The sequence below is a fragment of the Malania oleifera genome, chromosome 9, assembly GCF_029873635.1.
Source record: "Malania oleifera isolate guangnan ecotype guangnan chromosome 9, ASM2987363v1, whole genome shotgun sequence".
NCBI lineage: Eukaryota > Viridiplantae > Streptophyta > Magnoliopsida > Santalales > Ximeniaceae > Malania > Malania oleifera.
Window position 1 is genome coordinate 12,417,923 of NC_080425.1, and position 53,568 is coordinate 12,471,490.

Consider the following 53,568-nt stretch of genomic DNA (forward strand, 5'->3'; position numbering starts at 1 on the left):
TCCCTTTAATAGTATTCTCCCATTATTCTCTGTGCTAGTAGGGAATATTTTCCTAACCGATTTTATTCTCCTACGCACATGTGTTTTGTATTTCCTATTTTTATTTTTTGTTTTCCTGCTTATCGGCTGATTCATGGTTCTTCTTTGTGTGTAGGTGACTCCGGGAGATCTAGGTGGCAATGAGACAATGGAGGGCTTTGGGACTTTTGACCAGGTGGCGAACTAGGAATGGAGGGCAGGGAACCTTATCTTACTTTTTGAAATTTTTATACATTTTATATTATTTTCTGTTTGCTGATAAATGTACCCCTTGGGTTTTCTTTCCTTCAATATTTATTTGTATTAGCATTTCCATTTCCCTTTACTTACCTGTTGCGACTTGTATTTTATATGTAACCCTTATTTCACATTCCCTGTATGTTTCCTACGTGTTTGTACCTCAAATGTGCACATGTGCGCCCCTTCCTCCTTTACGTAATGAAATGTGACTTTATTTTAAATTTTGACCCCAATCTCAGAGTTGACCCTTTTTCACAAGAAAATCCTGATAATAATGAATGACTTTGAGACCTCAATAAAATAACCAATTTCAAAATTAAAGACCCAATTTTATAACTTAGGATATAAAAGCTCAATTTCAAATTGTGAAAGACTTAAGAAAATAATTTCAAGAAAGAAACTTAATTCGCATCCTAATCGAAGCCAAAGACTAACCTTTGAAAACTTCAGAATTTGATTCCAAGAAATCGATTTCAAGATTAAAATCAATGACCTAGATTTATGGGATTTTATGACTTAAGAAACAATACCTAGTTTAATTTGAGATGAGATTAATTTTGCAACTTAATTAAAAACACAACCTAACAACTTGGTTTTGAAGATTTGACAGACCCTATTTCGCAAGACCTCGTTTTGAAAAGATTTTTGAGGAACTCGACTGACCGAAGTCAAAAGGACTCAATTTTAAAATTATGAGGACTTATTTCACAAAACCTTATGAAAAGAGATTAATTCAGTGACTAAGGAAAACTATGCTAAGATTATACAAGTTGGGTTTTGAAATTAAAGGGACTTGGATGACCCAAATGACTCAATATTTGAAAAAGGAGACTCATGGTCTTAATTTTGAAAAAAGGAGTCTATCCAAGACTCAATGTCAACCTTTATTATGCCGAGTTTTTTTGAGAAAGGGATCTGGTTAAAATTGGGACCCAGCAGTGTGTAAATATTACCCGACACTCTCTTCCCTTTCATCATGGTCGGGACTCCCTTGCTCACCTTCATTACCCCACCTTTGAACTTGTAATTGAATTCGTTACAATCCAAGGTGCCTAACGAAACCAAATTCTTCCTCGACTTTGGTATGTGCCTTATATCACACAACGTCCTCACCACACCATCGTACATTCTGATTATGATATTCCCTATCTCGATCACTTTGCACACAACATCGTTCCCCATCCGAACGGAACCAAAACTGACCAATCTGTATGTAGTGAACCAATCCTTGTTGGGCGTCATGTGATACGAACACATCGAGCCCAAGATCCAAGAATTTGTGAACTCATCCGGCCCTGATGAAACCGAGAGTATATCACCGTCACCGCTCCCAAAGTCTCCTTCTTCAACTACATTCGCTGTTGTTGACGAACCTTCTTTGCTTTCAGCAACTCCATTCCTCCTCTCTGGACACTTGGGGTTTCATATGCCCTTTTTCTCGCACTTAAAATACCGCACATCCTTCTTCTTCCTAGACTTGGACCGAGCCCTATATCTTCTCGATCCACCCTAGAAATCGCTCCTTCTCCAATCCTGATTCAACTTTTCGACGAGCCCTTTAGCATGTGAACCCTAGTCGCTGGCCCTCTTCCTTTGATAGAACCCCAGCAATGCACTCGTGATGTCCTCCAACACTAGGGTTTATTTTCATCAAGTCAGCGTCGTAACCAAGTCTTCGTATGTAGGAGAAGTCGGTAGGAAATTTAATAGCATCAATGCCTTATCTTCTTTCTCGAATTTCACATCGACGCGCTTCAGATCACTAATGATCCGATTGAAAGTGTTGATGTGCTGAGAAAGGTTCAAACCCTATGCCATCTTAAATTAATAAAGTTTTTGCTTAAGATACAACTTGTTCGTAAGTGACTTGGACATGTACCAACTTTCAAGCTTCAACCAAATTGCAGTCGGTGATTCCTCATCCATGACATTGTACATAACGTTGTCGGCTAGACAATTCCAGATCATGGAAACCGCCTTTGCTTCAAGATCCTTCCAACTTGTATTGTTCACATCATCCGACTTCTTTCTGTACAAAGCCTTCACCTTCCCTTGCTGCACTAGTAAGTCTTTCACTCTTCATTGCCAAAACCCGAAATTTATAGTTCCATCAAACTTGTTCACGTCGATCTACATCAAAGAGACCCCAACCATTGTTGAACCTGGCTCTGATACCATTTGTTGATGTCCGGTTAGCGGATACGGATAGCAGAAACACACAATCACACACGAATTAATCAACAACCACCAATGCACTCACTGGATGATGAAATATACTCAAGAAGCAAGTAATCAATAATAATAAGAGTAAAAAAACACAACTAGAAGACACAAGATTTACATGGTTTAGAAATAGCCTACGTCCACTAGAGCATCATCCTCTTTTCCACTATGATCAATGTCAAAAATTACAATAAGGTTACAAATCAATGATTATATGCAAACCCTGAATGTATAGAAATGTTAGATCCTATCTAAACAATCCCTCTAGCAATTCCTAGAGGAAATCCCTCCAATTAGCCCAATCCACAAGCCCCTGATTTGAAATTACATAATCTGCGTCGACTGAAACTGTCAACGGTTTGGTGTTGAGAAAAACACATTTTGCATTATGCCTGAAACTGTCGACTATTTGGCCAATTCGTCGATGGTTTGCCCTCTGATCTATAGAATTCTCTCATGCCATTGTCCCTCGCTTCACGTAACTTTCTCTGGTACATGTGATCCGCTTTGAATATGAGCCACATCCCTAAAAGGATTAAATTCTAGAGACAACATAAAAGTAGAATCCGTCTAACCTAGTAATAATTTTTACATGGCCAAACCAACCATCTTTAGGCTAATATTTCTTAGTTCGAAGACACATAGCCACAAATTTTGAAAGATCTATACCATTCATATCAAGAGAAGATCCTTTATGAAAAAGAAATGAATTCAAATTGAAGTGCAAGAATCTCGGCCGGTTTATGAAGAGCCTAAAAAAGATCTTTGTCCAACACACTCCCAAATCTATGAGTAAAATGTTTTAGAAAAAGATTTCGAACTAGAAAAAAAAAACTTCTAAAAGATTTCCTGTTAGAGGAAAATAAATCTCTTAGAAAATATTTTTTTTTAGAAATATCCTAAAGAAAAAAATTGAAGAATACGGAAGTAGGTGACATGAAGATATGATCAACTTAAAAAGAAATACTCCTTTCTTCGATTGGTCCAAAAACAAAAAAACTTATAGGAAAGATTGTACCACATTAGACAAAGTAGGTAAAATATATAAGAATAGTAATGATTTAATTCCCCCAAAAGAAACTATCTACCTCCATCATAAAGATAAAGAAATTGAGTGCAATCCTTTTTACAATAGCAGATTATCTATTATTAATATATCCAACTACACAACAACATATTCAAATAATGGTTAGACTAAATAACTATGCAAATGAATATTTAAAAACCATAGAAAAAAATTTAGACAAAACAGAAAGTTATAAATTTAAAAAATAGATAATTGTGAATTCAAAAAAATAGAAGGACATAAGTTTGTAGAACTAGAGCCATTCCCCTCACCTCCTTCTTTATGACCTCTTCATAATAAAACGAAAAAAGATAAGCAAGGAGTAGGGTTCAAGTTCCCTTACCCTTCTTATATAATTCTTATATAGAAGAATGTTTTGATATAGAAGATATCGTTAAGTTAAATAGACAAAAAATTGCTAGAAGCTCCTTCCTCTTCAAAAACCATCCAAGTTCTTGATGAAAATATTAGTGCTAGTGAGGAGAAAATATCTCAAAGTAATGGCTCTGATACCAATTCAACTGACGACGATATAACTGAAACAAAATATGAAACAATACATACACACAGACACACACATAATCACAAAATAAAATTTATATAACCAAGACAAATAAAATGGTTAGATTTTTCCTACTTCATTCTCTTCAAATGTTTAGATACAATGCTTATTGATTGGTAAAATCAAAATATAACTTTTGAGAATAATCTTTAAAGGTATTGGGAACCCGAGGACTTTTTGTGCAAAATTACAAGTAAAGAAATGAGAGACAAAAGAAGAAGACGAGTTTCAAAATAGTCCAACCTTGCTTTTATAGACAGAGCCATCCTCTTTTGCTTTTTTAGGACATCTTTTGCTTTCACTTTGTCAGGGCATTTTCAATTTTATTGCTTTTGCTTTGTCAGGACATTTTTAGTTTATGTTTTGCTTTTCATGCCAACAAACTTTAATCTTGAAATATACCGATTGTAGGACAATTCTCTTCATTGTCTTGTAAATAATTTATCTAGAAAGTATTATTCTCACTTGAATAGCAAATGTGTTTCATTAAGAGTTTGAAGCATATCTTCTTTGGACTAAATAGAGCATTTGTGTTTTTGTCATCAAGAATTTAGACTAATCATTAGACTTGTTAAGCCCAATGTTTTGTTCAAGTGATTTGGACATGCCCAAAGTTTTTAAAACTTATTTTTAATAGTATAACTAAAAATCTTTCCGATTAGAAAAATTATATATATATATATATAATGGTATTGTAAATACTAAATAAAATATATATCTCATAATAAAATAAAAAAATTCGTCTAACATCATCTAAAATTATTTTGAAGTATCTAATATCATTTATATAGATAATAAATATTTAAATTTTAAAAATAAAATTATAGCCATTTAATTACTCCTAGATAATTTATTTGAAATTCAAAAGAAAAACTCATTAATTGACCCTAAATTTAAAAAATTATAACTATAAATATTTTATATAGCAAATCACAATTTACAAGTTGCAATAATTTATTAATGCTTTCATTGGAATAAATCATACATTGATTTTTTTATAAAATAAAATAAATAGAATGTTATTACTATCATATTTATATATAATTTTAAAGATTTTTCTTGTCCCTACATCTAAGTGGTGTTATATAATAGTTTCTATATTTGTATTTTATAATTTAAGTAAAATAAATTTTAATAAACAATTTTGAATATTCATACTTTAATATTTATAAACTAAATCATGAGAATATTTTAAATTCATTTTTAAAATATATAAAATTATTAGGAGTTACAAAAACATTTTACATATACTATTATTCACGGGCAATCACAAACTACACACATTTACTATTTTATTTAAATACATACCCATTGCATATTAAAGGAAAGTTACAAAAACTTAGGGTGGTGTAACCGAGCCGCTCAGCAATTTTGTTATGATTACTAACCTCATTGCAAATTTTAAAACTACACAAAATTGTAATTTCATTACTTTTCTTGACAAAGATCAATATATCAAATGCATGCTTTGTTTTTTTTTTTTTGATGAAATGCCCTTAAATGACAACAATTTTGTCTTAAAACCTCCTAAGAGGAGAGCAATTTCACATTTGCAGAAAAGATATTATTAATAATCATTGTTTCCTTTATCGTTATTCGATAGACTATGCATACCATGTATATCTTATTTTAATTAATTATGGGATTAATTTGAATGCCTTTATGCTATTTATACTTTTTAATATTTTGAATCTGAACTCCAAACTTAACCCATCCTCTGAGTATTAAAATAATGCAAATTGCTTAGGGGGTTGGACGTCAATTTACTCAACCCAACCGACCAACCGGGATGTTTCCAATGGCACAGGTGAAAATTGGCCTTTCAAAAATGGAAGGGTTGACTCATGACTGGTCTGTGTGTGAGGTGATTTCAGATATTTTGGTAAAAGACACCTAAGCCCAAGCCCAACTATGATCTTGTATTAGAAGAAGCAAGGGTAACAAAGTCAATTCACCACTCTATCAAAAGGCGACCGCTTCCGCTTCGTGCCCGTTTCCTCCGCCGTCTGTCCTTATAAACCTCATTTCAACTTCTCTTCCCCTCCAGCCCGTACAACAGCCCCCATCTTTAACGATCTCTCCCCTCTTTCATCCCCTTCCGGTCCTTCTCTCTCTGACTCTCTCCCTGAGCGCGCGCGCGCGGAATCTAGGCTTTTTCTGAAACGCAATGGCGATCGTTTCGAGCCATTCAAAACCCTAAAATATCTTCAAGGTCACACTACCTTCTCGAGTCGCCGTTTGATCGTCGCCGGCAATATGGACGGAGCCACTGGCGGCGGCAGCAGTGCTTCGAACAGCGGCCCTCCGCAGCCGACTCCGGTTTCAAGCACGAACGCTCCGCCGCCGTTCCTCAGCAAGACCTATGACATGGTCGATGATCCTGCCACCGACGCAGTCGTCTCGTGGAGCCCTAACAACAACAGCTTTGTTGTTTGGAACCCTCCTGAGTTCGCCAGGGACCTCTTGCCCAAGTACTTCAAGCACAACAACTTCTCAAGCTTCGTTAGACAGCTCAACACTTATGTACGATCCTCCTATATTTATGTGTGATTCGCTGGTCGTTTTGTGATTATTTAAGCATCCAGCGGAGAGAATGTTGATAACTGTGATGATTTCTGCAGAACTGTGTTTATCATGATATTACTCTGTGTTAATTGTACATTTCTTGGCTTTCTTAATACTCTAGTTGAGGACATTCTTTTATTTTCTGGATTAATTAGAAGTTTCTCTTCTGTGGGTAATGTTGCTTCATTTGGGAAGTAGAGATGTCTGTTGTTTGGGCGCGGGGGGGGGGGGGGGTGTTAGGGATTAGAGTTTGAGTTGAGAATGCTGTTCAGTCTGTTTAATGCAATTCAATCTAACATAGTTGCCGGAAAAGTTTGTTTCTTTTGACTGAAACTGTTTCTATAGAAATTTTTGTCCGCACTTCTTTTGGAATTTATTTATGAAGATAAAACATATACTTTATTTGTCCTTTTTGGAGAATTGGGGAACTATGTTTTATTTCATTTTATATTATTTTTTTATATGACTTATTCTTTGTTGTTTTCTAAGTTGACATAGTTAAAAGTTAGGGAAGTATGCTCACTGTTGCTTAATGAGGATATTAGTGTTGCTTAATGCCATGGTGAAGGAGCAATAGCGTTACTCGTTCTATGATATTCTTTTATTTGTTCTATGATATCCCACATTTAGACACATTAGAGTTTAGCAAATCATTGTTTATTAATATTGTATTCATTTCTATAAAAAATGATATTGTATACATCAAATTAGATGCACAATGGTGTTGTTTTAATATTTTTTTAAAGACAGAAAAAGAAGTATAGGAGACAAGAGGAAAATGATACAATAAGGATAAGGACAGAACAGAGCAGAGCAGAAGGATAAGCAGAAAAGAGAGAGAGAAAGAGATTATAGACAGGGCAAAGAAGAAGAGAAGAAGGAGGGATGAGAAAAAAATGGTTGCTATGCAGGACAGAATAGAAGAACTGAAGCAGTATTGAAGTCAGAATATAGAATAGAGAAGAACATGAAGAGAAGAAAGAAGGAAGGAAGAAGAAGATTGATTTGGAAGAAAATGGGGGTTCGAAATGAAGAATGGAGATCGTGATTGAGCTTTGGTACCAAATGATGCAGAATAGCATCATGGAACTATTGCTAAAACATAATTTGGGAGAGGAGAAGGCAAGAAGAATAAAGAAGGGGGAGAGCAAGAAGGAAATACTGGGGGGAAAATCACATCACATGTTCTCTTTCAATTCTAATTCATCAACAAGCTACTCCTACGTGGCTTTCACACACTATTTATAAGAAAGCTACTAACAAGGATCTAAACCCAACAACTCCCTTAATCCAATTCTTCTAAATTTAGTCTCCAACAAGGATCTACCCATGGTCTTACTTGTCTTACATTAGGTGTTCTTGAGACGGGTTCTTGGAAGGAGTAAGAAGGGTTGTTTTTTGTGGAATGCATTTTTTTTTTTGTCTCTGTTTTGGACTATGTGGCTTGAAAGGAACGCTAATATTTTTAACAGCAAGATAACTCCTTCCCATTTATTATGGGTTGGAGTTGTTTTTCTTGCTTCCTTGTTGGCACACTCTTTGAGGTTTTATCAGTGAGTTTTGCTGTCTAATCTGAGATAGATTGAAGAGGGGCTTCATTGTAACTATCTTTTGGTTGTCTTTAGGAAGAGGCATTCTTGTAATTCACTCGCTTTTTTATGAATGAAATTCTTCTTCTATCCCCAAAAGAAACATATAAAAGAAAAGAAAAGAAAAGCATGGTGGGATGGAATACAATACTACTAGATGTAGTAAGCTAAGATTCAAGATTGCTTTTGCCTTAGAATGGAAAACATGTTAATATTGGTGCTTTCGCAAATCATTAGGACTTTTTCCCATCTCAAGAGATGAATGAATTCTTATATTGGGTAATGTGAGCCTTATGATTTGGAAAAAAGTTGATGGATTTCAAGTTCCATGACAACAAAAATTGTTGTTATGGACTACTCGTGATCATATTGAGGAAACTGCTTAGAAATATTGTTGTCATGGATTATAATTTTTGAAATAAAGAGTTCATTGATCTTGTGGATATTAGATTACATGGTGCCATCTTATAGAGGAGCGAGCAAATGCAATGGAACAAAGTGTTGTTCAAACCCTAGAAGAATGCCAACAAGAAGAAATCGAGTTTAGAGTGAAAGTCGGGGATTCAAGTCAACGTGAGTTTTTGGAGGATGAAATTTTTTAGTACTGTTCGTACACCTTTCAACATCCCTATCCTTACACCTTTGTTGGGGGTTGGCATGAGCTCATAATGTTATTATGGATTCGACCAACATATTCTTTTGTAGGAGGACGTTAGGGGGAAAGCTCGTTTGCCCCACAATCGAATCATGGCGGAATCATTGTTTGTGATGGCTTCAGTTGGATCAACAACATAGAGGGCAACATAATCTTTTCACTAATAATATTGGCTATGAAGATCATGTGAATGATCTATTAGCAAATTGTGTAGAAGAAGATGAATAAAATTGAGCTCACCATCGTTCAAAATTATGAGAACTTCTTAATGGCTGAACAAATTGAGGAGGTGGATTTGACTCAAGCATGAAGAGTGCAAAATATCCTTTTTGGTCAAGTTTGAAAATTATATAGACTCCTTAATGGTCGATTATATAATGGAGGAGAAGGATTCTTACTCGGCCTAATGTGGAATACTAGAACTCCTCTTTGGCCAAGGATTTAAAGCTTACCAACTCTGATTTGGTGATGATCGGACAACAATTGGTGGAAGAAAGTTTTTGTAAGGTCACTCACTCTTCTCACGTGGTAGCAACTGCGATGAAGACAATCATGAACAATTTACAAGCTGAGCTGAGATTCTAGATAGAGAACATATGAATAGATATGTTGCGATTCAAGAATCACAATAGAAATACCCATGAAAGCCTTCGGTGCAATTCACCCACAGTTTTACTATGGGCATGGCTGAACCATCACCTATAGCTAGAATGATGGATTTTACCATCATATTCTTTTGTAGAACGTTGGGGGAAAAACCTTGTTCGCCCTACAATCGCTTCATAGCCGAATCATCATTCATGGGGACTTCGGCTAGACTTAGCAACATAGGGGCAACATGATCTTTTCAAAGAGAATATTGGCTGTGAACATCATGCGAGATTTGTTGGCCAATTCTATAGAAAAAATGAAGAGATTTAGCTCACCTTTCGCCAAAATTATGACAACTCCTTAGTGGCTAAACAGACTAAGGAGGGGGCTTTCAACTTGGCTTAGTATGAAGAGTGCAAAATCTCCATTTCAGCCGAGTCCGAAACTTATGAAGACTTCTTAGGGGCAGATTACACTATGTAGAACGGTTCCTACTTGCCCAAATATGAAAGATATCATATTTCCTCTTTGGTAGTGGATTTAAAGCTCGCCGGTGATGAAGGCATCTTTTGAACTGAGATAATCTTAAGTTTGATTTGGATGTTGGCGAGTTTATCGGCGAAAACATTGAGTTAGGCTAAGATCATCCCTTGGCTTGGCCTAAATTTGATATCGGGAGATTCTATTCCTCTTGTGTTACATATAATTTTACTGATCATTATATGAACTAAGAAGAGGCAATATATTCTTCATAGCCGAAACGGAAAAAAATAGGTTTTGTACTCATTAATAAATAATAAGCGCTATTTAATGGAGTGGCTCTTGGAAAAAGTCATAATTGCCCTATCTCAATATTCTCCTAGAGTCTTACGCGATGATCGCCCAAGTGAAGTGCCTAATGAGCATCGCCTAAGCTAACCTCACTTGGCATGATGTAGTTTATTTTGAGGCGAGGCGAATTATTCGTACAAGGCATCAAAGTGAAGGGCATGACGAGTATCGTTTAAGTTAAGGCGGGGAATGATTTGAGTCGAATAATTGTTGAACAAGGCCAACGGACTTAGTTGGTCATATGAGGTTATAGAGAGAAGTATAACTAGGACATTGTTTTATTCAGGTTTTTTCAACTTTGGCTAGTGCTTGGAACTTAGTCAGAGAAGTACAACATGAAAGAAAGAGAATCGTAATCTTATTCTCCCAGTAGCTTGACAAGGGTAGGCAAATCTCATTGCCATTGAGCAGAGTTCTCATGATTGGCCATAGTCATTTTTGCCCCAAAACTATTACGACATGCATTGTTGATATAATTTTGCACCTCCAATCGCTTCATCGTCTTCCCCTTTGCTACCTTATAGGTTTTGGTGATGAGCACAAATGAATTTTGAATTTTGGTGGGAATGGCGCTAACATCAACCTACAACTTTGCTAGCTTTCAAACATGACTACTTTTTTTTTTTATTTTTTATTTTTTATCATTGACTTGATGGTACTAGTTTCCAAGGTATTTCAGGCTATATATTAGAGATGCATCTTCGGTGAGATATCTCTCTTTCTCTAGCTAGGATCTCACGACACATTATGCTTAGGAGCCTTTTGGAGGAACACTATCAGTTTGGCGTTCCACTTGTTAATCAAAGGAAATTTGGTGGACATCATTTCAATTGTTAGAGTTTTGGTGAGGAGGGATTCTATTTTCGTTTCATCCGGCAGAACCAAAATTCCATTGGAGAGGGATGAGGATAATTCTCAGATTGCTTGCACTAATGTCGCCTTTGGAAAATTAGTTGATGGCAAAGGGGCAACCTTTTCCCCTTGGAGGAGAGAAGCAAAGAATGCTTCCACAGATTTTGTAGCCTACATGTGGGTGATCATGAATGGAAGTAGAAGGGAGATTAAAGTGAGAGGCAGAGCTCGAGAAGGAAGTAGACGAGAGACTGAAACTATGAAAAGATAGAAGAAAAGGGAGACTTACATAGAACAAGGTGAAACAAAAAATACTGAGAAATTAACCTTCGTAGTTGGAAGAATCCATCATGCGATTAGACTAGATTGTAGGTAGTGGGGAAAGGAATGAAGTCTAAGAATAGTGGTTGTGTAAGTGATCATGTGACAAAAATTGCCTTGAGAAATTGCCTAACTGTTTTAGTAACTAAGAGGATGGTCACAAGTTTAGGCTATTGACGTGATTAAGGTAACTCTCAAATGCGTGATGTGTCGCCTTGTGATGGTTGGTTAGGGGGAAAAACCAAGAATATTCCAAGTATGGATTGCCTAAGAAAGAAAGTATATAATTCGCGATTTGTCAATACTGAGGTTGTGATTTATGATTGCTTGTTTATTAGTGTTATTATTAAGTAACTAAATGGAGCAACTGTGTTAGCCATTGTTTGTGCCATCTCTGTGCACTTCTTGGGATATAGTAATGGTCACCTAGTTGTGAAAATTGCTTAGGCACGTGGCTACAAAGGCGAATCACTTACCTCAAAGTAGCCATAAGAACTACAATGACAAGTCACCTAGGCGATGCTTATGATGAGTGTCGCTTGGACATATTGCAGTCGCCCATATGAGGTGAACCATTCATTACCAAAATTCAAGGATTGAAGGAAGATTGCCCATTCGTTTCGAGGTCATCCGCTTAATTGGCAAGGCAAACGATTAATTCCCAACCTATGGGGCTGAGGTTGTCTAATCACCAAGCAAAGTTCATCCAGTTATGGTGACAAGACAATCAATCATCGGGCATGAGAGTCAACTATAATAATTGGACTATTAATGCTGAGATATGGTTTTAATTTATATTAGGCCTTTAAATGCTTTAAATTTATTACTTGTAAGCATAGCTAAGTTTTGGGCATGATTTGGGGTAAATTGTAACTACAAGTTTGACTAGGAGAGGGTATAAATATATGATTAGTTTCAGTTGTGAGGATTTCAACACATTCAACTCAATTCATGCAATGTGACAAACAATTATCACTTTGGCCTTTGTGCCACTTTATCCCTCTATTTCTTTTTCTTAGTGCCTCTACTTTCCTAACTCTATCCCTTTCTTTCTCTCTCTTCTTATTTCTAATCTAGTTTTAGTCTCCCATCTCATTTTTTCCCTTTTTTTACGATTTCTACAATATCTACTACTCTTATTAACCCTATCCTTACAACTTTTATTGGGGCTGGCTTAATGAGTTCATCCACAACCAATCCACAATTTTCTTGTCTCAATCACATCATCACTTCAAAAGGTGCTTAATTTTTTAGCAATTGTCACTTCATAATGTTACTGAGGCTAATCAGACGTGCTGATATTGAAATGTTTGATAAAAACTAAGCACTTTTTGAAGTGATGATGTGATTGAGACAAGAAAATTGTGGATTGGTTGTGAATCAGACGTGCTGATATTGAAATGTTTGATAAAAACTAAGCACTTTTTGAAGTGATGATGTGATTGAGATGGGGAGATGGTGGATTGGTTGTGAGTGGATTCATTATGCGAACCCTCACCAGAGGTGTAAGAATAGGGATAATGAGAGAGTTGTAGAAATCGTAGAAGGGGGAAAAAATTGAGGTGATTGGAACTAGATTAGAAGAGGGAGAGAGAGAGGGGGGGGTTAGAGTTAGGGAAGTAGAGGCAATAAGAGATAGAACTGGAGGGATAAAGTGGCATGATGACCAAAGTGATAGTTGTTTGTCACATTATGTGAATTGTGTTAAATGTCCATTACAACTGAAGTTAATCAAATATTTATACGCTTCCCCTCCCAAAAAAGGAAAAAGAAAAAAAGAAGTCAACTTGGAGTTACAATTTACCCCAAATTGTGCCCAAAACATACCTATGGTTACGAGTCATAAATTCAAAGCATTTAACGACTTAGTCATAATTTGGCATCGTTTCTAAGCATTAATGGTATTGTTATTGTAGTTGATTCCAATTATTATAGTTGACTCTCATGCTTGATGATTGCTTGCCATGTCATAGATAATTGGGTGACCTACGCCTGATGACTAGACAACTTCTGTCACTGGGTGGGCAATGAATCATTCGACTCGCCTGATGAGTGGACGACCTCTGGATGGATGGACGATCTTCTTTGTGATTCCTTCGATGGTTTGATGATGAATGGTCATGAGCGACAGTGATATGTTCAAGCGACACTCTTGATGTCACCTAGGTGACTTGTTATTGTAGTTTTTATGGCAACATTGAGGTAAGTGATTTGCCTTTGTTTGCCATGTGCCCAAGTGATTGTTATAGCTAGGCGATTATTACCATATCCCAAGAGGTGTACAACGATGACACAAACAATGACCCCCACGATTGCTGCATTTAGTTACTTAGCGCTTAAAAATAAACAACTGTAAATCATGACCTTAGTTTTGGCCAATCAAAAATTGTGATATTTTTCTTGGGCAATCCATACTTGGAATTTTCTTGGTTTTTTCCCTATGCCATCTATCACAAACATGCATCACCCTTTAGAAGGTATATTAATCACATTAGTAGCATAAAAAGGTGATATTCGTGGCTCATTTGGATGACCTTCTGCTTAGTTGTTTTGAGGCGATCTTTGTCACTTGATTGCTTACAGGGCCATTGTCACCTGGTCTTCACATTTCTTCCCTCATTGGCTGCTATCTAGTTTGATGACACAATGGATTATTCATGATATGAAGGTTAATTTCCTAGTATTTTTCATTACGCTTTGTTTTATTTAAGTCTCCCCTCCTTCTATCTTTTTATAGCTTTACACTCCTTTTTGCTTCCATTCTTGAGCTCAATCTTGCTTTAGTCTCCCTTTTGTTTCCTTTCATGATCACTTACATGGAGACTACAAAATTTGTGAAAGTATTCTTTGCTTCCCTCCTCCAAGGAGAACAGGTCGCCTTTTTGCCATCTGTTGATTTTTTGAAAGCGACGTTGGTGCAAGTGATTTGCAAATCATCTTCATTGCTTTTCGATGAGGTTTTGGTTTTGTAAAATGAAGCGGAAATAGAATTCCTCACCAAGCCTTTAGCGGTTGAAGCAATGTCCATCAAATTTCCTTTGATCATCACCAAATTGATAGCATTCCTTCGATAGACTCCTAAGCATAATGCTTGGCTTAAGATCTTGGGCGTAGAAGAGAGATATCTCGTAAAAAATGCATGTCTAAGATGTAGCTTGGAATACCTTAGAGATCAGTACTATTAGGTCAACTATTAGAAACGTAGGGATGCATGGGAGTTGTTGAAGCTGGAGGTTGAGGTTAATGTCATTCACACTAGAATTTAGAATTCATTTGTGCTCATCGCCCAATACTATAAGTTGGTGAAGGACAAGACGCGAACTGATTGGAGGTCCAGAATCACATCAACGATGCGTGGTGCAATAGTTTTGGGGCAAGGATGACAATGTCTGATTATAAGGACTTTGCTGAATGGCTACGAGATCCATTTACCCTTGTCAAGTTGTTGGGAGAATTAGATTATGACTTTTTTATTTTATTTTTTAATTCTTTGACTAAGTTTCAAGCACTAGCTGAATTTGAATAAACCTAAATAAAACTAAGTTGTGGTTATACTTATTTCCATGACTGCATATGGCTGACTAAGTCCATTGTCTTGTTAAATGGTTATTTGCTTCGAATCACTCTCCACCTTAGCTTACACAATGCTCGTCATGCCCTTCGCTTAGGTGACTTTTATACAAATAATTCGCGTTGTGTCAAAATAATCTACTTCATGCTAGGCAAGGTTAGCTATGGAGAAGCTCTTCATGTAATATTCTAGGCGAATAATGAGATTGGACAATTATGATTTTTTCCTCAAAGAGTTGCTCCATTAAGTGACATTTATCATTTGCTAATGAGTAAACATGTATGTTCTTTATTTTATTTTATTTTGTTTTTTTTTTTCAAATTCTTATTTTTTTCATTTCAGCTGTGAAGAATGTATTACCTCTTCCTATGCTAAATAATGGTCGGTTAAATCATTTGTAAGCGATATCTTTACCATATTAGACTTGGAGCATGTTTTGACCGACCAAGAATGGAGGATGAAATAGGAGCACCTGTTATCAGATTTAGGCTAGGCCAAGTAATTCTCCTCGCCTGATTCAATAGTTTTGTTGAATAACTTGCCAACCTTTAGATTAGGCTTGAGGTTATCTTCATTCTCATGATTATCTTGGATTTCATCATTGGCAAGTGTTAAATCCTTGGCCAAAGAGGAGTTTTGATATTTTTCATACTTGGAGAATAAGAATTCATCTCATCCATGATGTAATCAACCATTGGTGACTCTTTATAAGTTTCAAACTCAGCTGAAAAGGAGATTTTGTACTCTTCATACTCAGCTGAGTTGAAATCCACCACCTCATTCCATTCAACCACTAAGCGGTTGTCATAATTTTGGATGATGGTTGGTTCAATTTGTTTTTATTCTTTTATACAATAGGCCAACAGACCATTCACATGATCTTTATAGCTGGTATTCTCTTTGAAAAGATTCTATTGCTCCCTATGCTGCTGAGTTTGGGACGAACTTATCATGAATGGTGATTTGGCCATGAGGCAATTGTGGGGCGAACGAGGTTTTTACCCTAGCGTCCTTCTGCAAAAGAATATGCTGGTGGAATCCATTATTGCTGCTATATACTAGGCGATGGTTTGGCCATGCCAATGAAAAACCTATGGGCAAATTGCAACAGAGGCTTTCATGGGCGCTTTTGTTCTGGATCTTGAATTGTTGAACATATTTCTTCTCATGCTCTCCATCTAGGATCTCATCTTAGTTTGTAGATCACCCGCAATCGTCTTCATTGTGGTTGTTACCTAGCAAAGCGGTTGCATGATAATTTCCTTCGGCCAATTGTTGCTGAATCATTGCAAAGTTAGCATCACAAGTTTGATTGGCCTTGGTAACATCCTAGCTTTACTTTGTACTTTTGGTAACTGAAGATATATAGTGTCTTGTGCAGGTGTGCCAAAAAGATGTTCGATAAAAAAATAAGCACCTTTTGAAGTGATGTTGTGATGGAGATGGGGAGATGGTGGATTGGTTTTGAATGGACTTGTTATGCTAGCTTCCGGGAGAGGTGTAAGAATAGGGATAATAAGGGAGTTATAGAAATTGTAAGAAGGGGAAAGAAAATGTGGGAGGTGATCGGAACTAGATTAGAGGAGATAAGGAGAGGGAAAGTGATAAGAGTTTAGGAAGTAGAGACATTAAGAAATAGAAATAGTGGGATAAATTGGCATGGAGGCCAAAATGATAGTTGTTTGTCACATTGTGTGAATTGAGTTGAATGTGTTGAAGGTCCATTATAGGTGAAACTAATCTCATATTTATGCCTTCGCTAAGTCAAAGGTGGAGTTAGAATTTACCCCAAATTGTGCCCAAAATATAGCTATGGTTACGACCCATATTTTCAAATCATCTAAAGGTCATAAATTAGGACTATTTTTAAGCAATTAATCGTTTGCCTTGCCTAGTGAGTGGATGACCTCTAGATGGATGGACAGTCTTCCTTGTGATTTGCTTGGATGGTTTGGTGATGAATGGTTCACCTCACATTGGCGATTGCAATATGTCTAAGTGACACTCATCATATCCGTCGCCACTTGTCATTATAATTCTTATAGCAATGTTGAGATAAGTGATTTTGCTTTTTTTTGCCACGTGCCTAGGCAATTGTCATAGCTAGACGACCATTACCATATCTTAGGGGTGCCATAGAGATGGCACAAGCAATAGTTATTGATTGAATTTCTAAATTGCGATGACTTCACACTTATCAACATCATTGGGATTGGGAATTTTAATGAAAATTTCAGTCAAGTTGGTAATATTTGCATGCAAGTTAAGAACTCGAGACTGAGTTTTTCTCTAATCAAGTAAGTTTGATGTAGGGTCCCTTGTGTATAATTCTTGGTGATCCCATTTTTCTTGAAGCTTTAGATATTAGAGATTATGTTTAAATTTGGTAAATATGGATACTTAGGAGTTCTATTTAATTTTGGGATTTTTTTTATAGATTAGATATTTTAGGTTTATTTTGATATTATTTATCTTTACTGTTTTTTGTTGGGCATAGAAGTACTTTATGAGTAATGTTTGGTTAGAATGTAGTTGTGAATGGAATTCTTCTTTCTTCCCTCTCTATCACTCCATCCTGCATTCTATCTCCTCATACTTCCTCTTCTTTCTTCTCCTTCTCTTTCATCTGCCATCTTCGCCTCTCCCTGTATTCTCTCTTCCATCTTCCCCCTCTATCCCGCAGCTCATTTTTCCCCCTCCCTATTCTCTTTTATTTCTCTTTATTCTCTGTGTCTGTTGGTTTACATCAGAAAGGGTGGGAGTCTTTATGTGAAGGTGGATTCAAGCAAGAGAAGGCAATTGTATGATGAAAAAATGGAGTGAAGAATGTGAATCCAATGCTAGACAAATACCATTCGATTCGTGAGCTTAACATGAGAAAAAAAAGAGTACATTGAGAAGCAAGTTGAGTGTTAGGATACTTATAGACTGATTTGCATGTCAAATTGTAAACTGTCAATTTACTTTTCTTTGGTTTTATTGGACGCATACACTAGGCTTAGACTACATAATGAAAGGTTCTTCTCTCGTCCCTTAACCATTCTCAATCTTCCCAGTGTTGGAACCTGAGACCTCCATGATGGAAATCCCAAGCTTTAACCACCGGGTGCCCTTTGGGACAAACTGTCTATTCATTGATGTTGAAAAAAATATTTCTTGGTTTGAAGGTTGAAAGGATATTTTTTGCTCCTTCAACGCGTTCTTAATTTAAGTTGGCCATACAAATAGAGATCATTCAACTTCTATGGGTGTGGTCATGTTCAAGTTAAACGAATATGTGAACAAGAACCTGCTCCCACTATTACTTTCTTGTTCTTGTTCTTATTTTGTGTAGAGATTCTTCACTTTTTAAAACTGCATTCATCTTGCATTTTCCTACAATCATGCGATCGTTCCTAAAATATATTTCTAAGAAGAAAAGTGGATGTAGCATACCCTTAATCCATGCAACATTAATGAATCAAAATAATCAAGGAATGAACATATAATTGTTGAAATATTATCATGCTCCTTGTCACATGAATTCAAATAACTAATCCTACTCATATTTGTAAGGGCAACAAACAAACATAATGAAAGCAATTTTTAGAAGATATGCTTGTTGGGAACAACAAGAATGAGCTTAAATGTGCAAGTTAAACCACCACTATATTACAATTCTAGCAGAGTTTGGACTCCAATCTTCCAAAAGCTGTATTTTCTAGCACCCGCTCTATGTCTCCCTCTCTCCTTAGGTTCCCCAAATGGTCAAATTAAAGGTCCCAATGGCTATATGAATCCCCGGGTCCCCAGATGGTCCAATCCCCTCTCTTCTAATGTTTTCACACACAGCTGGTCCCAAGTTCGGGTAAAGGAGGAGGGTTGCGTTAGATAGCTGACAGCTAGCGTAAAATTTGTCAGATCACTATGATATGAATCCTTAACGAATATTTGCTTGGGTGTCACCTATGAGCGATGCGTTGCACTTGAACCACCCAGGTGTAGCGAAAAGTGCGCGAGAGTGGGCTACGTTGTCACCCCAAAGCAACACGCCGTGTCGGCGCCTGGGTACGGTGTCAAGTATGCGAGTTCTTTTGCATCATTCTAGACGTGGGCAGGTAAAGAAATTAGTTCAAGAAACTAGAATTAGATTAGCAACTTGGAATATAGGAACACTTAGGGGTAAAAGTATGAAAATTGTGGATACAATGATTAGAAGAAGAATTAATATAATTTGCCTTCAAGAAACAAAATGGGTGGGGGAAAAAGCTAGAGAAATTGATAAATCAGGATTTAAACTTTGGTACATTGGAAAAGAAAAACATAAATATGGAGTAGACATTATTATAAATAAAAACTTAAGAGATAGTGTTGTGGATGTAACTAGAGAAGGGTTTATAATTATAAAAATCAAGATGGTATTAGGACAAGAGATAATAAATACCATTAGTGCTTATGCTCCTCAAGTCGGCTTAACAGAAAATCTTAAGAGATAATTTTGGGAAGATATGGATAGTATTATACAAGGCATACCAGAGACTGAGAAAATATTTATAGGAGGAGATCTAAATGGACACGTTGAAATGGATAATAAAAATTATGAGAGGATACATAGAGGATATGGATATGGAGACAAATATGAGCCTGAGGAGATGATCTTAGACTTCGCTATGTCATTGGATTTTAGTATAATGAATACTTGCTTTAAGAAGAGAGAACACTTAATAACCTTTAAAAGTGGACAAAATAGAAGTCAAATAGATTTTTTTTTTTAACTAGGAAGGTAGATCGTTTATCATGCAAGGATTGTAAAGTTATTCCAGGTGAAAGCCCGACCACACAACAAAGAGTCTTAGTGTTGAATATATGTATTAAAAAATGGAAGAAAAATGATAAGATAAACTAGTGTAAGAGAACTAGATGGTGGAAAATATAATAAAATTTAAAGATAAAATGATCAAAATGGGGATTGGACTATAGAGGATGGGATAGATACACATACTCTTTGGAGTAGATTAGCTAGCTCTATTACAAAGATAGCAACAGAGATTTTAGGGGAATCAAGGGGAAGATTCTTGAATAGAAAAGAAGTTGGTGGTGGGATAAAGATGTACAAAAAACCATAAAGACAAAAAGAATTTGGTGTAAAACGTGGTAAAAATGTAGAAACACGGATAACTTTGAAAAGTATAAGGAGGCAAGAAAAGATGCAAAAAAGACTATTAGTGAAGCTAAATGTAGATCATTTAATAGTTTGCATGATATATTAGGTACAAAAGAAGGGGAAATAGATATATTTTAAACTTGCTAAAGCTAGAGAAAAGAAGAGTAAGGACTTAGGAAATGTAAAATGTATAAAAAGTGAGGATGATATTATCTTGGATAAGGATGAAGACATTAAAGAAAGATGGCGAAGTTACTTTAGTAAGTTTAATGAAAACCAAATAGAAGGCCTAAACAAAGAATTGTTAAATGAGGAAAAAACTAAAAATATGAGATTTATTTGCAAAATTAGAGTTAACAAAGTTAAGTTTGCACTAAAAAATATGAAAAATGGGAAAACTATGGGAGCAGATAACATCCCAATTGAAGTTTGGAAATGCTTAGGTGATAACGGAATTATATGGTTAACTAATTTATTTAATACAATTATAAAAACCAAGAAAATGCAAGATGAATGGAGGAAAAACACTTTAATACCTATATACAACAATAAAGAAGATATTTTCAAAATTGTAATAACTATCGTGGAATTAAAATTAGGAGTCATATGATGAAACTATGGGAAAGGGTAGTTGAACAAGGATTAAGGTTAGAAACGAAGGTCTCAGAAAATCAATTTGGTTTAATGCGTGGGAGACCTACCACATAAACTATTTATCTTTTAAGAAGATTAATGGAAAAGTTTAGGAAAAAGAAGAAGGACTTGTATATGATATTTATTGACCTTGAGAAAACATATGATAGGATACCTAGGAAGTTCTATGGTGGGTTTTAGAAAAAAAAAGGGTGTATGTAGTAGGTATATCGATGTCATTAAGGATATGTACGATGGAGTAATGACTAGGGTAAGGACTATAGATGGAGAAACTAGAGAGTTTCTAATCACCATAGGTGTACATCAAGGATCTGCTTTGAGTCCTTATCTTTTTGCTTTAGTAATGGACCAATTGACTAAGAGTATTCAAAAGGAGGTTCCATAGTGTGTGTTGTTTGTAGATGATATTGTATTGATTGACGAAACTAGGGACAGAGTAGAGACTGAGTTAGAATTATGGAGAGAAGCTTTAAGATCTAGAGCCTTTAGGATGAGTAGAAATAAGATAGAATATATGAAATGTAATTTTAGTAATGATAGGAGGAATATTGGAGACAAAGTTAAACTTGATGATGGAGAAATAAATAGTACTTGTAGATTTCGATACCTTGGATCTATTATGCAAGCTGAAAGAGAAATTGAAGATGATGTAATGCATAGAGTTAAAACAGGTTGAGTAAAATAGAGAAGTTCTTCAAGTGTGCTCTGTGATTGTAGAATACCCTTAAAATTGAAAGGGAAGTTTTATAGAATAGCTATAAGACCAGCCATGCTATAGCCTATATGGATCGAAATGTTGGGCGACGAAGAAACATAATATCCAAAAGTAAAAGTTGTCGAGATGAAAATGCTTAGATGGATGAATGGTATAACATTGAAAGATAAATTAAGGAATGAACATATTCGTAATAAGTTAGGTGTAGCTCGTATAGAAAATAATATAAGGGAAGGACGACTCAGATGATATGGATACTTGCAATGTCGGCCACATAGTGTACCTGTGAGGAAGAGTGAGTTAGATACTGTTTTTTTTTTTTTGGGGAGGGGGGGGGGGTAGGGGTAGGGGTAGACCTAGAATAACTTGGGAGGAGATAGTGATTCAAGATTTAATATTCCTGAATCTATCAAAAGAAATGGTCCATGATCGCATAAATTGGCGGAAAATGATTCATATAGCCAACCCCACCTAGTGGGACTAAGGCTTGGTGTTGTTATTGTAGCTTAGAATGATAGGATTTCCCCTTGGACTCTTGGAGATCAAGGACAATCCAATGGCGTCGAATGACCTAAAATCCACTCAATTTTATTTGGAGAATTTGAAACCCTTTTGCAAGTCAACTAGAGGGGACTAGACCGGACTAATACTGCTCCATGAGGCAACAAGTGGTGCTTGCGAATGGTGGGGGCTTAGTGGGTAGCAAGCTCCACTCATCCGAAATGTATAGAAAATTTGACCATAGAACAATGTCTTTGAAAATGAAATTTGTGATTCATAGCTCAAATTAAAATTCTTGCCTTAATACATCTTATTTTTTGAAAGAATAAAAATTATTACTAAAAAATGTGAGTGAAAATTTTCAAAAAATTGAAATTTATGCAAAATTGAAATTAATATTAGCTTCAACATCTTATTTGACCTTTTAGGAGTAATTTGTTATATTTGTTTTTAGAAATTTTCCCCTTGGACTCTTGGAGATAAAGGACAATCCAATGGCATCAAATGGCCTGAAATCCACTCAATTTTATTTGGAGAATTTGAAACCCATTTGCAAGTCAACTAGAGGGGACAAGACCGGACTGATACTGCTCCATGAGGCAACAAGTGGTGCTAGCTATTGGTGGTGGCTTGGTGGGTAGCAAGCTCCACTCATATGAAATGTATAGAAAATTTGACCATAGTACAATGTCTTTGTAAATGAAATTTGAGATTCAAAGCTCAAATTAAAATTCTCGCCTTAATACATCTTGTTTTTTAAAAGAATAAAAATTATTACTGAAAGGATGTGAGTGAAAATTTTCAAAAAAATGAAATTTATGCAAAATTGAAATTAATATTAGCTTCAACATCTTATTTGGCTTTTTAGGAGTAATTTGTTATATTTGTTTTATAACTAATATTTAATTGATTTATGGATATAATATGTATTAATTGAATATGTTTAATCACGTGTTGTTTTAGTTCCAAATCTTGCATTGTTATGTATATTATTAGTTTCTAAATTTTCATGCAAAATTATGTGCTTTACTACTAATTTCCATCAATTTTTAAATATTGGGAAATTGGGATTGTAATCAAAATCAACATCTAAATGTTTGTCAAAATCCCCATATTTTTGAACCTTCAAAAAATTTATTTGAAATCAAAATCTAAGACCTTGGGTCTAACCACAAGTGGGCACACACATTGGCTGAAGATCTTCCTTCCATAATCCACAGCCCTTTCAATTTCTCCATCTGGTTTCTGTTTCTCTTGCCTTCCCATCGAATAATTTTAATTGATAGGCAAGGCTCATTTTAAGATCAACGTTTTCATGTGGACTTTAGTTCTCAATAGGATTAGTACTAATGATTCGTTGCAGGTGAGGTGGCCACATAAGGCTATCTGTCCATGTATTGGCATTGTGTTTAAAGTCTAGTAAAATTAGTGAGCATCTATTTCCCCATTGTCGGGGTGGCTAAGCAGCTTTGGGACGGTCTTTTCTTAGTTCTTGATGAGGCTTTGGTATTGCCACAATGCTTTTTCATTGGGATGTTCTTGGGGTCTTGGGAGGAGGAAATGTGGAAATGGACTGTGTTGCTCTGTTTTGGACTTCGTGGCTTGAAAGGATTGCTAGGATTTTTAATAGCAAAATAACTCCTTTCCATTTATTATGGGATAGAATTGTTTTTCTTGCTTTTCTGTCAGCACTTTCTTTTAAGTTTATCAAGGAGTTCTGTTATCTCATCTTGAGAGGGATGGGTGGCAGATGCTTTATTGTAATTGACTTCTGGTTGTCTTTAAAAGGCCTTACCCTCCATTCCTTGTAATTCTCTCTCTTTTCTATGAATGAAATTCTTCTTCTATTAAAAAAAAAAAAAGAAAGAAAGAAAAGCTTGTGGGCAATGCTATTCAGTGGTAGTTTGGAGTACTATACTGCCAGATTCAAGCCTTCTTTTTGGTTTAGAATGAAAAACTATTGATGTAGGAGTTTTCCCTAATCAAGAATTTTTTCCATCTCTAGAGATAAAAAAATTCTTATATTGGGCAATATGGGCCATATGATTTGGAAGAAATGGATGGATTTCAAGTTTCAGTACAGAAGGAATTGTTGTTATGAACTACTCATGTGATCACACTGAGGAAAGTGCAAGTGACCTAAAAATATTGCTGTCATGGATCACAACTTTTGAAATGAAGACTTCATTGACTGTGTGGATAGTAGATTACATGATGCCAACTTAGAGACGAGCAAGTAAATGTGATAGAACAAGGTGTTGTTCAAACCCTCGAAGAATGCAAGGAGCAGGAAACTGAGTTTAGTGTAAAAGTGGGGGATACAGTTCAAAATGGGTTTTGGAGGATGAAATTTTACCATCCTATGATGGGTGTCTGACTTACAAGTTCCAGGTCTTGATTGATCTTCCAAATTGTGACAATTTTGCACTCATGAACTTCATTAGGGTTGGGAGTTTTAGTGAAAATTTCAGTCATTTGTTGGTAATACATGTGTGCAGGTTAAATATCGGATCTGAATTTTTTCTAATTGAGGAAGTTTGATTGAGGGCCCCTTGTGGATAATTCTTGGCGATCCCATTTTGCTTGAACATTTAGATATTAGGGATTATGTTTAAATTTAGGAAATATAGATATTTTAGGAGTTTTTGTCAATTTATTGTTATTTTTTTAATAGTTTAGACACTTTAGGGTTATTTTGATATTATTTTAGATTTCATGTTGGGTGTAGAATTACTTTGTGAGTAATGTATGGTTAGAATGCAGTAGTGAGTGGAAATATTCCTTCTTTTCGTTTCTATCACTCCCTTCTGCATTTTGTCTCCTCCTCCTCCTCCTCTCTTCCCCTTGTCTTTCATCTCTCTTATTCACTTCTCCCTGTACTTTGTCCTCTTGTCTTCCCCTCTGCTCTGCCTCCCACTTATTTTCTCTCTGTTCTCTTTTATTTCTTTTTATTCTTTGTTTCTGCTGGCTTATGTGAGAAGGGTAGGAGACTTTTATGTGAAGGTGGATACAAGGGAGGGAAGTGCAAATGTATGATGGAAAAATGGAGTGAAGAATGTGAATCCAGTGATGCTGAGTATGAGGCACATTTGCCGTTTGATTCTTGAACTTATATGAGAAAAGAACAGTACACCAACTCACTAAGGAATAGCAAGTTGAGTGTTAGGATGCTTATAGACTGATTTGCATGTCAAAGCGTCAAACTGCCTATAATTCTTTTTTTTTATTTTTTAAATCTATTGGAGGTCAACACTAGGCTTGGACTGCCTGATGAGACTCCTATCCCTTAATCACTCACTCTTCCCAGTATTCGAACCTGAGACCTCCAATATGGAAATCCTAAGCTTTTATAGCTGGGATGTCCCTAAGGGGACAAACTGTCTATTCATTGATGTTGAAAAATGTCATTTCCTGGTTTGAAGGTGGAAGGATATTTTTTGTCCCTTTAACATGAGACAGTTCTTAATTTTAGTTGGCCATGCAAATAGAGATCTTGTGACTTCTGTGGGTGTGGTCATGTTCAGGTTAAAAGAATATGTGAACACTCCCACTATTGTTCTCTTCTTCTTCTTGTGTAGAAATTCTTAACTTAAAGACTGTATTCACCTTGTGTTTTGCCACAATGAAACAGTTGGATTCATGTTGTTTTTGCTCATAAATCGTGTACAATTTCGCACCTATACTCCCTTTGTTGTCATTTTGGACAGGGCTTCAGGAAGGTTGATCCTGACCGCTGGGAATTCGCTAATGAGGGATTTTTAAGGGGTCAAAAACACCTGCTTAAGAGCATTAGTCGGCGAAAACCTGCACATGGTAGTAGTCATCAACAGCCACAGCAAGCACATGGAAATGGCTCATCAGTGGGGGCGTGTGTAGAGTTGGGGAAATTTGGGCTTGAGGAAGAGGTTGAGAGGCTTAAAAGAGACAAGAATGTGCTGATGCAGGAACTTGTCAGGTTGAGGCAGCAGCAACAGGCAACTGATAACCAGTTGCAAACCATGGTGCAGCGCCTTCAGGGAATGGAACAGAGGCAGCAGCAGATGATGTCATTCCTGGCAAAAGCTGTGCAAAGCCCTGGCTTTTTGGCACAGTTTGTACAGCAGCAAAATGAGAGCAATAGGCGAATAACGGAAGCCAACAAAAAGCGAAGGCTCAAGCAGGAAGATATTTCCGAGAGCGAGCAAGCTGCTCCTGATGGGCAGATCGTTAAGTATCAGCCTCCAATGAATGAGGCAGCCAAAGCAATGCTCAGAAAGATTATGGAAATGGATTCTTCCTCTCGGCTGGAAGCTTTTAAGAATAAGTCTGACAGCTTCATTGTTGGTGATGTTTCATCATCAACCAATGCAGTTGACAGTGGGAGCTCTTCTTCCTGTTTATCAGGAGCGACTCTTCAAGAAGTTCCGCCTACTTCTGTACAGTCTTGTTTGCCTGCTGCTTCAGGGATTGCAGCGCATGCCCCCTCAAGTGCAATATCTGAAATTCAATCCCACCTTGTTGGTGCAAATTCTGAAGTAGGAACAACAGCTCAATTTCAAGATATTAGTGCCCTGCTCAGGCCACAAGAAGCACCATCTGTTGCTCTTCCTGTGTCGGACATAATTATGCCTGAGCCCCCACAAATGCCAGGGATGGTGCCCAGAAGTATTGTTGATTTTCCTGCAGAAAATTACTTGGAACCTGATGTAGGGAATGGCGAATTTATGGATCCTGCTTTTTTTGGAGTGGATGGATCAATACCTATAGATATTGACACTCTCTCCCCTGATCCTGACATTGATGCCCTGTTAGATGGGAATCCTAGCTTTTGGGAAGAGCTTTTTGTGCAGAGCCCACCACTTGGCGACATTGAGGAGATTGGATCAACTTCACTTGAAGGTCTTAATAAGGGGAATGAAGTGCAGTCAAGGGAGAATGGATGGGACAAAGATGAACATATGGATCAGCTTACGGAACAGATGGGACATCTTAGATCTGATAACAAAGGGGTTTGATAGTATTTACCAATTGTACATTTTCTTTTACGCCATCTGAGGTAAATTCTGAAAATTAATCAGTAGTCTATAATTATCTTGGCCCACTTATCTGGGCAACAGGAAGAGCAGCTCATTCCCTGTGTCATTACTTCTCTTTTTGTTGTTAACTTTTTGTACCCTTGAATCCTGGCTTTTGTTTTGCTCCAATGGTGACCCCCCCCCCCACCCCGGTTTTTTAATCTTTTATTGATTTTTCTTCTTCCATCTTTCTTGTGCAAAGTCAAATAAACTCAACTGGTATAGTGGTGTGCTTTGCCACCAAAGAAAATGGTAAAAGAAAAAAAAAAAAAAAAAAGATAACAAAAAAAGCCAAAGGCAACAAAAGAACTGATGTTGCTGATTGTTTTTGTAGAGGTTTTACAGCATGGTCATTTGCGGTTCCTCTTCAAGCATTGGGCTAGAAGTTCTTTGTGAATAACTTTTCCAGTCTTTGTTGCTTTCTGAGCCACTTCGTAAATGGATATGATCCATTTGATGTTTTAGCATCCTCTTCGAATCTAATGCTGTAATTAGCAATAATCAAACTTGGATTGTTTAGTTTGCCAACTATGATCTCCACCAAGTTTGATTCCAATTTTTTTAAGGGTATTCTTATGCCCCATGAATGTTAGTACATATTCTATGTAGCTAGCGAGCAATTGAACAATCGAATTTGTTGTGCTATATAGTGACGCCATATTATCATATGATCATAACAAAAAAATAGGGATATAGGGTGGCATTGGTTGATTTTCAAGTGTTTTTTTCTTCCCATTATTTACTTGTTCGACATTTGATTGGTAACCTAGATTGAAGAGCTGCATGAATTTCAGTTCAATCTTGATCTTAAATGTTCTCCCAGGTTATTTTTTCTTGTTTTATGTTAAGTCTTTTCTGCATTCTCCTAACGGTAGAAAAAGTCTGCTTCCTGCTCCACCTACCAAGTAGGATGTATCATGTAAGACCAAATGTGGAAAAGTGGCATGGGCACAAGGGTGGTCGTGCTGGACAAGAAGTGGTAGCATGCAGTTGAGAAGTCTACAGGTGAGCCCAAGATGCAGTTCAACAAGCAGGCATTAGATTGTGCTGGCAGATGGGTCGCCATAGGTCAGCATCTAGTTGCAAAAAGGCGTTCAACAGGAACTGGTAGGTCACTGTCTCATGGAGGAAAATAATGGCCTGAAGGTTATGGTTCACTAGGGGTGCTTGAGTTTGGGTCCTATCTGATTGAACCCGACTTGGTTAAATTACCGTTGTATGTATTAGACTAGAGAGATACGATGATAATTATTCATCCTGCACACAATTTTTCTTTTTCCCCCTGTAATGAAGGATGGGATGCGAACACCAGTGATTTTTAGGAGCTTCTCCTCATCATCCCGTTCTAACATTTGTTCCAACCCATGAAATAAATGAACATAGGGAGCCTATGCTATTGGGGCTGTCGGTTTGGTTTCTGCAGGTCATGTGTAAATTATTACAGTATTATATATAATTGATAATTATTTAAAAGGGTCTGTACTTCAAAATAGAAAAATGCTTGATGACACAGGTTGGTGTTGAGTAGCATTACTTTTCAAAATGTAGAGGCTTTATTTAGCTAGGACTAGGGGGAAAGTAGTGCAAAATAGGAAGATGTTTTTTTTTTTAACAGGGTTTGTGTTACAAAAATATGGAAAAACTTTATTTAGTCAGGACTTAGGAAAAATAGTGCAAGATACAAGTACATTTTTTTTGAAAAACAAAATGAAAATGCATAAAAATGCTTGTTTTTGTCTCATAACGGTATGTGTAAAAAATCTCTGAACGGTTAGTTTTTTTATTTAAAAACTATTTAAAATATAAGAATGTGATTGGCTGCATGATATGATAAACTAATAATTTCTTCGAAGAGATGCAACTCCCAGAAGGTTAACATTTTGGAGTAACGGTGTTAACACCATAACTAAGCACACAATATTGTAGCAGCAGCAGCAGCAGCACGAAGAAAATAAATAGGTTTCACTCTTTGCATAAATAAAAGCAGGCCGGTCCAACCTTGTCCATCAGTTTAATAAACAGATGGATGTTTGATGAGTGGTGTTGGTTATGGGAAAAGCGGGGTGGTGGTATTAGGGAGAGCCGACCCTTTCGGGCCCTGATCCGAACCGTCAGATACTCGATCTGATCTGATCAGATCGCCGTAAAATTACCTCCCATCTCACCACCCCCCAATGCACTAGATTTTTGGTACTCTGCTTCTCCTGGCCCATGCACGTAAAGGCCCCCAATACTCTTGCATGGATCAACTCCACAAATGGTCATACCATCCAATGGCCACGATATGATCCTCCACTCCACATGCCATCATTCTATTCGACTCTCTTGATCATGTTGACACGTTTTAAACAGCACCCTCAAATATTGGCACAATGCTAGCTACTTGCCAGAAAAATACTCCTTAATTGCTTAATTATCAAACATATATATATATATATATATATATATATACATATCAAAATAAAAGTGAGAGAGAGAGAGAGAGAGGGAGAGAGAGAGAGAGAGAGAGAGAGAGTGGGAGATGAGCAGTATGCATGCAGAAGGTTAAAAGAGTACAGGTGGCAGCTGGGAAAGGCACCCAAATAGCCTAAGTAAACTCGTAGCCAGATATATGCACTGATCCCACCATGAATACCTCACCTGCCCCCCCTTTTCTCCCGATTTCCCCCTCCGTTTGTCACCTCCATCTCCATTTCTCCTCCCATATATATATATTATCATTTTTTTAATTCACATCCACCTGTGCGTGAGAGAGAGAGAGTGATCGAGGGAGAGTGGCGTGCATAAATGACGTTGGTGAGAGAGAGAAGGCACCAGCATCCTCTCAGGCTATCCTTACCACCACCCATTCCAGCCCCCCAACTCCGTCACCGGATTCCTTCCCCCTCCCCGTCGCCGTCCTTCTGTCTAGACTCTCTCAACATCGACAGCCTCTCAGACCTCGAGAAGCTCGCCGTTCTCGGCCACGGCACTGGCGGCACAGTCTACAAAGTCCGCCACCGCCCCAGCTCCTCCCTCTACGCCCTCAAAGTCCTCCACCTAGGCCACGACGCCCTCCCCATTCGCCAACAGGCCGCGCGGGAGGCCGAGATTTTCAAACGCGTTGATTCCCAGTTCCTGGTACGCTGCCACACCGTCTTCGACAACGCCCTGGTCGAAGCAGACGGCATCGACGATAGCCTCTGCTTCGTCATGGAGTACATGGAGGCCGGGTCACTCCACGACGTCTTGCGGGTCCGTCGGAGGCTGCCGGAGAAGGTAATCTCCGGCTTGGCGAGGCGGGTGCTAGAAGGGTTGCACTATCTGCATTCCATGCAAATAGTGCACAGGGACATCAAGCCTTCCAACCTCCTCATAAACGGCAACGGCGACGTCAAGATAGCGGACTTCGGGGTGAGCCGGGTGATGGCCGGTGGCGGCTCGTGGGAGGCGTGGGAGTCCTGCGTGGGGACGTGTGCGTACATGAGCCCGGAACGGATCGACCCGGAGGGGTGGGGCGGAGGAGACGAGTTCGCGGGGGACGTGTGGGCGCTGGGGGTGGTGGTGTTGGAGTGCCACGTGGGGCATTTTCCTCTGGTGCGGGCGGGGCAGAAGCCAGACTGGGCGGCGCTGATGTGTGCGATATGCTTCGGGGAGAGGGAGGTGGAGGTGCCGGAAACGGCATCGTCGGAGTTTCGGAGTTTTGTGCGGAGGTGTTTGGAGAAGGATTGGAGGAACAGAGGGACAGTGGAGGAGCTTCTTGGTCATCCTTTTACCAATACATGCTTGAGTTGCGATCCGATAGCAGGATCGATGCATGCTTGGGTACTTAATTAGGTTCAGTAATTTTTTTCTTGATTAGGTCTTATTTGCGTTTTCTTGCTTCCTTTTTTTTAAGCTTTGTTTAAATTATTCAGATGAATAATTGAATGAATGAGCTAGGATTGAAATTAAGTAGTTTGCGGAATACAAAATGTAATTAAGTACGCACCTTTGAATGTAAATGTTAATTCCTCTGTTTTTGGCCTGGATATATGGTTTTCATTAATGGCGGGATACAAGTAAAATGTGTCGTTTTTGGTGCTTAATTACTGATCTTGATTTTGCATTACTATAATGTCTGTTTATAACCTCGTACTATGCACACTATAACTGAAAAATGTATATATATTCCATTTTTTGTTGTTCATTCCATATTGTAATGTTTTCATTTCGTTTGTTTGTTGCATAAATTAAATGTGGTATTGACTTGAATCTATATAGATGCAAAAATTTTCTCAAGTTGATGGGTCTAAGGTCCCTAAGGGCCTATTAGGTTATGCAAAATAACTTTTTTTTTTTTTTTTTTTTTTTACCATTTTCAGTTTCCAAATGTTTAGAAAATCGTCGCATTTTTCTTAAAGTTTTCAATAATTTTATAGAAAAAATCAAAAAATAACTTTTTTTTACAATATTTTAAAATTATTTATATACTTTTTGAAGAATTAGAGATAACCTTATATTTATATAATTATTTTAAAATTTAAAAATAAAATAAAAATTAATTTCCACAGTTGCTCCTTGTATTTATTTTATTTTAGTAGTCAACGAGATATAGTGTGGTTACTCGCCTAGGACGGTAGTACTATTAGCTTCTTACTTGTTTGTTAGTATCGCTATCAATTAGTTGATATATCATAAAATCGGATTTTTTTTTTGTTGTTTATAAAAAAAATTGACCCTACTACAATATCACTCACGATGAAATGTAGAATTTAACAACATGCAAATCATATTCTGTAAAGTATCTCAATCGCCGTACGATTTGAATATCTCACTTATCATTTGATATACCCAAATGTTTGTGTTAGTCATTGGATCTTATGATCACTTATACTCAATAATATTTCTTATTTTCTTTTTGTAGACATACTATATATGAATTTTTAATATATATATATACTAACACAAACACACACACATATATTCATATGTATGTACCTACAATTTTTATACCTAGTTAAGTCCACTCCCGAAGACTAGCTTGTGCTAAAATTAAGCTACTTATTTATATATTTCTATCTACTTTTAACTATTAAAAATAAAAAAAGAACTTTAAAAATTATATAAAAAAAAAGGATTTTTCAACTCAATAATTATTTTGCTCGCACATAAACACGTCTGTAAGCACATTCTTATACAATTTTTTTGTACCAAATTAGGTATTGTGCCAAAAAAACAATGTAAAGTCGGCGCATTTCAAAAGTATTTGCAAAATCAGATTTTTGATTTCTCAATTTTATTTTCTTAAAAATATGAACTTTTAAATTCCAATATTCAAAATACAAATCTAACTAATTACTTTAAACTTATTTTTATAGTTGTAAAATCAAGAATTTTATTTCTCACATTGTTTTAAAACTTAAAAATTAAAAGTATAATATGAATTTGATTTTGGAAAATTGAAAGGTGACATTTATGTTTTCTTAAAACAATACCATATCTCATCTTATTTTATTTTGATTCATAAAAATTAAGAGAAACCAGAAATTAGTCAATTAAAATTTTAAAATTAAAATGAAAACTAGGACTTCAATTTTGAAAAATGAATCTAATTTGTTATTTTTAAAAATAATTTAAAAATAGTTTCAAAATTAAAATATCAAGATTTTTTTTTGAAAATTTAAATAATAAGAAAACAGAAGAACAATATCTATTTTTCAAAAATTAAATGTTACTTTTTTTTTTTAAAAAAAGTTCATATATAACTTTATCTTATTTAAATTTTCAAAAATTAAGAAATGTATCTTTATTTATATGATTTAAAAAATAAATAAAACAATGATTTTAATTTTTAAAAATATGAAAAAATGTTTATTTATATCTTTACTTCTAAATTTATTTGTTTTATATTTTCATTTTTTTATTATACACATAAAAAAATGTAGTCATATTTATATATTTATTATATGACAATTTGATTGTATCTTTATTTTTATAATTGATTTGTTTTTACATGTTAATATTTCACTAATCTTCCTTGAGAATTTGGATGGTGAATAGGTATTTTCATATTTATTTAATCAAATTTTATTTACATATCTTTAAACTTATTTCTAAACTAATTTTATTTTGGGCCCGTTAAGTTGTGCAAAATATTTTTTATTTTCCCATTTTTTAGTTTTTCAAAGATTTTAGATTTTTTTTTAAATTTTAAAAAAATAGAGTAGAAGGAGTTTGTTTAAGTGTGCAAAATAAATTTTTTATTTTATTAAATGTGAAAAATAAATTTTTTATTATTTATTTTTAATAAAAATAATTTCAAAAAGAGATAATTTGTTTTTCAATTTTCTAAATTTATAGGATAACATTTGAAATCATGGATTTTGGGACTTGAATTTGAATTTGTGTGGATTTAAAAGAAACTCTATACATAATCCATACAAATTAAAGTGTAAGATCTAAATTTTACACTCCTATTCGCAAAGAAAAATTTATAAATTTAGAAAAATAATGAAAAGATGTCTTCCAAATTGTCTATATAAATTCACAAAATTAAAAAAACAAGGTTATATTTTTATAATTGTTTGACTAAAAAATGAAACTATTTTCACAAGAAAATAGTACCGAAATTGTTTATTGTTATTAATTAATTTTATACAAATATTGTAAAAATAAAAAACCAACTAACTTTTTGTAATTTTTTAAAAACTCCATAATTTAAACCGACCCTAAACTTCTAATAAAATATTCAATAGTTAATATTAGGGAAGAGTTAAGACGCTCCCCCATTTTACATTTTCCTAATGTGGGGCAATGCTTGTCTAGACCTTCCTCACTATAGTATGGCAAGACACAACTCTTTTTGTGGAAATACTCTATCGAGAAATTTTGTGAGAACTTTAAGCTTTCAATTTTTTATGAAATACTATTGTCCCCTTAAATAAGTAAGCTTTTTATATTAGTTTAGGCAAAAAATTATTAAATCCCAAGTCCAATCATGCCATGAGTGTAAATTTAAATAATAATTTTCAACTGATAATGACTAGACATGATTTTCATTTTTGATGCGAAATGTCTTTCAAAGCAAACTTGACATAAGGGTAAAATGGTCTACAAAATCAACCAATTATGAACACATTCTAATAATGATAAAACAAGGGCAAAATTGGAAGCATAAAAAATTAATTAACTATTGGTCACATCTTTCACACTATACATATATATACACAGACACATTTAAACTAAGTCACCAATTTGTGGAATTTCGACACATACAAGTTGTAAGTCGCACTTTTTTTTTTTGATAAGAGAACATACCTTGTTGAAAGTAGCTCTTTAAGAAACAAAAATATTTGGTGCGATCATACCAACACTAATACACTGGATCTCATAAGAACTTTAGAGATAAGTGTGCTTGGAAGAATTTTGTGACTTTAAAAAAGAAGCTCTTCTTTTCACTAATTCTTTGCAGTGGCAATCCAAACAATCTAAGTTTTACCACTCTTTAAGAAAGATATAATGTGACAAATAAGAAAATACTTTCTATTATTTGTGATTATAATTCAAATAAATTAGAGGTGAGTTTGACGTTCCTTTTTTACCTCAACTTCTCCTTTTTAAAAAATAAAAAGTTGGCTCGTACATGTTTACTAAATAAATTTACCTTCTAAAAGCCAACTTTTAAATTTTTAAGCTACTTTTAAAAGTTACAGATTTGAAGATTTTAAAAGCTAAAAGCTAATTTTTTCTCTAAGAAAATTATTCAATTCCATTGTTGTCATTAATTTTTTTTTTCAAATATTACAATACTATCAATGCATCAATTATATTTTCTAAAAACACAAATCTATTTTATTTATTTTAAATACTTTTAAACATCTTTTTTTTTTTTTTCACTAAACAATCAAAGACAACTTTTTCTTTGTAACAACTCATTTTCATTAGTTCTTTTTCAAAAAGCTCTTTTAAAAAACCATAAGAGAGACAAACTAAGCTTAAGTTTAAGAAATTAAACTTTGAACATCCACCAACTTAGACTCAACACATCCTAGTCTGAAAGATAATTTTGCTTTCAATGAAGAGCAAAGATTCAGTCTTTAATTTTTTCAATATGAGTCTGCAGACATAGGGATTGATTGCCAAAGAGGAATAGTCAAAATATAAGGGACTAGATTGAGTAAAAGGAGGGACAATAGGAGGATAAAAAGAGGAGGGAATCGGTGATAGGAAAAAAGGATTCCATCATTCCTTCTCCACTTTTTTGTTTTTGTTTTTTCATTTTGATTTATCTCCTTACCACAAAAGAATGAACATCATATATGCATGATATTGGAGTTGGGAGAGAATCTTATCTAGAAAGATCAACCCCTCCGGGTATAGGAAATAAAGAAGAAAGAACACAACCATAGGGTAGGGGCAAGTCCTTTCCTCTTAGTTACTTCTATCATATGAGATAAAATGAAATGAGTCAAATTAAGCAACCGATACTTAAGAATCAAAATTAAAATTTTCGTAGAAGAGTTTAGCTAGATTAAGATAAGTTTGACTAGAAATACTTGCAAAATTTGTCCAACCTTGATGGACAAAAGGAGACTTAAGAACAAACCTTTGAAATTGTTAGCACCAGATCGAGGAGCTCATGGGTGGGCTTGATATACATGAGTGAATACCAATTTGATTCAAAAGTTTAAGCCTATTAGATCTTGGACCCAATCATGTATATAAGCACCTATCATCCACTCAAATTCTACATTATAAGATTGCAAGACCTCTGGATGAGCAAATTGAGCATGGAAACAATGTCTTCTAGTATCACTAAAGAATAAGGTAAAAGAGATGGACACAAAACTTGAAGGGTGAGGTGTGTCTGCATTAAGGTTTTATCCATAAGACGCTCTTAAGCCATCTGTCCTTCATTTAATGCATTTAAACTTTGTTCTCAAAAGGATAGTGGTTCATTTCTTAGCATTATTTGTATTTTCGTCATTATTTTTCATGGGAGAATGAGCAAACATGAAACTTTTATTTTGCTTTGGGAAAGAATGAAATAAAGTTTGAAGATAATAGATCTATTTTAAGAAAAAATAAAATTGAAGATGCATTTGGAAATGCAAGTTTGGGGCCATAATTGTAAGAATTTGAATATAATGAGGGTGAGAATAACGGGTGTAGACACCCCATTTTTTCCAAGGCTTATATATAAAAACCTTGAGTTTCCTTTTTGGTTTGTTTTGAATTCTTTTTAGTTTAATTTTGGAGCCATCTAAGGTCTTTTTCCTAGGTGTCGTCACTCGTTCCACTCACCCTCACCGCTTAGTTCCAATATGCATACATTAGACCATTTTACAATAATTCATTTTCATTGATACAATCAAAAAAATTAAACAAAAAATATAAATACATAAAATAGAAGCTTCAATAGCCTTGGCTTTATTGGGCTAGCCACCCAAAGTCCTACACCTACACACACAAAATAAAGACAGATTCAGTTAGTTGCAGCCCTTTAGAGGGCCCAATCTTGGGCCTTGCATTGTACTTAGGCCCATAGTAGGCCTAGGTTCCATTTAAAGCCCAATTTGGGTCCATTTTGCATTCTGAGGCCCACTGTGCACTTGTGCCAACATCAGGCTCATGTTGGGTTGGTTTTGTGAATAGTGGCCCATAATGGGCCTAGCCTGGTTTAAGGCCCAACCTGTGGAAGCTCATTTAAATAAATAATATATATATAAATAAATAAGATTCCTTTTTTGGAAAGCTAACCCTTGCCTAGCCCCCTATTCTCCCCTTTTGCAAGAAAACACTGAAATTTTCCCATCACAATCCCATCAGCAGCTATAAATTCCCAGAGCTTGCTTGCTCAATTGGTTATTGCCCCTCTCCCTCAATAAATAAAGGGCCAATCAAGGCCCTTCCCTAGCCTTTCGCTTGTATATAAATAGGGGTTTCTAAAGAAAAAAGGCATTGGAGTTGGATTTCCCATATTGAGAAAGAGAAACAGAGGGTGAGGTAGAGAGCTATCGAGGGAAAGGTAGGACTTTACTAAGAATAAAGAAAGGAGAAGCAAAGGCTTCTTAGAGAAGGAAGAAGTAGCAGCAAGGAGTAGCTGAGAGATTGTAATGCCCCGACCCTCTAGGTGGTCCTGGAGTGCTACTAACATACATAACATGCATATCTCCGATAATAAACACAAACTACCAACCCTAGTAAGGGATATATGGGTGTATCACACTGATTTGTATTCTTATGCACATTGGAAAACATAAAAGTTCATACATCTTCTGATAGACTACTAGAGTATCTAACTATTTCTTACATTCATACATACTAAAACATAATTTGCTATTACAATCCTCAAAAGACATCCTGGCCAAAAATCCAGTACATATACAAAACTTACATAAACTAAAACAACACTACGCTCCAAAGATAACAAATTTCGAGGAAGAAATTTTATGAGGGGAGAATGTAGAGACTCGAAAAATAGAAATAATAAGAAAAACAAAGAAAAATAGGAAAATGGTTTGGTGAGGACCAAACCGTCGACAATTTTCTGGGGAGCTAATAAAACCGTCGACGGTTATATTTTTACCATGGCTAGGTTAAGGGTAAATAGTGAAAACTGGTTTGGTTAAAGACCAAACCATCGACGGTTTTCTAGGAGCCTAATAAAATCGTCGACGGTTTTTCTTTGGGACAGAATAGTATATAAGGGCTGCATGTCATTTTTATTTTAGAATTACAAAAGCTCTCTCTCTCTCTCTCTCTCTCTCTCTCTCACACACACACACACACACACACAAGGCTGAGAACACTCCCTATCTCTCTCCTCATTTTCTCACTCTAAACTCGCCCCATCGATGATCAGACTTAAGGCCTAGCGGTGATCCACCTCATATTGACCGGAGCAAAATTATGTTCTAAGGATCCTAGGCACCATCCTAAAACTGAGGTAAGGAAATTGTTTGTGATGTTGATTGGTGGTTTAATTGATTTAATGGGTGTATAGGCCTAGGAATGTGAATATGAACATAATTATGGGGTTGAACTGATAAATTGGGATTTGTGGAATACATGGTTTTGGTGTGAACGCTGCAGGCAAGGGTTTAGGGTTCCTGCGAGTGTTTCCTTAGGGAATGAGGTAAGGATGATAAATATTTAATTGTTTGGAGTTTCATTAATAAAATGGAGTATATGGGTCCGGGCAAAGTGTGAATGTGATATTATTTTGGGGTTACATGATTTTAGGGTTTTGAGTTCCGAACACTGCGAGCGTGGGTATAGAGTTTTTTTTAAGCAGACCTCTCAATAATTAGGTAAGGGGAATAAGTTAAGCCAGTTAATTTCGAGAATTTTATCAATTAAAGTATAACATGTGTTTATGGGATTTTAGCATATGATTTACTGGATATTACAGAATATAAAATCTAGAGCATGGGATTTTAATTTTACATCTGTTATATGTTTGTGAAAATTCAAAAATTTTGGGATACATGATTGTTTACAAATGATATATATTATTTTTATATACTAGGAAAATACAGTTTTTCCCATATAGATTATAGTATATAAGAGTTTCATTTAAATTGTGTGGCATGAGAAATAATAGATATAATACAGAGATTTAATACATAAACTTTTATAGCTTTTACAGAACCATAATTGACAGTTATTACAGAATCATGATATACATTTATTACATAGCCATGATTTACAGTTATTACAGAATCATGGTTATTTCAGTTTATACAGAATCATGGTAAAATAGTAATATACATACATAGTATTATATAGTATCAAATCCCTGATGGATTATAATAGATTATAGAGCATGGTACCGTAGCTAATATAGTAAAGATAATGCAACTGCACATCTCAGATAGAGTGTGGAATGACAATCGATTGTGCCTAGAGGAGAGACAAAGAGCTTCCTAGCAATCAGGACCAGGTTGAAGGGGCCAATCATACTATAGAGGCTTACAGTTTGACTTAACCTAGTAGGCCAGCTAAAGTTAAGTCCAGCTCACGGGCCGCACAACCCGAACATGCGAGGTCAATTTATGCATATAGTTATCCATCCAAGGAAGTTTCATAGTTTTATATGTACGTAGATTTACAGAAATCAAGATTTATCTATTATAGCTAAAAGTATGATTAAATAGAAAATTCAGAAACACTTGTATTTTAAGCGACATAGGTGTAAGTTAGGATATGCCTTACCTTAAAATGATATCTCAGTTATAGCTTGATTAGTAAATGTATTATTCATGTAAACTCATTTGCCATACACTGGTATTAGCATATTCCGTCTTACTAAGAGATGCCTCACCCTAGAATTCCAAACTTTACAGGTGATCTAAATAGGCGTGCAGAGTGAGCTCCGAGATAGAGGGGACTTTAGTACTGCCCTCGCTGAAGGGTAAGTGTTTGTATTAGGAGATGTATTTTGAGTAGTCCCTAGAAGTTTTTGTGGATTTTCTGGAAGATGTATATGTATGTTTTGGGAAATACTTAAACTCTGGCATTGTAAATAAGGTTAATGTATTTTTATATTTTCTGCTACATAGGTGGTATGTTTTCTGAACAGGTATCCTCGGTACCACTTGAGGTCCGAGACGTCATAGTGGATATTATTATAGGTATCAAAGTAATATTATATTGTTACAGGATAAACAAAAATGGTAATAATTTTGGGGTTGTCACAGGGATGCTCAGCCTTGCAGAGTGTGAGAGTGAGAGAAGAGAGTTGAGTGAGGTTGATCTGTGATGGCGAGCGTGAATGGTGAATTTGGAGACCTCCCCCCCATTTGCTCTGTGCAGCAACTCCCTATTTATAGGGAGTTCGGGTGATGCCTTGGCACCCATTTTCTCTAGGGAGGCTCCCTCCAACGGATTTCCCTTTAACAGACTGTCTGGGAATATATCCTCCTCAACAACTTTGTTCTGTGCTCACGTGATTGTATTTTTGATTTTTCTAATCTGATGCTTTTTGTGCGCAGGTGAACACGGGAGGCTAGTTGGCAAGCAGGGGGTGGAGGGTTTTTGTTTATTGCATTTTTATGATTTTATTTTTCTATATATTGATGTACCCCAATTTCATTTGTACCACATTATTCTTTTATACAATTCTTTCCCTGTACTTTTCATTTTTTATGTACCTTTCCCCATTTTAATTAAAATGTGACATCATGTATTTTTCAAATTTTGACCTTGCCTAAGAATGTCAGGTAATAAAAATATGACTTTAAGACTTTAATCAAAATCCGTGGTTTTAAGATTAGAAGAATCAATTTGACAATTTAAAAGACTAAATTTAAGATTTAAGACTCAATTTCAAGAATTAATAAATTCAATTTCCAAAAAAAAAAAAAAATATATGACTCAATTTACAATCTAAGACTTCAATTTAAGAATTAAGAGACTCAATTTCAAGATTTAGGGATTTTTTCAACTTTTAAAATTGACGCCAAAAGGACTCGATTTTTGGAAACACTGGACCTATTTCACCAAACCTAACCTAATAGCAAGGCTTAACTTTTGAAGAAGACTCAAAATAATCGAGACTCTTATCTGAACCAAAACACTAGAATTTGATTAGACTTAAAATCAGTTTTATTATACCGAGCTTTCTCGGGGTTAATTCATGATATTGTTTGTTTATCCATCTAGGGTAGTTCTTCTATGCATATATGTAGTGACCCGAAGAATAATAGTATTTAAATAATAAAGAGGGAGAGAAATGGAAACAGTAATAGAAGGAGGCAGTTGACTTTGTCGACAAACGCTACGTGTTCATCGACGACATTGCATTTTGAATATAATAACCTAGGGGATTTTCTCATGGCCTCGTCGACGAACATAGGGGATTCGTCGACAAGGGTACAAGAGGGTCTCATCGACGAGGGCAAGTTTCGTCGATGAGAAGATGCCGAGAGAGGATTTTTGGAAGTCTAAAATTCGTCGACGAGGGTGCAGGTTCGTCGATGAACTTTCTACAGGACTCGTCGACGAGGTGGCATGGCTCGTCAAAGAATCCTTGTAGTATAAATAGCCCTAAATTGATTTTAATCGCAGAAATTCGGCTGTAGTCTCTCTCTCTCTCTCTCTCTCTCTCTCTCTCTCTCTCTCTCCTTTCCCCTACGGTTCCTTCCTCTTCTTTCTTCGATTTCGGCTCCGGCAGTCGCCGGATCAATGATCTGAGGCCACTACGACGCTCCTAACGGAGTTCTCTACAAGTTTGTCATAGCGAATCATCAGTGAAACGAAGTTGAAATTCATCCCAAATCTAGGGTAATGTCTTTTATTCGGAATTTGACTTTCGAGCAGTTGTAGGAAATGCCGTAGACGTAAAAATAGTGACGTTTTGTTATGAGATATATGGTTTTTAGGGTGTTGATTGGAGAGCCCTGCGGGTGTAGGACCTGTCTCAGTAGGGGGATTTTAGCAAAAATCAGATAAGGGAAATATGCTATGTTAGGCAATTCTAAAATGATTTTCAGTATGGAATGTGTATTTTTACTAGGTTATTATTCACAGCAGAATTTTATAAAGTTTATTGATTATGAATATTATGTTTTAAATTTCTATGTGACTTGAGAATATAAATATAGTACAGAATCATGTTTTACAATATTTTCAGGATATGTTTTACAGAATGTACAGTCTGTGGATATATTTTATAGTAATTACAGAATACCATGATTATACAGTTTTCAGTACCATGACTTACAGATTACAGTTCAGTTCAAAAATACAGTTGACACAGTTACAGTTTATTTCAGTGTCATGGTTAATATAGTTATTTCAGAATCATGGTAAATCAGATAGTTGAATATAGAAATATATTATATAGTATCAGACCCTGTTAGACCATACAGCAGAGCACGGTACCGTAGCTACAGATATTTAGTTTAGAGTGCAACCACCTATTCAGATAATACGTGGTAGTAGGTCGATCGTGCCCAGACATGGATAGGCTCCTCATTAGATATGGGTTGAGGAGTGGCCGATCTGACTGAGGGAGTATAGTGGTTTAACTTGGTTGGCTAGCCAGGGTAGATCCCGCCTACGGGCCGCACAACCCTGTCATGAGGGGTTAAATCATGACATACAGTTATCCACAGGGAAGTTTTCAGTTAGTATTATGTATATACAGAATTCCAGAGACGGAAAATATACTTATATATATTAGAAGTATTTTGAGTAGAAACTTAAAGCACAGATATGTTAAGCAATAGGGAAAAAGTGATGGTTGATATTAATGGTATTGTATTTATAGATTTAGTGATACATGATTATATAGTAATAAATTTTCACAGTATTGTAACTCATTTGCCACACACTAGTAATAGCATATTTCATCTTATTGAGCTTTGGCTCATCCCATTACTTTAACATTTTTCAAGTGATCCAGGTAGGCGAGCAGATCAGGCTCGCAGATAGAGGGGTCTCAGTTCTGCCCTGATAGTAGAGTAAGTATTTTGGGAGTATTTTATATAGCCCTAGCTAGTTGAGGGTATTTTGGGAAACAATCACATATGTATATTTTGGAAAACATTTAACACTCTGGCATTGTATATAATTACATATGGTTATGTTTATTTGATTTTTGCTTCTCGCTGCTTAGGTTGATGGTTGGGTTTAATTTAGTTTGGTATCAGAGCTTTATAAATGTTACAATATTAAAAAAAAAAAAAAACCTAGTTAAATAGCAGGTCATTACAAATGTGGTATTAGAGCCTAGGTTGCTAGGTTCTGTAGACTTTAGAGTGCAGCAGAAGCAATACTAGAGTATAGGAAAAGGATTTGAGATTTGTTCTGTGTCTGGGTACAGGATTTCCGTGGTGGTTACTGTGCTTTTCCTGGGGTGACAATTTCAGGAAAATCATAGTAAACTATTGTTGGGTTGTGTGTTTAGGTGACAGGACTGGATATTGAGTAAGGTCAGGGAAGGTAATTAATTTTGAAGTGGTATAGGATAGACTTGTATAGGAGATAAGGTGTTTAGGTGTGTTTCTTGTTTCAGGATGGACCCGAGAAGCAGTGGTTCGAATGCTGGGGAAGATAGGCTAGAACTTTCAAGCATAGGTGGAGGAGATACAGATGTTGTACTGCGCAGTGTCACTCAGCAGGTGATGGCTGAGACGGCCAGGAGCTCTGGGGAGCGTGGCTGTTCGATTGAGCAGTTTACGCGGATGAAGCCTCCATCCTTTACTGGAGGAGATGACCCGATCGTAGCTGAGAATTGAGTCTAGGATATCGAAGAGACGTTGGCAGTACTTCCTTGTTCGGATGAGCATAAGGTAATTTTTGCGGCGTTTAAACTATCAGGGGAGGTGGAGCGTTGGTGGAGATCAGCGCGATTGATAGAGGAGCAGAGGCCAGTTCCAGTACTAGTGACGTGTGACCGATTCAAGGAGCTATTCTTCGAGTGGTATTTCCTTGCTATCGTTCGGAGTACGAAGGCAACAAAGTTTTTTCATTTGGTATAGGGGCAGATGACTGTATCCTAGTATGCAGCTCGGTTTATTGAGTTGTCGCGTTTTGCCTCACATCTGGCACCCGATGAAGATAAAAAGGCAAGAAATTTTAAAGAAGGACTGAGGCAAAACCTATTTGAGCAGGTGATTGGCTTCCGAGCTCAGAAATTTGCGGAGGTTGTAGACAGAGCTGCGATTATTGAGAGTGGTATACAGAGGGGTATAGCGGCTCAGAGTCAGAGGAAGAGGCCTGTGCCTCAGGGCTTTCAAATTGGCTCCAGTGGTGGTCCATAGAGAGGAGGTCGTAATAGGGGAGATCAGAGGCAGATGATAGGATCTTGTGGGAATCAGGATACGCTGTGTAATAAGGCAAAAAAAAAAAAATTAAAAAAATTTAATTAATTAAAATTATTAATCAATTAATTAGTTAAAAAATTATTAAATTAATGTATTAAATAAACAAATAAAGGGAATAATAAAAAAAGGAATTAAATTAAATTAGAATTATGCATTAGTAATTAATTAGTTAAATATTATTAACTTGAATTAATTAAGTTAAGTAAAATGGTATATATATATATAGGTTAAGTTAAAGTAAAGAAAAAAAAAGAAAAAGGAAGAAGCTTGAAGCTTCTGGAGAAACAGAACAGAAGCTTAATCTCTCTACGCCTCTCTCCCTTCTCCCAGTTTCTCGTCGTCCACTCTTCGTCTCTGCCTCTCTCTCTCTCTCCTCTCATTTCTTGATAAATATTCAACCGATCGGGAAACGGAAGGTGCCGTTGGATTCCTAACTCCGCCACTGACATTTCTACTAGAGCGGATTTATCGTGGGAGCGGCGACGTAGGCACCACTCCTGGGGAAAGGTATGTTTTTCCTAATTTCTCAATTTCTCATTAAATCTGCTGTTAAATCGATGATCAGGAACCACCATGGGGTTCTAGTCGTGATCGTCGTCATTTTGACATAAGTAAAGTTTCAATTGGGGTTTTCTAGACCCCACTCCAAAGCGAGAGTGGGATTTAGGAAATTTAGAAAAATTTGGCAAATTGATTATATTTGTGGGTATAACTATTAATTTATAAATTATGGTCCTAAAGAAATATTTTAATAGTATTTTATTTAGGAATAATTTAATGGAATTAAGATTTTTGATTTAGGGTCCGGGTGAGCGCCGCAGGTATTTTTCGAGGTCTCTTTTGGCGTAATTCAAGAAACCAGGTAAGGGGGAGAATATATATTAAACCAGAATTTTTATGAATTTAATGAAAAATGAATTGTGTTATATTTACGTGTATATGTCTCAGTATGGGTTTAAAATGCCAATCATTTAAATTATATTTTTCCGAGTTTAGGACTGTTATTAGGTACGTATATATGAAAATGAACTGATGAAAGTGGGAAAATAATTTTAGGATAATTATATAAGAAATGAAAGGTATTTTTAGTATATTAACATTAAATGTTGATTGACTTATTTTACAAGCAGTGTATGAATTTTACTGTTAAATTGTGTGGTATAAGATTCTGTACAAATATATGTTAAAGGTATGAGATGTAGGTTAAGTAAGTAATGCATTGAAAATAAAATATGATATGAATTATGTTGCTTGTATGTGTCAACCATGTAAACAACTGAAAGATACTGGGTAAAACAGTTGAAAGATGTTGAGTAAATGTATGACAGTTGAAAGATGCTGGGCAAAATAGCTAAAAGATGTTAGGTAAATGTATGACAACTGAAAAATGGTAGGTAAAACAGCTGAAAGATGTTAGGTAAAACAGTTGAAAGATGCTGGATATGAAGTGAAAAGAAATAAAAATGGAAATGAATGAAATGGAAATGAAATGTGAAATGTGAACAATGTAAAATGGGAAAGAGCCACTTAAAGTGGAATGAAATGCAATGCTTAAGCCATGAACATGAACATATGTGTATGATTGAATAATGATGGAAAGGAATAAAGTATTATGATATTAGAAGTACCTATGTACGTAGAACATGATGTGATTGGGCGAGGCGTACTCTTTGCCTGAGGGCTTGCTGAGAAAGGCAAGTGTATTAATAACTTCAGATGTGGCAGTAGTTGCATAACGTACTAGGACAGAGGGAATCTACTTGTATGGGCGGGTAGATTTCCCTATTCTTAGGGCCTTTTTCGGTAAATTATTATTTGAATTGTGCGTGTACGAGATTAATCTAATACTTGAGGGCTTACTGAATAAGGTGAGTGCCCTGGTATGCTTTAGTAGTGACCTTAGGGTTACCTAAATATCAGAGCAGAGGGGTGCTACTTGTATGGGCACGTAAACCCGGGTCTGACACGTTATACCTGATAATCCATAAATCAATATATACATAGCGGAAAACATAAACATAATCTCCATATAACATAATACTAGAGTTTACTAATTTTAACTATAATCCAAAATAAATCATCCATCACCTGCATTTCCTTAAATCTACATAACTCCCAAAACATTTTAGTATTCTCACAATCTATCATTTCTCAATAGACTTTAAAACGTAAAGACATAAACTATAAAATATTAACATTCCCAAAAATATCATTAAAATGTTTATACCATTTTTTTCTTATATCTCCCAAAAATACTATAAAACCTCAAGCTCTCAAAGTTCGATCTTGAGAAAATCCTGAAAAAGATAAATTCATATTCGGGTGAGACACATTCCAGTAAGGGAAGAAACCATATATTAAAACAGCGTGTGACTAATATGAGATATATAAATATCATTTTAATAACATTTTTCAAATCATTAACATAACACTGAAATCATTTTCTAAATCTAATTAATCACATGCAGAGATTTAACCCATGAGATTACCCAAGGATAGGGGTGATTACCCGCCCATACGAGTAGCACCCCTCTGCTCTGATATTTAGGTAACCCTAAGATCACTACTAAAGCATACCAGGGCACTCACCTTCCTCAGTAAGCCCTCAAGTGTTAACTTGATCTCGTACTCACGCATTCAACACTAGTTTACCGGCAAAGGCCCTAAGAATAGGAAAATCTACCCGCCCATACAAGTAGGTTCCCTCTGCCCTAGTACGTTAGGCAGCTATTGCCACATCTAAAGTTACTAGTGCACTCACCTTTCTCAGCAAGCCCTCAGGCGAAGAGTACGACCCGCCCAATCACATCATGTTCTACGTACATAGGTACTTCTAATATCATAATACTTTATTCCTTTCTGTCATTATTTAATCATACACATATATTCATGTTCATGGCTTAAGCATTGTATTTCATTCGACTTTAAGTGGCTCTTTCCCATTTTACATTGTTTACATTTCACATTTCATTTCCATTTCATTCATTTCCATTTTCATTTCTTTTCATTTCATATCCAGCATCTTTCAGCTATTTTACCTAGCATCTTTCAACTGTTTTACCCAGCATTTTTCAGCTGTCATATATATACCCAACATCTTTCAGCTATTTTACCCAACATCTTTCAGCTGTCATACAATTATTCAGCATCTTTCAACTGTTTTACCCAGCATCTTTCAGCTGTTTACATGGTTGACACACACAAGCAACATAATTCATATCATATTTTATTTTCAATACATTACTTACTTAACCTACATCTCATACCTTTAACATATATTTGCACAGAATCTCATGGCACACGATTTAACAGTAAAATTCATACACTGCTTGTAAAATAAGCCAACCAACATTTAATGTTTATATACTAAAAATACCTTTCATTTCTTATATAATTATCATGAAAATATTTTCCCACTTTCATCAGTTCATTTTCATATATACGTACCTAATAACAGCCCTAAACTTGGAAAAACATAATTTAAATGATTGACATTTTAAACTCATACTGAGACATATACATGTAAATATAACACAATTCATTTTTCATTAAATTCATAAAAATTCTGGTTTAATATATATTTTTCCCCTTACTTGGTTTCTTAAATTATGCCAACAGGGACCTCGAAAAATACCTGTGGCGCTTATCCGGACCCTGAATCAAAAATCCTAATTTCATTAAATTATTCCTAAATAAAATACTATTTAAATATTTATTTTGGACCATAATTTATAAATTAATAGTTATACCCACTAATATAATCAATTTTCCAAATTTTTCTAAATTTTCCAAATCCCACTCTCGCTTTGGAGTGGGGTCTAGAAAACCCCAATTGAAATTTTACTTATGTCAAACTGACGACGATCACAACTATGACCCCATGGTGGTGCCTGATCGTCGATTCAACAGTAGATTTAACGAGAAATCGAGAAATTAGGAAAAATATACCTTTCCCAAGGAGTGGTACCTACGCCGCTCCCATGACAAATCCGCTCCAGTAGAAATGTCGGTGACGGAGTTAGGAATCCAACGGCACCTTCTGTTTCCTAATCGGTCAAATATTTGTCAAGAAATGAGGGGAGAGAGAGGGGTAGAGACGAAGAATGGACGACGAGAAACTGGGAGAAGGGAGAGAGGCGCAGAGAGATTAAGCTTCTGTTCTGTTTCTCCAAAAGCTTCAAGCTTTTTTTTTTTTTTTTCTTTTTTCCTTTACTTTAACTTAACCTATATATATATATATATATCTTATCCTTATATATTAATATATATACTATTTTACTTAACTTATTTAATTCAAGTTAATAATGTTAACTAATTAATTACTAATACATAATTCTAATTTAATTTAATTCTTTTTTTAACTATTCCCTTTATTTGTTTATTTTATAAATTAATTTAATAATGTTTAACTAATTAATTGATTAATAATTTTAATTAATTAATTTTTTAAATTTTTTTTCCTAGGTTATTACATTCTTCTCTTCTTTAAGAAATTTCATTCTCGAAATTTTGCTAGCTAATCAACCATTTCCTTAACCTCTGAAATCAACTAACCAACCTCATACCACACATTTCTATATTCTCCAATTTAAATATCAAACACCTAATTGACCACAAACCATTTAAACCACAACACCTAAATTATTTTCCTTCAAAGATTTTTCTCCCTAAATCAACCAACCTAACCTTCGAGTTCAAATCCCAAGTTCGAATTTCTCCGCTCGGAAACATCATTATCGATAGATTTACCATGATTTTATGAAGCTAGCTACTTCTTCAGAAAAATACAGAAGACTATGAAGGGATTTTTGCCCCCAAGCTTACAAAACACAACTCAGAATTCCCAATGGTATCTTAATATACCCATCTCTATCCTTATCGCAACTAAATCCTATACTCTGGTATAAATCATCCATAACATAATACTCTAACATTTCCATATCCAGGCGATGTGAAATTAATCACACTTCCGGCTGAAAATTTCTCTGATACCACAATGTAATGGCCCGACCCCTTAAACTCGGGTCTGACGCTTTATACCTGATAATCCATAAATCAATATATACGCAGCGAAAAACATAAACATAATCTCCATATAACATAATACCAGAGTTTACTAATTCTAACTATACTCCATAATAAATCATCCATCACCTGCATTTTCATAAATCTTAATAACTCCCAAAACATTTCAGTATTCTCACAATCCATCATTTCTCAACATACTTTAAAACGTAAAGACAAAAAATATAAAATATTAACATTCCCAAAAACATCATTAAAATGTTTATACCATTTTTTTCTTATATCTCCCAAAAATACTATAAAACCTCGAGCTCTCTAAGCTCAATCTCGAGAAAATTCTAAAAAAGATAAATTCATATTCGGGTGAGACACATCTCAGTAAGGGAAGAAACCATATATTAAAACAACGTGTGACTAATATGAGGTATATAAATATCATTTTAATAACATTTTTTAAATCATTAACATAACATTGAAATCATTTTCTGAACCTAATCAATCACATGCAGAGATTTAACCCATGAGATTACCCAAGGATAGGGGTGATTACCCGCCCATACAAGTAGCACCCCTCTGCTATGATATTTAGGTAACCCTAAGGTCACTACTAAAGCATACCAAGGCACTCACCTTGCTCAGTAAGCCCTCAAGTGTTAACTTGATCTCGTACTTACGCATTCAACAATAGTTTACCGACAAAAGCCATAAGAATAGGGAAATCTACCTGCCTATACAAGTAGGTTCCCTCTGTCCTAATACGTTATACAGCTACTACCACATCTGAAGCTACTAGTGCACTCGCCCTTCTTAGCAAGCCCTCAGGTGAAGAGTACGCCCCGTCCAATCACATCATGTTCTGCGTACATAACTACTTCTAATATCATAATATTCTATTTCTTTCCGTCATTATTCAATCATACACATATGTTCATGTTCATGCCTTAAGCATTGCATTTCATTCCACTTTAAGTGGCTCTTTCCCATTTTACATTGTTCATATTTCACATTTCATTTCCATTTCATTCATTTCCATTTTCATTTCTTTTCATTTCATATCCAACATCTTTCAGCTGTTTTACCCAGCATCTTTTAGCTGTTTTATCCAACATTTTTCAGCTGTCATACACTTACCTAGCATCTTTCAGCTGTCATACATTTACTTAGCATCTTTCAACTGTTTTATCTAGCATCTTTCATCTATTTTACCCAACATCTTTCAGCTGTTTACGTGGATGACACACACAAGCAACATAATTCCTATCATCTTTTATTTTCAATGCATTACTTACTTAATCTACATCTCATACCTTTAACATATATTTGCATAGAATCTCATGCCACACAATTTAACAGTAAAATTCATACACTGCTTGTAAAATAAGCCAACCAACATTTAATGTTTATATACTGAAAATACCTTTCATTTCTTATATAATTATCCTGAAAATATTTTCTCACTTTCATCAGTTCATTTTCATATATACATACCTAATAACAGCCCTAAACTTGGAAAAACATAATTTAAATGATTGACATTTTAAACCCATACTGAGATATATACACGTAAATATAACACAATTTATTTTTCATTAAATTCATAAAAATTCTGGTTTAATATATATTTTTCCTCTTACCTAGTTTTTAAACTACGCCAACAGGGACCTCGAAAAATACATGTGGCGCTCAGCCGGACCCTGAATCAAAAATCCTAATTCCATTAAATTTTTTCTAAATAAAATACTATTTAAATATTTCTTTAGGACCATAATTTATAAATTAATAGTTATACCCGAAAATATAATCAATTTGACAAATTTTTCTAAATTTCCCAAATCCCACTCTCGCTTTGGGGTGGGGCCTAGAAAACCCCAATTGAAACTTTACTTTTGTCAAATTGATGACGATCACAACTAGGACCCCATGGTGGTGTCTGATCGTTGATTCAACAGCAGATTTAACGAGAGATTGAGAAATTAGGGAAAATATACCTTTCCCCAGGAGTGGTGCCTAAGCCGCTCCAACAACAAATCTGCTCCAATAGAAATGTTGGTGGCAGAGTTAGGAATCCAACGGCACCTTCCATTTCTCGATCGGTCGAATATTCGTCGAGAAATGAGGGGAAAGAGAGAGAGGTAGAGGCGAAGAGTGGACGACGAGAAACTGGGAGAAGGGAGAGTGGCGTAGAGAGATTAAGCTTCTGTTCTGTTTCTCCATAAGCTTCAAGCTTATTCTTTTTTTTTTTTTTTCCTTTACTTTAACTTAACCTATATATATATATATATATACCATTTTACTTAACTTAATTAATTCAAGTTAATAATGTTTAACTAATTAATTACTAATACATAATTCTAATTTAATTTAATTATTTTTTTACTATTCCCTTTATTTGTTTATTCAATACATTAATTTAATAATGTTTAACTAATTAATTGATTAATAATTTAATTAATTAATTAAATTTTTTTTTATTTGTTATTACACGCCGACTTACCCGGTATGTCAGATGTGCGAGAGACGTCATTTAGGGGAGTGCCGGGTAGGCCGAGGTGTATGTTATCGCTGTGGGAGACCCGACCACATGGTACGTGAATGCCCAGGTCATCTAGACCAGGTCTTAGCTTCCAGGCATTATCGGGGAGGTTATCAAGCGCCTCGTGGAGGACAACAAAGGAATGTGGCCCCGGTGAGGATTTACGCGCTGACACCGAGTGATGTAGAGGCTGTTACGGATATGGTGATAAGTACATTTACTGTTTGATCACATTTTGTTATTATTTTATTTGATTCAGGTGCCACTCATTCCTTCGTCTCTGCATCCTATGTTAAATTATCTGGAAGTGAGATCTAGTCATTAGATATAGAATTATCGGTAGCTACACTGTTAGGGTCAATGTTGCGATGTAAAAGGGTACTCAGGGGCTATCCTATATAAATTCAGGGGAAAGTGTTACCAGCTAACTTGATTGTATTTGATATGTGTGGGTTTGACATAATACTGGCTATGGACTGGTTGGCTGCCAATCATGCCAGCATTGATTGTTGTCGGAAAGAGGTAATTTTAAGACCCCCTAGTACGCAGGAATTCAGATTCGTTGGTTCATTGGTACGTGCTCCAACGCAGCTGATGTCAGGTGTGTTGGCGAGCAGATTACTCCTGGACGGAGGTTAGGGGTTTATAGCGTTTGTGAAAGAAGTATTTGAAATGAATTAAAGATTGACAACACCCTAGTGGTACGAGAATTTTCAGATGTTTTTCCATAGGAGCTACTAGGGTTGCCTTCCGAATGTGAGGTGGATTTTCCTATAGATTTACCTCTAGGGACTTTTTTTTTGCAAAACACGATTTCTCTAAGGTTTCTTATCATATGACTCCCAGCTGAGTTGGAGAATAGAGAAATTAGTTGCAAGCGTTACTGAATAGGGATTTAAAAGACAAACCCAGTGTAATCGCGCCATGGGGAGCTCCATTGGTTGTTTGTAAAGAAGAAAGAAGAACCAGGTTCTATGAGGAATGTGGTATTCGATTACAAGAAAAATCAAACAAGGTCTCTATTAAGATTAAATATCCTCTACCTCGTAATTGACAATTTGTGTGTTTGATTTAGAGATCAGCTCCCAGGGTACAACGGGTTATAAAATTCCAAGATAGATCCGCCCCTCCAGATTAGGTTACACACAAGTGAGAGTAAAGTAAGTACTGTTGGCAAAAGACAAAAGCCTTCAAGGACTTGGTGTGAAGCAACTTACGAGTTCCTCGTTATGGTGCCTTTTTCCTACTTTCTTTTTTTTTTTCTTCCTCTATAAACCGAAATGTGCCCCACCCGTGTTCATGGACTTGATTGAATAGAGGTTTTTTTTCACAATCAACACAATTTCAAACAAACCCACATTTTCATTTCATCAACCAGTATCCTAATCATTTGGGTAGTAGTTTCAACAATATTCATTGATGATATCTTGGTGTAAACTCAAGGAGTTTTGAAGGACATAGGTGCAATTTGAGGGCAGGTACTTCTTTTGCAGACGCTCAGGGAATATAAAAAACTTCTATGATGCTTAGTAAGTTTAGTCCAATGTGTGAGTTCTCTGGCTTTGAGGAAGTTGCATTTTTTTTTTAAGGAGGCCATGGTGATCTCAGGAATTGGTATTTCAAGTTGATCCACCCCCAAAGAAATTGGATGGATGCGGTAGTGAATTGGGGTCCAGGGCCGAAAAACCCGTGAAGGAAAAAAAACAAAAGTTTCTTGGGGGTTTGGCAGGTTATTCCCAAAAAATTCATATTCCATATTATATATTCTCGTCGATGGGGTTTACGGGTTTTTTCAAAGCTTTATAATTTTTTATTTAGGACCAAAACTCTCAACACACCCCCCTCACTTCCTCTCACACAATTTGAAAAGGAAGAAATGCCAGTTTTGTGGGGGGAGGAAGAATTCAAGTGAGCTTCTAGAATTAAAAAAGCCACGGCTTTCGTCACTTGCCTAGTACTACTGCGTGACGATTTCAAATATTTCCAATTGGGATGTGAATGGTTTTATGTTTTCTTAGTTTGCGCGTCTCTGAAAGGGCCTTGGT

At 35.7% G+C, this 53,568-nt stretch overlaps 2 protein-coding genes across 2 annotated transcripts; both read left to right on the forward strand.

Moving 5' to 3' along the window:
* The first annotated feature begins 6,088 nt into the window (after nucleotides 1–6,088).
* On the forward strand, nucleotides 6,089–28,594 carry LOC131164269 (heat shock factor protein HSF8-like). Its single transcript, XM_058121320.1, has 2 exons — nucleotides 6,089–6,653; nucleotides 25,826–28,594. The coding sequence occupies exons 1-2, from the start codon at nucleotides 6,387–6,389 to the stop codon at nucleotides 27,110–27,112; spliced, it is 1,554 nt and encodes a 517-aa protein (XP_057977303.1). The 5' UTR covers nucleotides 6,089–6,386; the 3' UTR covers nucleotides 27,113–28,594.
* Nucleotides 28,595–29,959: 1,365 nt separating this feature from the next.
* On the forward strand, nucleotides 29,960–31,239 carry LOC131164379 (mitogen-activated protein kinase kinase 10). Its single transcript, XM_058121520.1, has one exon. The coding sequence runs from the start codon at nucleotides 29,960–29,962 to the stop codon at nucleotides 30,986–30,988; it is 1,029 nt and encodes a 342-aa protein (XP_057977503.1). The 3' UTR covers nucleotides 30,989–31,239.
* Nucleotides 31,240–53,568: the final 22,329 nt, after the last annotated feature.

Coding starts and splice junctions, on each gene's coding strand:
- LOC131164269 (XM_058121320.1), top strand. CDS start 6,387: ATGGACGGAGCCACTGGCGGCGGCAGCAGTGCTTCGAACAGCGGCCCT. Junction 6,654..25,825: donor TTAGACAGCTCAACACTTAT/GTACGATCCTCC, acceptor CATTTTGGACAG/GGCTTCAGGAAGGTTGATCC.
- LOC131164379 (XM_058121520.1), top strand. CDS start 29,960: ATGACGTTGGTGAGAGAGAGAAGGCACCAGCATCCTCTCAGGCTATCC.